The 72,089-nt window shown below is 36.9% G+C and overlaps 5 protein-coding genes across 7 annotated transcripts in view; 3 read left to right on the forward strand and 2 right to left on the reverse strand.

The window, feature by feature from the left end:
- LOC134746867 (trypsin-1-like) overlaps nucleotides 1–4,950 on the forward strand; it is an 8,278-nt gene extending 3,328 nt beyond the window's left edge. Inside the window, exons 4-6 of the mRNA XM_063681441.1 lie at nucleotides 1,654–1,820; nucleotides 3,063–3,214; nucleotides 4,744–4,950. Coding sequence (XP_063537511.1) covers nucleotides 1,654–1,820; nucleotides 3,063–3,214; nucleotides 4,744–4,950 — 526 coding nt within the window. The remainder of the gene's footprint in view (nucleotides 1–1,653; nucleotides 1,821–3,062; nucleotides 3,215–4,743) is intronic.
- A 2,904-nt stretch (nucleotides 4,951–7,854) lies between these two features.
- Nucleotides 7,855–20,105, forward strand: LOC134746960 (uncharacterized). Its single transcript, XM_063681532.1, has 7 exons — nucleotides 7,855–8,379; nucleotides 17,480–17,777; nucleotides 18,454–18,550; nucleotides 18,835–18,942; nucleotides 19,434–19,541; nucleotides 19,913–19,972; nucleotides 20,064–20,105. The coding sequence occupies exons 1-7, from the start codon at nucleotides 7,860–7,862 to the stop codon at nucleotides 20,103–20,105; spliced, it is 1,233 nt and encodes a 410-aa protein (XP_063537602.1). The 5' UTR covers nucleotides 7,855–7,859.
- Nucleotides 20,106–20,668: 563 nt separating this feature from the next.
- On the reverse strand, nucleotides 20,669–38,118 carry LOC134746447 (SET domain-containing protein SmydA-8). Of its 3 annotated transcripts, XM_063680820.1 has the most exons (6): nucleotides 38,023–38,118; nucleotides 30,685–30,724; nucleotides 28,146–28,330; nucleotides 22,593–22,718; nucleotides 22,080–22,202; nucleotides 20,669–21,776 (listed from the first exon to the last, which is right to left on the reverse strand). In XM_063680820.1, exons 2-6 carry the CDS (start codon nucleotides 30,718–30,720, stop codon nucleotides 20,684–20,686), a joined length of 1,563 nt encoding a protein of 520 aa, XP_063536890.1. In that variant the 5' UTR covers nucleotides 30,721–30,724; nucleotides 38,023–38,118; the 3' UTR covers nucleotides 20,669–20,683. The 3 variants fall into 3 exon arrangements, with proteins under 3 accessions (XP_063536890.1, XP_063536888.1, XP_063536889.1); XM_063680818.1 differs by lacking the exon at nucleotides 30,685–30,724 and having other exon boundaries at nucleotides 38,023–38,112; XM_063680819.1 differs by lacking the exons at nucleotides 30,685–30,724; nucleotides 38,023–38,118 and adding an exon at nucleotides 30,317–30,442.
- Nucleotides 38,119–40,614: 2,496 nt separating this feature from the next.
- LOC134746448 (SET domain-containing protein SmydA-8-like) lies at nucleotides 40,615–44,406 on the forward strand. The gene is made up of 3 exons (XM_063680821.1): nucleotides 40,615–42,002; nucleotides 42,518–42,702; nucleotides 44,235–44,406. Exons 1-3 carry the CDS (start codon nucleotides 40,703–40,705, stop codon nucleotides 44,388–44,390), a joined length of 1,641 nt encoding a protein of 546 aa, XP_063536891.1. The 5' UTR covers nucleotides 40,615–40,702; the 3' UTR covers nucleotides 44,391–44,406.
- A 4,254-nt stretch (nucleotides 44,407–48,660) lies between these two features.
- On the reverse strand, nucleotides 48,661–53,288 carry LOC134746961 (red-sensitive opsin). Its single transcript, XM_063681533.1, has 7 exons — nucleotides 53,121–53,288; nucleotides 52,020–52,323; nucleotides 50,880–51,058; nucleotides 50,527–50,649; nucleotides 49,899–50,087; nucleotides 49,326–49,499; nucleotides 48,661–48,921 (listed from the first exon to the last, which is right to left on the reverse strand). The coding sequence occupies exons 1-7, from the start codon at nucleotides 53,220–53,222 to the stop codon at nucleotides 48,709–48,711; spliced, it is 1,284 nt and encodes a 427-aa protein (XP_063537603.1). The 5' UTR covers nucleotides 53,223–53,288; the 3' UTR covers nucleotides 48,661–48,708.
- Nucleotides 53,289–72,089: the final 18,801 nt, after the last annotated feature.

Below are 72,089 nucleotides of genomic sequence, written 5' to 3' on the forward strand. Positions count from 1 at the left end.
CAGACAAAGAAAAGCCCCGCGAAGACATAGAACAATCATTTGGCAAATGTTTTAGTCATTTAATGCGATTTTTGCTTTGCCCTTTGACTTTGTGAAGGTTTAATTTTATATTTAATTTCCTAATGTTTTAGACTCGTATTTAATCAGGAGCCCGATTAACATTTAACTGTTTAATACAGGCTTGATCTTGTTTTGATTGGACCTTGAAGACCGCTCCGCTGATTGGTGTATACGGAATGAAGTAAAGTCGTGCGTGAGATGCGAGCAAATCACCAAGACGATTGTCAAAGTCGTATCAAAACCATATAATTTGTTAAATTAGAATCCATCTCCTGGATTACGTCGGGTGGGTGTCGCGACGGAATTAAACCATTAATGAATAATAAATTATTGATTATATAAAATACTGAAACAAAGCGCTTGAAAAATACTAAAGTACTTAAAATTAAGTCATAAGATTATTCCAAAAATATTAATTTAATTTCATTTATTAATGGCAAACTACATTTCATACAAACGTATTACACAAAAAAACCGGCCAAGTGCGAGTCGGACTCGTGTTCCAAGGGTTCCGTACATTACACAATTTAAACAATGTATTTTTTATGTGAAATGTCTTTAAAAAACCCATAGGGGTCGGATCAAAAACTAAGTAATTAAGTCCGACTCACGCTTGACAGCACATTTCTAATAGGTTTTCCGGTGATCTATAGGTAAAATCTATTTTGTGTATTTTTTTCAAAATTTTTGACCGAGTAGTTTCGGAGATAAAGAGGGGGGGGATGGTCATCTTTGCCTATTTTCTAGAATAACTTCTAAACGATTTATCTTAAAATTATAAAAAAATATATATTTGAGATTCTCATAATGAGCACTATCATTTCATATGTAACACGATATAGTTTGACAAAAATTATTTATTAATTTTCTCATTTACGCCCCAAAAGTGGCCCCCGTGGGTAAAATTAATTTGTTTACGTTACTTATCCATCTTTGGGTCACAAACTTACATATGTGTACCAAATTTCAACTTAATTGGTCCAGTAGTTTCGGAGAAAATAGGCTGTGACAGACGGACAGACAGACAGACGCACGAGTGATCCTATAAGGGTTCCGTTTTTTTTCCTTTTGAGGTACGGAACCCTAAAAAGTATACCTATTTAAAACAAAAAGTATATAGTTTACCACGAAATGGTCCCGCCTCAGGGGTGAAAGGGTCGGCTCCCCAGGTCCATCTATTATATTCTATACTTCTTCCTGTTCTTAGTAACTAGGGCAAGTTATATATCATTTTTTGGGCAAGTTATAAAATTAAAAAGAAAAAAATAATTAAGTTAAAATTTAGGGTCGAGGAATTCATTTTTCAAATAATTATTATACCTACTTTTAAATACAAAAAAAATGATTTGACGGTGATCATGTTATGATTTCTATAGAAAACGAAGTGTCGGACGCTTCAGTCCGGACCCGGACCGTTCTAGTGTAAGTCATCATTAATTGCGATTTCAATAAGAGAACTACCAATGAAATTTATTAACACCATTGAGATTTTCTTCGCGCTAAAATCGTAAACAATCCGTTTTAAGTATCTGTTTTAGATCCGTGCCTGAATCTAACACTATAAATGTATGGCCCACCTTTGTAACTTTTCAGATGCAACGGCAAATCCAACGACGTAGCTCTCCTTAAAACAATCCAGCAGCTTCAATGGTCCAGTGACTTAAGGCCCGCCTGCCTTCCACAGCCGGAGGCCCAGGACTTCAGCGGTGCCATAGCTACCGTTGCTGGTTGGGGATTCACTAATGAAGATAGAGGGAAAGGTAAATATTACGGCAGTTACAGTGGTTCAAAAAAATAAGGCCCACCTGACTTCTACAGCCGGAGGCTGTGGACTTCAGCGGTGCTGTTACTACGGTTGTTGGTTTGGGGTTCACAAACGAAGAAAGACGGAAAGGTAAATATAACAACAGTTACAGTAGTTCAGAAAAATAAGGCCCACCTGCTTTCTACAGCCGGAGGCTGCGGACTTCAGTGGTGTTGTTGCTACGGTTGTTGGGTTGGGGTTCACTAACGAAGATAGACGGAAAGGAAAATATAACAACAGTTACAGTCGTTCAGAACACACCTCTATCTTGATAACTTTTTTTAATTATCAAAAAACTTACAAATCTTGAAATTCTTATGAGATTACACTAAAACACTCGTTTTCAAATAAGATAAAAATTGTTGCAATTGGTTCACATGATAAAGAATTATCCCTGAAAACATAACATACCTACAGGTCGCGCAAATTAGTTAACCAATTTGCCGATAGATGGCGCTGTACACAATTATTCTTAAGGGGCCCACTGACTATCAGTCCGCCGGACGATATCGGCCCGTCAGTTAGAACAAATATTTGACAGTTCCGAACAACTGACAGGCCGATATCGTCCAGCAGACTGATAGTCAGTGGGCCCCTTTAGTATACTTCTGGTAAATAGACTGAGAGAGACTAATTTTAAGTGGCAATCTAAAAATATATTTCTGGAACAAATTGGCGAACGGTATAAAATTAAGTCTAGATATTTTTCTTTAGTAAAGACCCAGGATCAAAGAAAAGTCTTACTAAAGGGGATACGTTCGCCTTTGTACACATTTACTGTATTCTCTCTGTGTTATGTACTTGTTTTGTGCAATAAAGTGTTTACTACTACTACTACTACCTTCTGTTCAAATAATCACTCACAATGACTTTTTGAATAATTACATAAACATTATGTCTTCTTCTTCTTCTTTCCCCTAGACCGGTAGTCCCATTTACTTGGGGTCGGCCCTCCTCGTCCGCATCCTCCACTGAGCACGATTGCGTGCGGCGTTTGTATCAATTTAAGCTTCTTTAAGGTCTCTTTCGACCGTCGTCAGCCAAGTGGCGGGTGGTCTTCCATGGCCGCGTGGCTGGGTTATAGGCAGGTTCAAGGCCAGTTTTACTGGATGGTCTTCTTCGCGTCTTTGGACGTGAACGTGCGTGCGAGACGTGTACATAAACATTATGTAACATAACAAAACGTTGCTCTTTTCAGGCTCACGACCAAACATCCTCCAAAAAACCGACGTCATAGTGGTCACCAACGAGGAATGCAACCAATGGTACCAGAGCCAAGGAAAGAAAGTCAACGTCATCGCCAGTCAGATGTGCGCGGGCTATGAGGACGGAGGCCGGGATTCTTGCTGGGTAAATACATTTATAAGAGTTATAATCCATACTTATCCATCCATACTAATATTATAAATGCGAAAGTCTGTCTGTCTTTCTGTCTGTGTGTTCCTTCTTCACGCTTAAACCGCTGAATCGATTTAGATAAAATTTGGCATAGAGATAGGTTGAGTCCCTGAGAAGGACATAGGATAGTTTTTATCCCGAAAATCATCCCTTAAGAAAGTAAAAAGCGGGGTGGAATTGAGATAATTAACGAAGTGCCTGCTAATTTGTGTGCATAATATGCTCAAATTTAGATTGCTATGAAATTTTTTCCAGGCGCTATTCTTACTCTAGCTGCGGTTACTAAGTCCACGCAGACGAAGTCGCGGGCTAAAGCTAGTACTTAACTAAATGCGAAAGTCTGTCTGTCTGTCTGTGTATGTGACCTCTTCACGCTTAAACCACTTAACCGATTTAGTTGAAATTTGGCATAAATATAGTTTGAGACCCGGAGAAGGATATAGGATAGTTTTTTTATCCCGAAAATCATCCCTAAAGTCCTCTTTAGGGATGATTTTCGAGATAAAAAAACTTGACAAAGCGGGTCAAAAGCGGGGTGCAAATGAGATAATTTGTGTAAGCAATTAAGCAAATCCTCAAATTCAATCATTGCCATTAGACTTTATCCAGGCGCTATTCTTACTCTAGCTGCGGTTACTAAGTCCACGCAGATGAAGTCGCGGGCAAAAGCTAGTATGTCTATAATTAGAATATAACGACTCCAATTCACTTGTGATTCAATCTTTCCCCACTGCTCATTGGGCTAGCTTGGGAACATTATTAAATTTAAAACTTTTTTGCAATCAGAGAAGACATGCCTTATTAAGTTCATTACCAGTAATGATGATCTAAACTCAAGTCAACGGCTTGTATCGATTGCCTTGTTTTTTCCTAGTTCCATTTTTTGTGTCACCACTAACATACTGTTATTCCCAGCCAAAACTTCTTATCTAGCAGTAGAACTTATTTAAAACTAGCTTTTGCCCGCAACTTCGTCTGCGTGAAATTAGTAATTTGGGTACCTTAATTCTTAAACAAATCTCCTTTTTAAACCATCCTTTTTTCACCCCCAAATTGGTCCACACTATACATTTCTACCCCATTTTTTACACCCATGAGGGATAATTTCGGGGATAAAAGTTATTCTATATCCTTTCCCACAGCTCAAACTATCCCCATACCAAGTTTCATCTAAATCGGTTCAGCGGTTATTGATTCCCCATACAAATTTCCATCCCCCTTTTCACCCCCTTGAGGGGTGAGTTCTGGGATAAAAAGTATCCTATGTCCTTCCCCGGGACTCAAACTATCTGTATACCAAATTTCAACTAAATTGGTTCAGCGGTTTAAGCGTGAAGAGGTAACAGACAGACAGACAGACTTTCGTATTTATAATATTAGTATGGATAGTGGTGGTGATGAATGACGTGACTTTTTTCTGTTTAAAATATCTGTTTTTCCGGTTTCTTAAAAATATATTTATTAACGTCATGTTTCTACAGGCGGACAGTGGCGGCCCACTAATGATCAAAGACCAAACCCATGCCATGGTAGTAGGCGTGGTCTCAACCGGCAGTGGCTGCGCGCGCGCCAAGATGCCCGGGATCTACACCAGGGTATCGAGATACACTGACTGGATCGTCAGCAGCATCGATAGTGATAAAGGAAGGAGTGGGTTTAGCTGGTTCAGAAATTTAGGGAAGAAGTAACTAAAATTTAGTTGAATTTGTAAAGGTGAAAAGTTTTGACCATAAATGGTCGACACAGATGAAAGAAAAATATTTTAACTAAAATTAGAAACAAATTCTTTGAAAATATATTTTATGATTACAAAATGTAGATATAAGAAAATATAAACAAAGAAACAACTGTGATATTTAAAGATAAGGTAATAAATGATTATAAAAATATTACTAATAAAAGCAACAACCAATAAACAAAATCAAACGTTGATCTTCGTTTTCTTACAATGCTTATCAAAATCCTTTTTGTTCTCAGTAATAACAGCAAATAGCTTTTTTCCGGCTATTTCTTCCATGTCATCATTCAATGAGTCTAATGCTGCGTTAATATCTGTTTTAGCTTCTGAAATAAGTGGTTTACTGTACAAGCCCTAACTTCACAAATTACACCTTAGTCAGAATAAGTATGCGGCTTTGCAGTTTCGTTAGTACTGAAATACGTATCTGGGGGCACGGTACCCCCGCCAAGTGGAGCAAAACAAAGAGGCACGGCCGTACTCCTTTTCTCGAAGCCACTCAGGCCATTTTCAACGTCCTGTAATTTTGTGTTGGCTAAAGCTAAAACCCTGAATTTTCAGTGACACATAGGGCATAATATGACTTAGATAATATATATTCCCAAGAACATTCAATTTGAAGAATTATTGCACGTCAAAGTTCCTTACTTTTGTCACTGACACACTTTACTCACTTTACTTCTAGCAGACCCACAAGCTTCAAATTTTAAACATAAGTAGTTTTTAGGTTATCAGGCCATAAAAAACCTAAAAATATTGCAATATCAGTCACGTTTTAAAGATTTTAGAACTGCATAAGTTAGTTTGTAATCCCATATAAACATATGCTATTACTAAGTAACTTTTGCACTTCCTACAAATAGTAGGTAAAGGTCTACGATGTACGATGTGAGTATGAAGATGTGTATAGTTATAATATGTGTATAGTATGAGTATGCGGGTATGGTGTGGGATGGGTAAGGGTATGAGTATTGTACGAGTACAAGTAGTTTGGTATGGCCATGAGTATTTTGCATAGGTATGAGTACGAGTACCTATAGTGTGGGATGGGTAATTGGTATATGTATTAGCTTTGAGAAAAGTGGTAGCTGACGTACAAGAAAAGAAAAACTGCCTACAAAAAGAAATGAGATCCTATCAAAAACATTACATGTAAAAAGATGCAAGTGTCGCAACGCAATTCTTCTACTACAAAAAAGTTTTGAGATGTACTGTGAAACCAAGTCGGTATTTTAGTCAGTGCCAGGGGATGTTAAAACATCAAACCTACTCACACTCAAACCATACCAACACCACACTCAAACTTTAAGAGATTGGGGTAAAAGTTCCAAGTTTTAGTTTTTTTTGGTGTTTGTGTACTAATACTAGCTTACATAACAAATTTCAGCTTTCTAGGACTTCAGGAAGTACCCTAGAATTTTGATGATCATCAGTGAGTGAGTGAGTGACGAAATCGGGTTTGTTTAGATATCTATTTTTCTGTATATCTGTTTATCGGGTATAATCCAAACCCAAGTTATGGGGGTTCACTTGATGCGAAACGTCAGATACGTAAGTCCCGGCAGAAACCGTCCTATAATTATACTTACAATAATTCCGGTCAACTTTACTGCCCCACCTGCGATAAAGTTTTTAAAAGTAAGTTCGGCTTTGACAGCCGTATCAGAGCACACGCTCGTAATTAGCTAGGGTCGCCGTTGCCGATTACGGCATGGATATGAGGGTTCAAAAAAACGACGAAGCGCTTCGAGAAAAGGGAGGTAGTGCCCGTGCGCTTCACTTGGCTCGTCTTAGCGGGAGCACTACCATGCCCCCAGATACACAAAAACATTATCTGAAAATTTTAATCATTTGAATCTACCCTCTACTGTCACAAATTTAATATATAATATATCACTGTATGGCTAAAACTTTTTGTCGAATCTTTCTTCCGTTCTTTCTTGCAGTTGTCCAGAAATATTTTCTCCGTCTTGCATTTACACAGCGCACGCTGAGGTCACCATTTTCCAACGAAAATATTTTCGGGAACTGAAACTGGGGATGAGCCTTTATTGTGACTCCGTCTGTTCAAACTTCAAATACTTTTGATCTGATTCGTGTACCCATGTAAATTTTGCTGGCTGTACCTGAACGTGACTACGCACTGCCATACAAATTGATAGTAAAATCTAGCCATAAAAAATACTTATTGTAGCGGAATATGTATACACAACAATGAATATTTACTTATTTTGGGCTAGTCATTTCATAACAACAATTTACCTAACTGATTATCTTTTAATCTGCACGAAATTATTATATGGATTATTTGACTGGTTCTTCAATGTATGGCATAAACCTATACCTGTCTACGTCATATTCTAATCAAAACAAATATGAACCACGAACTCTCAGCTGCCAGTACGTACAGCAAGAATGCGTTAATTAGCGGATTAATGTCACTGATTGGTAGTTGTTGACATTATATGTATTTCATCTATACTTAGCTGTGTACATTAGTGTAATAGAGATGACTATTATATCGTTACCAGCTTTAACAGGCTCTGTAAACGTATCGTCTTATTTAAATGTAGGCATAATACGCTAGATGACATTTTTTTTTACTAATGGTATCAATCGATCAGGTTTGTTTTTAGGATCAAATGTCTACATTGATAAATATCCTTAAATCCATTATTAATTTAATAACCAAATTATTGTGATAAATTGCCCATTTGCTATTAATTTTACTAGATTATGTAATGATAAATTCAACATGTGTTATCATCCCTATTGTATGTGTTAATTGCCCCGATAATTTAAACGGTAGTTCTCGCGCTTCCGTGTTTTGTTTTCGTTCACTGTTTCATAGCCGCTAGGATGCCACGTATAAAAAAGTCATCGCGCAACATGACGTCCATAGAACCTTTCCAGGATAATCGCACGATTGGCCTTTTCCATACCATCTGCAAAATCATATACTTGACTTGCGCTACCAACTTTTGGTTTGAGGACATGGATTATCCAGCAAAATGTATGAAAATCTACAACGCAACATCTCGAGTCGTCGAAGTCATAGTAGCTGTGTTGATTATATCGGATTGCGGTGCTTTTTGGACGCAGCCGAATTTAACTGAAAAGCAGAGCAATGATCGAATATTATTAGCGTTTGCTAATGGCGTTAGCTGTTTGGCTTATGCCAACGTTTTTTATTATAAGCGAGAGATCAGAGAGTTGGTGATGACACTTGCTGTAAGATTGAAGAAGGTGTGTAACGATGGAACCATCGAGATAATGATGCTTAGAACAACGTTTCGGTATCTGTCGGCCCTTTTTTTGGTGTGCAGCTCTGCGGTGTTTTCTTATGGAATGGGGAGTGGGATCCAGGCGCTTACAACAAGTGAGTACTTATGCTTAGGATTTAGGATCCAACGTGAAATAGCCAATGATACCTAAACACGACTGAGGCATAAATAAATAAATATTATTACAGTCGAGGAAATGGCTAACATGACACCAGAAAAGCTAATTTTATTATACTAAATAAATAAATAAATATTATAGGACATTCTTACACAGATTATCAGTTTACTGTTAGTTTGTTTTTTATTCTGCATGTTTTGTGTATTTTTGGTGCAATGAAATGATTTTTTTCTCTCGTGCAATTTTTTGTAATTGTGGCAATAAACATAATATTGTCTTCGGTTACCGCGATAGTTAGTCATGAAATAAAACTATGAAAACGGATTATATCGCGTATATTGAATTTATAATACATCCCGACGTTTCGAACGACGTTTTTATCGCGTATATATATATCTTTACTTGAAAATAATTGTAGTGTATAACTAGCCTTATGAACCGATTTTGCATGTACAACCAGCCTTAAAGTTTGTAGTCTATGATTGTTCATTATTTTAGTATGTGGGTATTTTTGCACTTTGTAATTTTTCCTCAGTCACCCGTTGACCACGAACGCTGTAAAGGGTTCGAAACGTCGGGATGTATTATAAATTCAATATACGCGATATAATCCGTTTTCATAGTTTTATTTCATGTGGCAATAAACATTTTTTTTGTGTAAGAAATACGAGTATTGTACTGTATTGTTTCTATAGCAAACTGAAGTTATAAAAGCTGGCATGCGTCATGTTGACACGAGCGGGAGTCTCGGGAGCCGAGCGGCGCACGCGCCGCCGACCCCCTCTTCTGCACCCCGCGAATCCTCTTGACATCCACCGTTATGATAACACTACATTTCTCAATGAGAACGTAAAATATGAATGAAATGACATTGTAAAAATGGGCAAAATTTACTTTATATCACATTAACCAACTAAAAATTAAATATGAAAAGGAATCTATGTGAACATTAACCATAATCATTAACTCAACTTAGCCAAACTAGATTGTGAATAACGATCAAACTAAATTAATTTATACTCCTTTACACATCATGACATCCTAAAAATTGTGTGTGAATAATAAGAAAACTTAAGTTTTACCGTCATTCACGAACTAGACCCGGTAGCTGAAATAGATCTAAGTCAATTTTGATTTCTTTACACCGAGTGTTCCTTGAAATTTAGTTTATTCACTAAGATTAAACTTTACTTTAACCATCGTTCGTAACACGATTCTTAAGTACCAAATTTTTAAACGAGATAATATGAAAATAAATCGTTTTGAACATAATAGTTAAGATTTTAGCAAACTTTAACCCTTCTACACAATCGATATCTCAGCTATTAGAAGTCGTAGGGCTGTGAGTGTCAACACAAAAGATGTAGTTTTATGAAATAAACCTGTTACTGTGGCAAAATTTGTAATTTGGACAAACTCGACTTAAACCCTTTTACACTGCAGGCACAGAAATTAAACTTGCTCTCGTTAACCTATAAATTGTTATACCATACGGCATCGACCATTGCATAATTGGGATGCCTTATTCTTTGCTACAATACGAATATTGTTTGAATGGGCGTCGACCATGTAATTCTAGCTCTAATAAGCGTAGTTTAATAGTAGAAGCATCAACATTGATGTCATATTTTTTTCAGTACATTTTTAACTGTTGCAGTATGTTTCGTTTTCCATGGGTCTTCTACTGAAATCCTTTTTATTACACGATCAGTTGTAGGAGTAGTTTTATGAAGACAGCCGCTTCTAGGTTTATTTGTCATGCAGTTTTGAGCCTTGAACTGCTTATTCCAGACAGTTATCAGATGCAGTGATACACCATTATCACAGCCGACCGTGACATAGCTGCCGCAGAACGCATAATGCAATCCAACTTCAACACCCTCTGCAAATGGGCGCACGATGTCGGTTTAGTAATTAACGCCCAAAAGACCAAGATAATGCATATTCGTTCAGCTCACAATAAAACTACTCATAATATTACTGTATTTGCACACCAACATAGCTGCCTGCACCAGCATAATATCACAACTTGTAACTGTGAAAAAATTGAAATGGTCACAGAGCACATGTACCTTGGGTTAATAATCGACCACAGATTCAGCTGGGGACCGCACATTAATTATGTGTAAGTAAAATGTCAACATTAAAATATAAGTTACCGTACAAAACCCTACGTATGTTGTACTTAGCCCTTGCCGACTCTGTGATCAGTTACGCTCTGAGTACTTATGGTAAAACCTATAAAACATATATAGAAAAAATATATAACTTACAAATAAGATTATTGAAGACACTTGTACCTAAGCATATCAAAAAGAAGTACGAAACAGACTATTCCCAGTTTTTCAAATACTGTAATATACTCCCAGTTCAAAATATGTGTAAACTAGCCATACTAACAGAAGAATATCACCATGTTACTAAACTAAAAGAACAAAAAAAATGTACAAAACTAAGAAGTCTACAGAACCAAAACAAATATTGTATACCCAAATATAACAACATATATGGCACTAGGCTGTACACATATATATTACCTAAAATATTGAATGATCTGCCAGAAGTTGTTTGTGCTAAATATTTAAATGGTAAACATATAAAAAAGTCATTAAAATGCACTTATTAAAAACAACCGACACAAGCTATGTATACTAAGAATCATACTTATGATAAGATATAGGATATAATATTGTTTTTCTTTATGTTATTCTCGAACTCCCCATCGGCACACAAACCTCCATAAGGTTTTGCCTACGATGGGTCTTGTAATAATCTAACAAACTGTAATTTGTTTCCTTATTCAATAAATAAAAAATAAAAATAAAACAAAAGTCCACGAAACTTCAGCTTGCTACTTACCCTTCTTAAGTATAGCTGCAAGAGCTCGCTTGAAATAGTTCGAATATGCTGTATGTTTTGGCATGTTAAGAGAAGTATTCTGCTGTAATAACTTCCCAAATAATTAAATTCTTCAGCCCCTGTTCTCAATAAAATTGTAATTTTCATTCAGTGAAACTAAACTTTTTACGTGTTTCAAAGAGCTTTTGAGCAATTACCATGAGCAACCTCATCAAAAATTAAGTTGAAATAACTAATATGTTTCATACCAAACTTTTGTCATTGTCAAAATACTTTTGGTCGCTACTGTATTTAAATGTAGGCGTAATTGTATGTGTGTTGTTTAATTGTCCCGATAATTTGAACGATAATGTTCTCAAACGCGGCTTCCGTGTTTTATTACCGTTCACTGTTTCAAGCCGCTAGGATGCCACGTATGAAAAAGTCATCGCGCAACATGACGTCCATAAAACCTTTCCAGGATAATCGCACGTTTGGCCTTTTCTATACCATCTGTAAAATCATATACTTGACTTGCGCTACCAACTTTTGGTTTGAGGACATGGATTATCCAGCAAAATTTATGAAAATCTACAACGCAACATCTCGAGTCGTCGAAGTGTTTATTATATCCGATTGCGTTTCTTTTTGGACGCAGCCAAATTTAACTGAAAAGCAGAGCAATGATCGAATCTTATTAGCGTTTGCTAATGGCGTGGCGTGTTTGGCTTATAACAGCGTTTTTTATTATAAGCAAGAGATCAGACAGTTGGTGATGACACTTGCTGTGAGTTTGAAGGAGATGTGTAACGATGGAACCATCGAAAAAATGATGCTTAAAACAACGTTTCGGTATATGACTGCGCTTTTTTTGGTGTGCAGCTCTGCGGTGTTTTCTTATGGGATTGGGAATGGGATTCAGGCGCTTACAACAAGTGAGTACTTATGCTTAGGATTAAGGATCCAACGTGAAACAGCCAATGATACCTAAACACGACTTTGAGGCATAAATAAATAAATATTATTACAGTCTAGGAAATAGCTAACATGACACCAGTAAAGCTAATTTTATTATACTAAATACATAAATATTATAGGACATTCTTACACAGATTATACTCTAGTTTACTGTTAGTTTGTTTTTAATTCTGCATGTTTTGTGTATTTTGGTGCAATGTAATGATTTTTTTCACGTGCTATTTTTTGTAATTGTGGCAATAAACATTTTTTTGTGTAAGAAATACGAGTATTGTACTGTATTGTTTGTATTGTATTGTAGATAGGGTATAATACAATAGGGTATCATTTGTGTGTAGTGTAGAGTATATTTTCATATACATAATAACATTATCCCATCAATGCGTACGAGAGGCCTGACTCCATGGCGAGAAAAATATCGCACCGTGTCTTTTGTTATTATAATGACGCACATACTTGATACTATCCGACGACATTAAATCTGTGCCTCCAGTGTAAAAGGGTTAAACTCAAAAAGTGTGATTTTTCAGTATGGCCGAAAAACGTTCCTAACCGTGTTTTCTCTGGATTATTTCTTAAAAAAATGGTTTTTGTTTTTAGTTTAGATAGTTTAGGTGATGAATTATAAATTTTCATTTAATTTGACTTGACTTTTGTGAAAGTAACAGATATATTGGCTTTAAAAAAAACTTATATCCCTTTTCACAAAAACAATGAATGTGTGAAAAGGTTAAACTGCAAAACACTGATTTAAACTTTCACGATTTTTACTCATTATTATTTACAACGACGGGACTTAATCGCGTAAAATAATTGGAGGTGGGTTTAATACTTAGTTTACGCGATTAAGTCCCGTCGTTGTAAATAATAATAAGGTTAAACTGCACTTTCTCTAGTCTTGCTAAAATCTTTTTAACTTTTGTATTGTGTAAATTAATCAATGTAATTAAAAACTGAATAGGTTTCTTTAATTTTTCTGCTGAAATTGCTAATGGTTCAGTACAACGGGGCAGTTGTACTTGTTGGTTTTTCTTCCCAATTTTTAGTTCCCTTTTTGTTTTATTTTACAATTATTTTATAATCAGTCTCATTCCAGTTGTCTTTTCTTCTACAAGACTTTCTTTTTGATATTTGAATTCACTTACCTCTACCTATGAACGAGAATTTTCCTTTAACTTTTCTCGCAGTGAATTCAGTTTTCTATAGCAAACTGAAGTTATAAAAGCTGGCATGCGTCATGTTGACACGAGCGGGAGTCTCGGGAGCCGAGCGGCGCACGCGCCGCCGACCCCCTCTTCTGCACCCCGCGAATCCTCTTGACATCCACCGTTATGATAACACTACATTTCTCAATGTGAACGTAAAATATGAATGAAATGACATTGTAAAAATGGGCAAAATTTACTTTATATCACATTAACCAACTAAAAATTAAATATGAAAAGGAATCTATGTGAACATTAACCATAATCATTAACTCAACTTAGCTAAACTAGATTGTGAATAACGATCAAACTAAATTAATTTATACCCCTTTACACATCATGACATCCTAAAAATTGTGTGTGAATAATAAAAAAACTTAAGTTTTACCGTCATTCACGAACTAGACCCGGTAGCTGAAATAGATCTAAGTGAATTTTGATTTCTTTACACCGAGTGTTCCTTGAAATTTAGTTTATTCACTAAGATTAAACTTTACTTTAACCATCGTTCTTAACACGATTCTTAAGTACCAATTTTTTAAACGAGATAATATGAAAATAAATCGTTTTGAACATAGCAAACTTTAACCCTTCTACACAATCGATATCTCAGCTATTAGAAGTCGTAGGGCTGTGAGTGTCAACACAAAAGATGTAGTTTTATGAAATAAACCTGTTACTGTGGCAAAATTTGTAATTTGGACAAACTCGACTTAAACCCTTTTACACTGTAGGCACAGAAATTAAACTTGCTCTCGTTAACCTATAAATTGTTATACCATACGGCATCGACCATTGCATAATTGGGATGCCTTATTCTTTGCTACAATACGAATATTGTTTGAATGGGCGTCGACCATGTAATTCTAGCTCTAATAAGCGTAGTTTAATAGTAGAAGCATCAACATTGATGTCATATTTTTTTCAGTACATTTTTAACTGTTGCAGTATGTTTCGTTTTCCATGGGTCTTCTACTGAAATCCTTTTTATTACACGATCAGTTGTAGGAGTAGTTTTATGAAGACAGCCGCTTCTAGGTTTATTTGTCATGCAGTTTTGAGCCTTGAACTGCTTATTCCAGACAGTTATCAGATGCAGTGATACACCATTATCACAGCCGACCGTGACATAGCTGCCGCAGAACGCATAATGCAATCCAACTTCAACACCCTCTGCAAATGGGCGCACGATGTCGGTTTAGTAATTAACGCCCAAAAGACCAAGATAATGCATATTCGTTCAGCTCACAATAAAACTACTCATAATATTACTGTATTTGCACACCAACATAGCTCACCAGCTGCACCAGCATAATATCACAACTTGTAACTGTGAAAAAATTGAAATGGTCACAGAGCACATGTACCTTGGGTTAATAATCGACCACAGATTCAGCTGGGGACCGCACATTAATTATGTGTAAGTAAAATGTCAACATTAAGATATAAGTTACCGTACAAAACCCTACGTATGTTGTACTTAGCCCTTGCCGACTCTGTGATCGGTTACGCTCTGAGTACTTATGGTAAAACCTATAAAACATATATAAAAAAAATATATAACTTACAAATAAGATTATTGAAGACACTTGTACCTAAGCATATCAAAAAGAAGTACGAAACAGACTATTCCCAGTTTTTCAAATACTGTAATATACTCCCAGTTCAAAATATGTGTAAACTAGCCATACTAACAGAAGAATATCACCATGTTACTAAAATAAAAGAACAAAAAAGATGTACAAAACTAAGAAGTCTACAGAACCAAAACAAATATTGTATACCCAAATATAACAACATATATGGCACTAGGCTTTACACATATATATTACCTAAAATATTGAATGATTTGCCAGAAGTTGTTTGTGCTAAATATTTAAATGGTAAACATATAAAAAAGTCATTAAAATGCACTTATTAAAAACTAACGACACAAGCTATGTATACTAAGAATCATACTTATGATAAGATATAGGATATAATATTGTTTTTCTTTATGTTATTCACGAACTCCCCATCGGCACACAAACCTCCATAAGGTTTTGCCTACGATGGGTCTTGTAATAATCTAACAAACTGTAATTTGTTTCCTTATTCAATGAAAAAAAAAAAAAAAAAACAAAAGTCCACGAAACTTCAGCTTGCTACTTACCCTTCTTAAGTACAGCTGCAAGAGCTCGCTTGAAATAGTTCGAATATGCTGTATGTTTTGGCATGTTAAGAGAAGTATTCTGCTGTAATAACTTCCCAAATAATTAAATTCTTCAGCCCCTGTTCTCAATAAAATTGTAATTTTCATTCAGTGAAACTAAACTTTTTACGTGTTTCAAAGAGCTTTTGAGCAATTACCATGAGCAACCTCATCAAAAATTAAGTTGAAATAACTAATATGTTTCATACCAAAGTTTTTGTCATTGTCAAAATACTTTTGGTCGCTACTGTATTTAAATGTAGGCGTAATTGTATGTGTGTTATTTAATTGTCCCGATAATTTGAACGATAATGTTCTCAAACGCGGCTTCCGTGTTTTATTACCGTTCACTGTTTCAAGCCGCTAGGATGCCACGTATGAAAAAGTCATCGCGCAACATGACGTCCATAAAACCTTTCCAGGATAATCGCACGTTTAGCCTTTTCTATACCATCTGTAAAATCATATACTTGACTTGCACTACCAACTTTTGGTTTGTGGACATGGATTATCCAGCAAAATTTATGAAAATCTACAACGCAACATCTCGAGTCGTCGAAGTGTTTATTATATCCGATTGCGTTTCTTTTTGGACGCAGCCGAATTTAACTGAAAAGCAGAGCAATGATCGAATCTTATTAGCGTTTGCTAATGGCGTGGCGTGTTTGGCTTATAACAGCGTTTTTTATTATAAGCAAGAGATCAGACAGTTGGTGATGACACTTGCTGTGAGTTTGAAGGAGATGTGTAACGATGGAACCATCGAAAAAATGATGCTTAAAACAACGTTTCGGTATATGACTGCGCTTTTTTTGGTGTGCAGCTCTGCGGTGTTTTCTTATGGGATTGGGAATGGGATTCAGGCGCTTACAACAAGTGAGTACTTATGCTTAGGATTTAGGATCCAACGTGAAACAGCCAATGATACCTAAACACGACTTTAAGGCATAAATAAATAAACATATTACAGTCGAGGAAATAGCTAACATGACACCAGTAGAGTAAATTTTATTAGTTACTAGTTTACTGTTAGTGTTTTTTATTCTGGTTTTGTGTATTATTTTGTGCAATGAAGTGATTTTTTTCTCTCGTGCAATTTTTTGTAATTGTGGCATTAAACTTTTTTTTGTAAGAAATACAAGTATTGTACCTACCTAGAGCGTAGAGGCTAGTGCGCTTCCATAGTGTTCACTTTCCGTCTGACTGGACATGTGTGTGTAACTAATAGTTACTTACTTTAACTTTGTTGGTCTAAGAGTAACCTATTTATGAGTGATTCTCAAAAAAGTGGCATTTACAGGTTAAAGTAAACGAATTTTTTTTTTTTTTTTCATTTAAAAATGAAAAACACCTTTTTACTATTTCAAGTAGGCAGGTACCCCTTTCTAATAGGGAACAGAATTTTAACAAAAATAAAGATATTAATGCGAATTGAAGTTTTGAGATACAGGTTAAAGTTACACTACACAGGTTAGGAGGGAAATAATATGATTAAAGTGAGTTTTAACTTTTATAGTGGTAGTTTTAAGATTGTTGTTTCAAATAAATTATTTGCATTTCATTTCATTTCATAATATGAAATAATATATGATCAAACTTATAAAAATGGGATATAAGTTGAAATTAAATAATTATTTAAGGAGAACGGTATGATTCCAGTTTGGGTGTATATAGCAGTCGCTTCCGGAAAAGCAAACTTCTGTCCTTCAAAAATGCATAGTCGCAGGAATCTACCTTAGATCCTGCCAGCAATTTTGACTTGCCGTTTTGTATCTCTTATCCCAGTTTTCTTCAAGGATTAAGAAAATAATAATAAGTTATTTTGTTAGTCGAGTTGTATTTTTACGCTAATAAGGCATTTTCAGATGCGACTTTCACCACCGTAATCCCTTCATGGCCAGACGTTGAAGACCGCAGAGTTATCGCCGGAGCCGCTCGCATAGTCCACTACATCGTCTGGTGGATTTTCATGGTTCGGGTCACCTCTGTCTACTCCCTAATTCTCACCTGCACCATTGGTATCGCGCACCAGTTCAAGAATCTGTGCAAATATTTTGAAGACCTGGAGAATATTTTTAAAGGTAGCGGCAGTCAAGAAGAAAAGGAGAGGAAATATGAAAATGCTTTTAAAGTTGGGATTAAAATGCATTCTATCAATTTATGGTGAGTAAAGTATATCTACTTCCACACATTCAATTCATGTATGTATGGAGATCGAGTGACGAGTCTCCTCGCATCTCCGCCTTAGTGGAAAAGCACCCTTATCTATGATTTGCTAGTAAGACGATAATAACTAGTCCCAACTAATTTAAATTAACCTCTCTAAGGTCTTTGAATTGGCAATATTTGTTTTTTTGTCATCTATGTGACGTGCGATGGTCGGTGTGTGAGGTCTGTGATATGCTAAGTGCTGTAGTGACGTAAACTGGGGTGCCTCTCATTCCAGGGGGCCCCTTGGTTTAGCCTACTTTGCCACCGTACTGTCAAACCACTGAAATGCTGTGATATGTGCTGACTGCTGATGGGCGTTTTGTACTTTTAATCTTGTTAGGAAACGGTTATGGATATGATCTATCCATATCAGATCATCCATAACCGTTTCATAACAGGATTATAACCGAATTCACCAGGGCGTGCTATGAATTACGTTCATAACCGATAACACCAGAAAACCGCGAGCGAAAAGCGTCTACGATCAGATACGTGATGACGTTCGGATGAGAACTGCACCAATGCTGATAACTGGGATGCAGGTAATGCTGGTGCAGTTTGAATCCGATGGTCACCTTAAATGTGTTAAGTCCGGATTGCCCTCCAGATACATGGAAATATCCTGTAGGTGCACGCGGCAGACACAGCTAACGGGCGGCTTGGTGTTCAGCGGGCAGATCATCGTGAACGTCTGCGTACTCGGCCTGCTCATGATTCAGATGATGGTTGGTAACACAGTAAAGTATATTGCGGTCGAACTCTCAGCTTAGGAATCCACGTCAATCTTTCTTAACCACTTGTCCAGCTTTAAGGGATTTAACAGCTTGTGGGTTTATAATGATTATATCATACTTATCCAAATAACAGGAGTACCCTTTCATGTGGATGAGGGTTACTTAAATAAGAAAATTAACCTGTTTAGCCCTTAACTTTCAGGTATGTATACAGGAAAGACGTGAACATAGTTTTGTGTTTGACTCACGTGGTACTGTTTCTTTCTGTTTTCTAGTACACAGAGCGGAATTTGATCGCAATGATGCCGATCATCTTCATGGCGTTGGCAATCCTGGTCGGCACTGGAGTATTCCTATGGGTCGCTGGAGACGTCACCATCGAGGTGAAATACGATAATTCAAATAGACAGAACTATAGTCTTGGCTTAAGAAAATAAATAGTATAGAGGCGGATTGTCAAAGTAATTTTTGTAGCCAAAGAAAAATTTACCATCTTTCGACACATGATTAAAACTTTTAGAACGCCACTTGAATTTGACTTTGATCCTTGTTCTTAAACTTATATGTGCTTTTGTTAAATGTCAAAAAGTATATTTACACGCCTCTAATATACTGACAATAAAGGTCGTTGGCTTATAAAGTTGTTTGTGAACTGGACCGTATCATCAAGCTGGTCTGATTAGAAGCTGGTTTAGGTCGCCATAATAAGAACCCTGTTAAATTTGTACAGTCGAAAAAGAATTCATTCTTTAACAGATTTACCTAGCTCTTATTGTTCACAATGAGATCTGGTAAGTCATAGAGTTATTAGGCGGCTATATGGAGGTAATAAAATTAAATCATTAACAAAAATCTTATTTTAAATTATTAACAGGCGTCTCTTCTGCCAGCAGCCATGTTCCACTCAGGCTGGCACAACTGCACGCGACAATCCTCGTTGCGTGTGCGCAAGCTGGTCACCATCGCCATCGCGCAAGCACAGGTTCTTATAAACATTTATTTATATTTTCATACATATAATATATACAAAGTAGGGCACATTACTTACCACTGTAAAGCAATTATCCTTTAAAAAAATCACAAACATCTCACACAAGTAACAACACATTGAAACGCCTGCTCGGGTCTGCAGATGCTTTACCAATTACATGTTTAAATATATTATGTTCGATTTTGCCATTTGATTATCATAAACTGAAATAGATATAATACACTAAAGAAAAAGTGACCAAGTTCACCGTAAATATTTTATAAAATAATTTGATTTGTTCCGTAGTTGGATTTGATTATCAGTTCTATTTTAAGACAAATAGTCCGTTACATCTGGAAATCTAAAAATGTTTTTTTTTTCAGAAACCAGTACTGATAAAAGGGCTCGGATTCATTGAACTATCATATGAATCTTACGTTACGGTAAATACAAAAAAAATACTTTAGTTTAATTCTGCATCAGTACAGGTCTTATTTTATCATTTACATAATCGTTGTTTTTATTTTGTTTCAGATTGTTAAGTCATCGTACTCTCTGTTTTCAGTAATATACTAATTAATATACTTACTAGAAATTACCTAGTACTTACTTAGAAATACAATCGTTCAACTACAGGGGTTCGTTCAACTTTTGGAGCCAATAATTTGCATAGAAAGTTGTATTTTATGCACATGTGAGGCAAAGTAATCTGTTGCAAATTTTGAGTTGTTTGCTCATGTTGATTAACAGAATTGACTTTTAAATTATAGTTTTGAATGATAAATATTTTATAACGTTCATGTGGATTTGATTTGGTTTGGATGGCTCCTCTACACGATGGCACAGCGCTGGACCAGCGAGATAGTCATGCCATGGTTGGCCACATGCATGTAGATGCAGTAATCTTTCAATATGCTGATATATAAGGAAGCGAGAATGCTGCTTGAATTTTTAAAGTTGAAATGTTTTGACTATAAATGGTCGAATCCGATGAAACTAAAAATAGTTGAACTAAAATTAGGAACAAATTCCTCGAAAATATACTTAATTATTACAAAATAAGAAAATGCAAACAAAGAAACAACAGTGATATTTAAAGATAAGGTAACAAACGATTACAAAATAAAAGCAAAAAACAAGAAAATTACATAAAATCAAACGTTGATCTTCTTTTTCTTACAATACTTATCAAAATCCTTTTTGTTCTCATTAATAACAGCAAATAGCTTTTTTCCGGCTATTTCTTCCATGTCATCTTTCAATGAGTCTAATGCTCCGTTAATAGCAGTTTTAGCTTCTGAAATAAGTGGTTTCAAATCATCCAGAGGTTTTCCTTCACCGTTGGCTTTCTTGACAATCATAACTAAGGCAGAATGTAATTCATGTTGCAAAACAGCCATGTACAAACTCAATCTAGCGTTACCTGGATCTAGTTTCTTGGTAATATCAATGAGATCCTTGCACATTTTGATTTTCCTATTCAAAATTTCATCTGAAGTGTAACCCGCTTGTCGACCATACAGCTGTAACAAGGAGTGCTTTATAGAAAACAAGTGATAGTGATTTGGATGCAGAAACATTGACAATCTGCAAAGCAAATCTTCCCACATCTGTATTGTTCCTCCCATCATTTCAACAGCCTCTATTTCTTCAGCCATTTGTGATATTAACATAAGCACTTGTGATCCATTTACTTTTACCGAACATTTATTACAAGCCCAATCTGTTTCATCATCTAACGGGTCTTCAGGCAAATGTATTCCATCGCAAATACTATCCCCATCTCCTAGACATTTCATCGCACTGATGTAGGTTCCAAGTTCAGTTGGATCAGCACATCTTTCACACCGACAGGCAAAATATTTAGTATCCTTTAAATGCTGTCTCCTCGCTTGTGTTCCCCATAAAGCATGGCTGTACATTGTTGTTATATGATTCCCTTTCAACACTGGAACCACAACTTTGACAGTGATTTTAAAGAAATCATTCCTATCTTTAGTCACGTGACTAAAGGTATGTTTTGTGTTTGGTATGCAACTATGTTCCATGATACAAGTATTAGTGTATAGTGCAAGTAACTCAGTACCTTCCAGAAGGCGAATTTCGAGTGCATTAGTGTCAATAATGCCACAAAATACGTGAAGGTGTTCTGCTGACATCTCAGGAAGATATTTCTTCTTCGTCTCCTCGTCAAGCTTATTGATGAAGTTGTTCATAAGATATTCTACAATGAACTCGTTGGCTTCACTGAAATAAAGAAGATGTTTGTAATTATTTAACGACAGTTAAGGAACCCTACGCATCTACCCCCGACCTGCAGCAACGCACCGATGGCAACCCATTAAGGATTATCTTCAGCGCTGATAGAAGGAATGCTGACGCATACTTAATGGGATAAGCATAAGCAACGCAGTTGCGCTCTCAACCTATACAAGTACAGGCGCATATTTGTCTTTTGTATTTGTACTAGTTAAACAATAATATACCACAGAGCATAACTTTTCACCGTTAAGGTATTTAATATTGCTTTTCATTTCATTAGCGACTCACTCGTAAGCGTCTGTTCCCGGGGAACGGCACTCCATATGCGACTGCATTTCTGACAGCTTCGTCCACAGTTCGGGTGCAGTCGACTGCAGTAGCGCACATCGAAGAGGCAGGAGAGCGTCATGCCTGGAAAATATTTAACAATAACTCAGACTGGTATCTTAGATAAGTCTCAAACATATTGGACCAATGATTTTGAGAAGGTTAAAGAGTCTAATCCAGCGTAGGGACAAGTGCAACTACAAGGGATAAAGTATTGCTGCAATGATTCATCATCATCAACATATCAGCCCACTGCCAGCCATTAGCCTCTCTTCGCGTACGCCACTTGTCCTTATCTCATCCTGATCACCTTGAAACCATTGGGAAGAACTATGTCTAGCAAGGATGCTTTGTTACAGCGAGCTGCAAAAGCGCATATGCTCTTCATTAATGAACTGCCTTCAAAAAGTGGGTACGCACTTTTGCAGCTCTGTGTACGGTGTCCAACACAGTTTTGCAATTAAGCTGTCTTACCTATAATAGTCAGGCATATTGTCCAGTACACATTCGGGACGCGCGCTAAGTATGACGCACTCAGCTCCGTGGTGTCTTGGGTCTGTCAGTCCTGGGCAGTTCCCACTGCACACTGGCCAGCCACATCTGAAAAGGGACAAAAAGTTTATACCTCTGTGCGCCAGGAACGTCTAAAATCGTCACTAGTTTTCGCATAACCGCCTATCATTATCATCTTCCTCGTGTTGTCAGCTTTTTGCCATGGCTCGAGGGAGCTTGGGGTCCCCTAGGCAACTAATCTTTTTACGAAAGCGACTGTTATCTGACCTTCCAACCCAGAGGGGAAAGTAGGCCTTATTGGGATAAATCTAATTACATAAATAGGTATTTGAATTTCTCTAGCAAATCCAACTTGAAAGATTTGATAAATAAAATGTATTACGCGTTTCAATTCTTAAAAACAAAAGATGAACAAGGAAGGAGTACATGGAGTTTTCATAGTAAGCACGGCTTAGGTAAAATAAGTGTAGAGAATGTGAAGTCTTCAAGTATGTAACTAGGTAAGCTTAGCTTAGAACTTAGCTATGGCATTTTGTGGAGCCTTACTTCAATCTAAAATTGGGTTTAATTTCTCAACACTGCGGCCAAAGGTAATGTGCCTGCCTTAATCTTAATGTATATGCCTACTCGTGTTATAATTAAAATGTCGTGGCCAGATCTTAGAATTGATCATTTTATTGAAAAGGTCAACCCTTAAACCCTAACTTAACCTTATCATAAAGTGATCGATTCTAAAATGGCATTTCATGAAATGATCCAAGTTCATGATCCGGCCACGAGATAAATATCATCGTGACAATGTCTCATTGCAGATTTGGCAACCTGACGGCCATCGTGGGGTAGCCATGTTACCGCTTGTCACTTTCTAGTGTCGAATGGGCCCCAATCGAACTTAAGTTTTAAGCTGCAGCCGCCTTTAGTCGCCATTATGTACTTTATATATAGTATAGTATATTATAAAATAATACAAGTAATCGCATATTGACAAACTAGTAGGTGAACTATTAAACAACTTGGTCCTCGAAAGCAGTACTAAAAGCTCAAGAGTTTTAACTTAGAAAAACCTTATAAAAATTCGTCGCTCAAAAAATGTATAGGTACATTAAATAAAATTACGGTCGACCAGCACTTGACCTGGACATTATTGCACTGGCTTAGTAAGAGCCAGCGAGTCGAATGCTCAAACCATCCAATATAGGTAAATTATAAATGCAAAAAATAGTGATATTGCCGAATATCGAATTAAAAAGGTAAGTTTAAATAACTGAGAAACACAGAACACAGGCAATACGCTCGTCTACGATAAGCATTCAGCGATTCAGTGTTTTCTCTTCGGAAATATTTCACCGATGTAAACAGTCGTATCATATGCGCCAGAAAATGCCGAGATTTCTCGCAGTCGATTGGCCTGGTACACCTGTACATTAATTGATTACTCTACTGTGTCTCGCCAAGCAATGGCAACTTGAGTTGCCAGTTGAGTGTTGGGCTGGATGCCCATTAACCTCCACTAGACTGCTTTATGATAAAGTTTGTAGCAACTGTAGCGACGTTTTTTAAGCTTGTGGCTTTTTAAATACGAATGGGCCCCGTTTATTCACATATTTAGGGCACGTTTTTGTTTTATGTTAGGTTAGTCATAAAAAGACACGCAGGTTAGAGAGAGAGGTGTCACCACAGAAATAAATATGAGAAATAAAAATATACCATAGAAGATGCAAATGCATCTACTTCGCGTGTCCGAACCCCGACCAAGCGTCGAGGTTGACCGTCGCTCTTTACAGTCCACGCCGCCGGTTGTTGCAGCTGGACGTCCGTGAAAACTAAAAAATGCTTCATTGCATATTTATTATCACAGATAAGTAATTTTAAAATTATATTATGCGTAAATTTTGTATGAAAAAGTCGGCACGCTTGGTTTCAATACAAGTCGTGGTATTTGCGTCATCTAGCGTATATATTAAATCTGTGGGCTCTCCGAAACATGTCGCGCGAGTGACTAAAAATACGTGAGTGAAACCGCTAAGTTAGTTAATTCTGTGGGTGTCACCGTGTCACTAGTTTCATTTACACGTCGCGAGAAATTGCATGCAATATTCGATACATTAGCATGTACAATTTTTATTTTTATTTTATTTTATTATTCAAATTAGTTACACAGCATTACAGTATTACTAAAAGAAAGAATGGCTTTTGTTTAGTGGTTTAACAGATCAGGGTCTTTGCCGTAAAAATCATTTGAGAAGATTCAAACTATACTTTTAACAAAATGTCTCTCCGTATTCGGTGACAATGGTGTTCCGGACATTTGGGAGGCGTGCGTGACTGCGTGCTAACATGTATGTAGATGCTGTTGAAATGTAAGAGTTAGGTATAGATAAAATTTTCTCTACTGAGCTCGTTCACTTACCTGTACTAACAATGGCATTTTGTTAAACAAAAGCCATTATTTCTTTTGTATGAGCGCGTGGCCTTTGTGCCTGAGGCTCGCACACAATGGCCACGCGCTCAGGCACAATGGCCACGCGCTCACACATCATATCTTTGTCTTACACTAGTACTGGCACCCAAAAGAAAAGGAAGTGAGAGAGGGGAAGATCTCATTTACTGACAGTTTGGTTTGACCAACTATTTACACGTGATACCGTAAAACGTATAACTATGTATAACGATAAAATAACTTAATTTACAGTGGTGAAGGGTAGAATAAGTTTTCTGTCAACAAACTGCTTTGCAGTTTGGCAGATAAGTAGCAACAATTACTGTACCTCTTTTTTTAATAATAAATAAATTGAAAAAAAAAGGCTTTTGTTTAACAGAATGCCATTGTTAGTACAGGTAAGTGAACGAGCTCGGTAGAGAAAATTTTATCTATACACCAAGCGGTGGCTATCACCCGTGTCATGGGGCGCGAGCAGAGACAAGGTTATTAAATAGCGGGTTACGCGAAATTGTAATTTTTACATTCCATTTTTAAACGTCAATGGCAAATGCCATGAAAAAAGTCACACGGAAACTAGACGAAAAACGTGTGTTATAAACGCAATAAATATTCAAAATATTTAGATCAGTACGGTTTCACTCATTCTTCTTCTTCCTCGTGTTATCCCGGCATTTTGCCACGGCTCCTGGGAGCCTGGGGTCCGCTTGACAACTAATCCTAAGAATTGACGTAGGCACTAGTTTTTACGAAAGCGACTGCCATCTGACCTTCCAACCCGGAGGGGGAACTAGGCCTTGTTAGGATCAGTCCGGTTTCCTCACGATGTTTTCCTTCACCGAAAAGCGACTGGTAAATATCAAATGATATTTCGTACATAAGTTCCGAAAAACTCATTGGTACGAGCCGGGGTTTGAACCCGCGACCTCTGGATTGAAAGTCGCACGCTCTTACCGCTAGGCCACCAGCGCTTTACTTTTACTTTACTCATTATTATTTTATAAATAAATAAATTGAATTGAATATAAGTAAGTTTGTTGAAATATGTCTCACGATAGTTTAATTTGGAATAAATATTGTTCGTAAAATTGTAAGCTCGAGCTACTGTTGCAATTTCAGTCATAATTGCTTATGGCAAAGTGTACATAATTACACTTACATGCCGTACCTACTGTTTAGATAGGCATTGTAATATCTACACAATACAATATGTACACAAAACATAAAATTAATAAAATTATGATGGACCTGCAAACCCCTGTCAACCTCGATTTAATCTGAACGTTTATTGTTTTCTAAAATAATATAATTAAGTGAACGAAATCTCATTCATTTCGCTCGTCAGACCTTTGTAAATATTCGTAGTATTCGTATTATTTAATTTGTTTGTTGTTTGACAATGTCTGCATAGTTTGGTATTCAATTTAGTTATCCAGATAACTTCGTTTGCTCCTTGGAATCCCCTCCAGACGGAGGATTAGAGTTAGGTAATTATTTAATAAAATATGTTTGCACAACTTATGAAAAAAAATGTTTATTTAGTAAGCATTACTTATACAGGTAAGTGTAGCCTCTTTTTAAGTAACAAAATACCTGTGTTAAGAGGCACCGCTCTTCCTTAATTGGTAATAAATGGTTATAAAATTAAAATATAAATTTAAAAAAAAAATGAACACATCAGAGAATAACACAAGTAATTACATAGGTATAGTTTAATTTATACTTACTTATAAACCAATGAACTATTTGACATGTTAAAAAAAACCGGCCAAGTGCGAGTCGGATTCGCGCACCGAGGGTTCCGTATTTATTAGTATTTGTTGTTATAGCGGCCACCACGCGGCCACAGACATACATCATCTGTGAAAATTTCAACTGTAGCTGTCACGGTTCATGAGATACAACCTGGTGACAGACAGACAGACGGACAGCGGAGTCTTAGTAATAGGGTCCCGTTTTTACCCTTGGAACCCTAAAAACAGCTGATTGTGCCGCATATAGTTAAATAAAGGTTGCAATCCGGAGTTGTATGGATTTATGTGAACCCGACGACCCTCCATATTTCTCGAATCCGCATAACTCAGGGGCATTGCTGCGGCCAGAACGTCGGATCTAAAAAAACCGGACAAGTGCGAGTTGGACTAGCCCACCGAGGGTTCCGTACATTTTAGTATTCGTTGTTATAGCGGCAACAGAAATACATCATCTGTGAAAATTTCAACTGTCTAGCTATCACGGTTCATGAGATACAGCCTGTTGACAGACAGACGGACAGACGGACAGTGGATTCTTATTAATAGGGTCCTTTTTTTACCCTTTGGGTACGGAACCCTAAAAACAGTCAATACTTTTGCAGGGTTTGTGTGCGTTGTGTCTATTAAGACTAGGTATATATGTAGTTTAAGATTTTAGAAGACCACCAAATTTTAGGAAACAACTTTCGGACCACTTATTTTTTTACTATAGGTTAATAAATATTGGACAATCTTACACAAACCATAGGTACGTACTATTCCTTATTTGTCCAAACATCGTACACTAAGTTACGCTACGCCGTTATATTGGGTATCTTTAATGCTTCAGGGAATACATGAGACTGGGTCATTTTGATCAGGAAATATGTACTTAACAAACTGCCCATTTTATTTTACGTATTAATAGTCTCAGGGACAAGCGTGAGACCACTAGGGGTCGTTCGATGAGGACCAGGTCTCCTTTAACCAGCTCGTTTGATGCACGAATCCAAAATAAACCTATCCAAAGACATCTTTCACATAGATAACTACATTTCTTACATTTTTATATTTATCACCTGCATGTAAGCGACTTTGTACTGTTATGCAATTGTTTTGATAAAAATAAAATAAATAGATTTAGGTTCTAATTAGTTCTTATAGGTCGTAAAACTTAAGAATATCTGTGGAAGAAATGCCCATAGGCTACAGTATAATAGGGATAAATCCCTAAAAGAAGAAACAGCAAAACCCAGATTTAAAGCATAAAAGGCAAAGCAAATTAGCTACTAGAGGTTACAATGCCAAAAATGTCTTAAAGAAAGAAAGCGAGACACTCACTTAGCACATCTCTCTCCAACATCAGTAGGTACGGGCCTGTAGCACCCCACACAGGGCATGGTGGCCTCAGGGACCACTGTGGCCTTGGGGCCGAAGACCAGGGGTCGTTCGGTGAGGACCAGGTCCCCTGGGGCCAGGTCGCGGGCCGCGATGAGGTAGCGCCCGAGTTCTTCTGAGGTGCGTGCCTGGCAAATCAAATGAGTTGAATGAGTGTTGAGGTAACTGATCCAGGGGTGATCGTTATCTCAGAAGGGAGGAGCAGGGTAACGTAGTTGATAGGCGGAGTGATTTAAAGAGTAGGTTTAGCTATGTCGTAATGTGTCTATTTCCAAATGCCTATCATTTTATACATATAGATCGTCGCTGACACAAGCAATATGCGTTTATGTCGCAGCAAACAATAGCGTAGCTGCGAAACACCGAAAGTGGACATTTACCACATTACACAGTTAAAAAAATACATTCTTCGAGTAGATAAGAAATCAAATTCTGGGTTCGAATCCTATATTGATTATTTTTACGATACAGGAGGCAAATGAGCAGACGAATCGCCTAATGTTAAGAAAGTATATACCATCGCCAATGGACACCTGAAACATTAATATGGAGTGCACTCTTTTCTTGAGGGCTTTAAAGTTAAAAGTCGTCTCGGTCCGATCGTATCGGGTTGGTTCATGTTTGGTTCATTCCATAATTTAGCTATGCATAACTGGTTCTCTGACTGGGTCTCTTTCTAATCTAATTCTAGGTTTCATACTTCTCTAAGAGAAGAGCAGTCTAAAGAGAAGTAGCATATAACATATGAACGCGAAAGACTTAGATACTACCCATTGTATCTTAGACAATTTGCATAGTAGGTACGGAAGTAACAGTTTATAAGTACCAGGGCCGAGCGCAAATAATGGCAATATTAATATTTAGGTAACAGCTGTTTCAAAGTCGCTCTGAAATTCTAGATCAATCTGGGAAGAATAGTATTTGATTCGAACACAACCTGAACCTGACCCTACCTGACTTTTCCTGACCTTTCTAACCTGTACAATTGTACATTACTAAACTTATTCTCTGATACTAAACAATCGTTTTTGTCATAAACTTTTAAGTGATATTTGAACTCCGCCGCTAGTTCTGACCCCTGTTGTTTTTCGGTCGAGTGAAAAGTCATGAAGTCAAACAAAGGCATCGCCCGATATAAACAGCCGCTTTAGATCGCTTTAAAGTTATTTTGTAAAACAAACTTATCGGGTTATGTACTAAGCTTACATTTTACAGCAGATTTTTAAAGTTTTTTTATAAACTTACTTTTAGGATGATAAATATGAAAAACCGGCCAAGTGCGAGTCGGACTCGCATTTCAAGGGTTCCCTATATTACACAATTTTTAACTATGTATTTTTTTTAATGTGAAATGTCTTTAAAAACCCGCAGGGGCCGGATCAAAAACGAAGTAATTAAGTCCGACTCACGCTTGACTGCACATTTCTAATAGGTTTTCCCGTCATCTATAGGTAAAGAACTAGTTTGTGTATTTTTTTCATTAGACCCAGAAGTTTCGGAGATAAAGGGGGCGGGGGGAATGGTAATTGTTTGCCTATTTTCTTGAATAACATACTTATTATTTTAAAATTATAAAAAAATATCAATCAATCAATCAATCAAATGTTTTATTCGTGATAAACTTAAAACTAAAATTACATACAAAAGTATAACTAAAGCCAAAAGCTATAGGAATTTATAAAATAGGTAGGAGTTGAAGTTTACCACGAAATGGTCTCGCCTCAGCATAATGCTGACCCGAAGGTCAGCGCTGATCTTCCGGCGGTACGGCTAATATAAGTACAAGTATTTGAGATTCTCACAATGAGCTCTTTCATTTTACAGAAACTATATATATTTAATATTTAAGCCTATACGTTAAATTTTCGTAAATATATTTAGTTATTTACCCACTCTCGGCCCGATTCGAACTTTAAGATAAGTACGTCAAATTTAATAATACAATACGGATTAGATATGTCAGTCATAACAAACCAAAGCGAATAATTATAATTAAAATATTTAGTTTAACGGTTTACATTTAAAAACTACCTTTTACTCTAGCTACCTATATTTATGTAATCTACTCACATTTTTCAAAATAGTAATAATAAATTTAATTCAAAATTACGTACATGTTCGTAGCAAACGTTCTTCTCGTCTATCAAACGTAACATTGCTATTGCACTACTGATTGACACTTGTTATTTAATTGCATCCCGATCGAATTAGTATTTATAGGTTTACAACTTATCATTTTATTTTTCAAATGCTCAGTGCCATCTAGTGGCGATTAGGCGAAAACTTAAAAAGCCCGCCATCTATTGGTCAAACAAGAAACTACAACGACTTGAAGCTATTCTATAAAGTTGGTTTAGGTTTATTTCTTCCTCTACTGACTAACCGTCGTATCGTAAGCTACTGTTAGTGTCGCTATATTTCTATAGATGGCGTGCAAAATAATATCAATTATTTAACATAGTAAGTATTGCAATTTGCTTACCTCAAAGACGTCGCTGGTGCCATTTTCTAGCCCCATGTTACTGGAAAATAAATTAAACACATGAACATCTTCATACCAATTACGAAAGCTTTATGATTTTGGCAGTACATTGGTACTTATGTGTCGGTAATGTTGTATCAAAGAAAATAGAGTATAGAGGGTTTATTGTCATACTAAATTTTGTAGTCACAGTATATTTACTGCCATCTTTGGACACAGAATTAAATTAAATATTTTTTTACGACACGTTTGTAGGACTTCACTAAGATTTATTTTAACAGAGGTTATTTTTACGAAAAATACGTTCATATATTTTGCTTGTATACTTAGCATCCGATTTTCCCTTACTACCAAATTTGGATCCTTTTTAGGGTTCCGTACCCAAAGGGTAAAAACGGGACCCTATTACTAAGACTCCGCTGTCCGTCTGTCCGTCTGTCTGTCTGTCACCAGGCTGTATCTCATGAACCGTGATAGCTAGACAGCTGAAATTTTCACAGATGATGTATTTTTATTTATTTAATCTTTATTGCACAAAAGAAAATACAAATGTACAAAAGGCGGACTTAATGCTACAAGGCATTATTTACCAGTCAACCTTCACCTTCAACCAACCTTCCTTATTTCTGTTGCCGCTATAACAACAAATACTAGGGGCGACATATTCGTTCACTCGAAAAAGCCCTTTAATAAAGATTAAAAAAAAAACAAATACTAAAAAGTATCGAACCCTCGGTGCGCGAGTCCGACTCGCACTTGGCCGGTTTCTTCATATTTTAAAACCTACGCGTTAGTCGTTTTCGTGGTAGTTTATAGAGTATTTAAAGAAACTTTTTACGTGTCAACGTGACCCCAGTGTTGCTCTAAAGCAGGGGTCGGCAACCTTTTAGCAGCCAAGGGCCACATAGTAGTTAACGAAATTGACGCGGGCCGCACTTTGTTAATATTTATGACTTTATCAGGTATTGTCGTTTGTCAAAATTATATACAAAATATAACATTTAAAATTTTCGCGGTTTGAACACATATTAAATCACATTTAGAATCTTTGTTCACCAACGTTCCATTAACAGAATGTCTGGACATTATCAAAAAGAAACTACAGCAATGTAGGATATCGGAAAAGTATATCACTTTACTGGAACACTGCTTGGAGGGAAACTATTTCATATAATTATCAAGGCCAGTATTTCCTCCAGGTGGATGGAGTAGCAATGGGTAATCCGGTTGCTCCAGTAATCGCTAACATCTGGATGGAGCATTTTGAGAAGTTAGCACTGGAGTCGGGACCTAACGTCATTGCAATGTGGAAGAGGTACGTGGACGATATTTTCTGCATTTTTAAGGGGAATAACGATACCGTCAAAAGTTACACCGAGCATCTAAACTCCATCCACTCAAGAGTGAAATTCACACATGAAATAGAATGTGACAGATCCTTACCTTTTCTGGATGTCAAACTGATGGTGAGATCAGACGGCACCTTGGCACACTCTGTGTACAGAAAACCTACGCATACCGACAGATACTTACAGGCATCCTCTCATCATCACCCAAGGCACCTACAATCCGTGATCACGTCCTTGGTGAACAGGGCACATGATTTATGTGACCCTGAGCACCTGAACGGTGAACTAGCGCATGTCCAAGCTGTACTGGAAAAGAATGGATACCGAGGGGGGATGAAACGCAAGCCGAGGAGAACGGAAAGACATCCAGAGGTCAACAGACAACCAGCGTTCTAACCATATGTGAAAGGGATAACGGACAAAGTAGGAGCAGTACTTAAGAAATTCTCCATCAAGGCTGTATACAAGCCGTTATTCAAAGTAGCAGATCTTTTACGCAGTCCAAAAGATGTCATTCCGTACCAAAATCCGGGCGTTTACAAAATAGAATGTAGTTGCGGAAGTGTGCACATTGGTCAAACCAAACGAAGTGTGCAAGAGAGAGTGAAATAACACATAGCGGCAGTAAAAAATCGCCAAGTAAACAAGTCCGCGATCGCCGAACATCTACTTACATGCGGCGCAAATCACTGGATTGAGCTTTATAAACCAAAAGTTGTCTCCACTGAACGCCATTATTATCCTCGAGTTGTGCGAGAAGCGATTGAAATCAAGAAGCACCCCAGAAATTTTAATAGGGAAGATGGTTTTAACTTATCGGCAACTTGGGGACCAGTGATCCAGAAGTTAAAGCCAAGGGATCTATCTTCGGATGTGTGCGCGGATGTTGTGAGTGTTGTGTGTCGGACTATTGACAATAATTAACTTTTATGTGTAGTGGGTGGTTTGAAAATGTGATGTCTACCTCAAACTTTAAATGCACTTTTCGTGGGGTAGTCACACAAATCTCTGTTTTGACATTTTGCTGGGACGTCAGTTAGCCGCGACCACGACCAGTGAAACCTGTGTCGAAACGTCGGTAAATAAAGGTAACAAAATAAATTCGCGATAGACCCGTTTCTAAATGTGATTTAATATATACAAAATAGCCAAGAAGGCTCGCGGGCCGCAAGTGAGAGTGTGTAGGTATTACTTAAGAGAGGGGTTGCCTGTTGCCGACCCCTGCTCTAAAGCCTAACCCCCAATGTTACTAGCTATGCCAACATTGTAAACCGAACGTGAAAAGGTTAGGGCAGCCGTATTACTTTGGCACGTGTCGAATAGGGGCCAAGTTTACTGCTAATAAGCCGCCCATTCAAATGTTGTTCCAATCAGCCAACTAAACGCTGAAGTGATAAATCGCGAGTTGGCATCGTTCCTTCGCAAATATGTCAAGGTTTACTGATGCGCTTCAAAATATCGTACCTTTATAATATACTCATACATTTATACGAGATTTAGTAACTAAAATGCCGAGCTTTTAGTATCCTTACCGAAATGAACATGTGGGTAAGACACGAGAAAGAATATTCATATAAAATTTGGGCAGCATATAATTTTTTCTCTTTCACTCTTATACATTTCGGTATTTCGCCATCGCCTCCTACCTATGATGCCACCCGGTCGGTGATAAGGACAAAGCATGGCACTATTTTCTCTTTCCTCTTATTAGGAATCGCAATAAGACTATCTTTCTCTATCAAAGTGTCAGCCCTTGGAAATGAATCAGTGTAAAATGACATCGATATCAGTAATACCTACACGTAATCAAGAAATCTTACATGAGGTGGTTTGTTGCTTGTACTCGGTAATCTATATAAAAAAGCCAAGGTTTTAATACTTTTAATGAAGTAATTGCTGATATGCCGTATCTCTTTGAAAGCTGTACTGCATATAAGAGCTTTGGTGAATTACTATTGCTAAACTCGATTTAGTGCATTGGTAAAATAGTTTACAGTACATATGGTGCTACTTTTTCGCACTAGTGCGGGAATGAGCACTTTTCGTGCATATGTCGAAAGTTTAAAGGGCCATATGTACTGTAAAACGTTGTACGATACACGTGCGAAAAGGTAATTCGCAACTCGTGTCGATTTAAAACACTCCCTGCGTTCGTGTTTTAATTTATCGCCACTCGTTTCGAATTTCCTCTTTTCCGCACTTGTATCGTAAATAACTATTATAGTCGATGCTCAAATTCATTGTCAGTTTTAAGAGCTGATTTATTACTTTCATTTTGATATCAATAAAAAAATGGCCTTCGTATCTATAGGCAAACTCTGTATAATTAGGTCGTTTTAGAATTCATAGGTTAGGTATATTCTATTGGAAAGTAATTGAATGAAAGCTTAGGTAACAATTGGAAAATAGACTTTATAATACCCACGTAACGTTCATTTCAGAACCCAATCTTTTATGAAATTTGATTTTGGCTGATGCTGAAAATCTAAATCTTATTTCTGTAGTGTTAGAGTTTAGGTTTAGAACAATGCTTAAAATTCTAAAATACTCCTAAATAGCGTAACGGCATTTTGGCATACGCTTGCACAGAATTCAATGCCGGTCATTCAATATAGCGAACTGTCAAAACATTGGCAGTCTTGACAGTCTCGAGTGATACTAAAGGGGCCTACTGACTATCAGTCCGCCGTCAGTTGTTCGGAACTGTCAAATTTTTGTTCTAACTGACAGGCCGATATCGTCCGGCGGACTGCTAGTCGGTGGGCCCCTTAACGTAATGTTGTAACGTAATTAATTTTTAAAGCATTGTGCATTATGTTTTGCCATGAATAAATGAATTCTTATTTTTTTCTTATTTATTGTTATTCTTAACAAGGACATTGGTACTTATAAGTTTAAAAACTTTTTAATATGGGACTTGGGATTAATCCTGCGTTTTAATTTCCTGCGGACATCTAATAATTTGGGAGCTTTCAAGGCTAATCTTCGTACTTAATCCTTAAGGCATGTAAAACCTTCTCCTTCTTAAAAAAAATATGATAAAAGAAAAATGTATCCAAATTGTTAAAGTTTGTAATGTCCATTGAATTTTTTTTACCGTTTTTGACCTTAGGACCTTATTATTGGTCCTTGGTATTGACCCGAAAGACCGAGAAAACTTGAGAAAACTTAATTTCCTGTTAATGAAACTCTGTATATTGATTTCTCATCTGTGTAATCTCTTGTAGAGATAATTTCATAGTTATAACCTAGTCATTATTTTGTTCTTCATAAACAAATTAAAGAAAGTACGTTTCTTTACCTCAAGTACCTGTTGCTAAAAAATTCTAGGCCAACGTAGCGTGGTTACTGACGTGCCGCCGGAAAGTTTCTAAAATTGCGAAATTTCCACTTGGCAAAATGTCGGAATATTCTCATATTTTTATATGAGGAACGAAATTTTCCATTTCCAAAATAAAATTTTCCTCAATATCCTGTAGGTACAAATTTTCAAGAACTTTAGGTACTAAACGTGTCAAGTGTAAAAATATGGGCGTAGACAACCTACTCAAAAATATGTCCCATAGTTCTTAACTCGCTGACATAAGAGCTATGGAACATATTTTTATGTATGATTTGTGCACCCATATTTTTACACTTGACTGTACATAGGTACATATTATGACCTATATATATATATATATATATATATATTATTCCATGTTGTCTTGGGAGCCTGTGCCAAGTAATAAACTTACATACAAACTGAATGACCTAATCTCACAAATTGCAGCTGAAACGCGCAATTCCGAACAACTGGAATCTAGGAGAAGCCCCGTTTCACAAAATACTTACCCCAGAAATAGATGCGCTAAATCATTTTTAAACGGCTCCATCGAGTAGTACGCGCGTACGGGAAATGAGGTGAGTAAAGTTGATATTATTTGACAAGGAGACCGATGCAGATTTAACAACTTGTTACGGGTTTGATTAAGAAATTAAAAACCGGCCAAGTGCGAGTCGGACTCGCGCACCGAGGGTTCCGTACTTTTTAGTATTTGTTGTTATAGCGGCAACAGACATTGACGGACATAGGTAAGTCAGGTAAGTATAGCTTTGTATACCTACCTATGTACATGGCAAAATAAAATTTCGACGTCCGGTCTGGCCTACGGTGTCAGCATGGTTGCATTTTTATCACCTGTCACATGCCTGTCACTTTCGGTTTAAAGAAATTTATTGTCTAAGAAATTACAGAAATTTCACTTATAAGACAACTTATAAATAGCTAACTTAAAGTAATTATTTACAAATAACGCAATAAGCAAGCAATTATGATAATGTTTAACAATAAGCAATTGCATTTTCATGTGAACTAAAATTAAATACAAGAATAAAACTAAGAATCGACCCTAATGGTCTTAACGTAAGGATTTAATTGGTTAGTAATAGGAATATATGAGGGTATATTTTTTGTTCGACTCATGACTGCCAGACTTGTTTACGGGGCAAGTTAAACTTTCGCACTTACATACTTGTTAGAACGTGACAGGCATGGTGACAGGCGATAAAAATGCTACCGTGCTAAGCCCGTAGTGGGTAGTGTTTCTATGTATATAAGTATGTATTTATCTTTATAAGTATTGTATATCGTCGCCTAGCCGAAATAGTACAAGCTTTGCTTAGTTTGGGGCTAGGTTGATCTGTGTAAAATGTCCCCTGATATTTATTTTTATTTATTTTATTTAAATTTGAAATTCATCTTATTTTGATACGACTGAAGATCGATCACACTGGTTGGTGCAAGCGAAATAAAGTGAAAAATCGAGCGTGAGACAGGCAATGGGACCAATTGCCTTGTCGAATGTCAAGGTCATATCAAAACCATAACAAATCGTTACATTGGAATCGACCTCAAGGAGAGTGGTAGGTATAGGTACATGGTGTTTATTTAGTCACCTGCAATAATTTATAGTTCATATTGAGCAACTTTTACTACGGGACCAACCCCGAAATCGGAAGAAATAATTGGCTGTTTCATACATTTTGGCTGTCTGACCTTGACACATTTTCTGTGGGAGAGTAAATTTATTTTCGCGATTTCGGGGTTGGTCCCATAGTAAAAGTTGCTCAGTATGACCTATATTTATTCAGCCCGTGAATTATTGCAGGTGATTAAATAAACAGCCTGTATATCATCAAATAGTTCAGGACGGCTCTCGACTGCTCTGAGCAGCAATTGGCCATTAGGGAAAATGATGCGACCCACAAATAAATTGACAATAAATAAACAACTTTCTGTCAAACCAAAATCATAGGTTTAGAAGTTGTATATACTATGTATATGGTTTAGAATGTAGAATATTGCCTGACAGATAAACAGATGACAGAAACAGACAGAGAGACAGATAAGATAAGATAAGAGTAATCTCTTAAGCTATGAGGCCTCGTGAGAAAACATATCAAATCAAAATACTAATACATAGGTGGCTTTGATGTCAGAGATTGCGTATCATAACGCATCAACATCAGTCATCTCTGACATCATAAATTAAAAACATCCATAGGTAACTCAAAAAATCGGTACAATATTCGTGCTTAGAACCACGAGTTTCTTAGGCAGGGTCAATAAGTACTAACTAGTACCTATACTTATAGCTCAATTCCTAGATTCCTACCGGCTTACCAATGAGAGACGTGAGCACCTTGCCTACAGATAACTAAGAAACAAAAAGCGGCTCTCCTAACAGGTACCTATGTTTGACACCCCGCCACTGATAGGTGACTACATTGAACTTTAATCATTTATGAAGATTTTTTTTCAATTAAAACGAAAAGATTATTTATTTTAGTAACAAACCGACACTTCGCTTCGCGACCGCTTTCCACATTTCCACAAATACCACAACGATTAACTAAATTCCACATTTTATAATCACGACACACAAATAGGTATACTTAAAAATAAACCTATCACGTTTTATTTCATCATATTAACGGATAAACTTACTTTTATGAAACACAAAACTAAATTCAAATTTAGAACGTCCAGTTTTCCACGATCCGCTTTTTTCATGGAATCGAGCGGCGCGCGCGCCGAGCTCTTTCAGACTACAACTCATTTTCCAAGCCCGCCCCGAAAGCATTTTTGTTATGTAATAGAGTGAACGGACTTTTGAATGATGATTTGATTATTGTTTACGGAATTTTTATTTTGTAATAAATTGTCTAGTATTTTTTTTACATTTCAGGTCGCATCGCGTTTTTATGGCTGTACGACATACGACAACGAAATGTACCCTTTGCTTCAGCAACCAATCAAAATCATCATATATATTGGCATCAGCACAATGATATCGTGCGCAAGGTTCTCGCAAACCTGTACTCGATTTCACAACATCTTTACAAGCCCACATTCCAAAAATATATTTACACGCCTCTAAAGAAGCCTGTAGACGGGCTATATTTTTACTGCAATATGTGGCCACAACATTGTCGCCAATATCCATTATGCTGCTGCTGATATACAGATGCTGCATTACAATAAAATATTTTAATTCAGCATGTGGCTGGAAAACATATATCTCGTCAATATATCTATATGCAGCACTATGACTGTACTTTTGTCTTTACACTGTGATTTATGCAACATTAGACTTGAAAAGACACGCGTCACTCCATAAAAATGCATCGGCCACATCAAAAATGTGTGGCCATAATAGCCGGGCCATAAAACATTATCGTATGTTGCATAGTCTGGCTGCAAATGCCGGCAATGTTGTCAGCCACACTGTTACAGCCATACATAATTATCAGTAAAAATATAGTCCGTCTAGCAGCACCTTGAGACAGTGACTTCAAAATTATATATGTGAATAAATAATAAAATGTGCCATTTTCAACCAAAAGGGTAATTATTGTCGCTTGTCAGTAAATCATAGCTTCAATTAGAAATCAACCTTATCAACAAGCGGCAATGTGGTACCTTTTGGTTGAAAACGTCACAAATAAGGGGCAATTCGATCGCGAACACTGTATACACTATACATGTACTGTAGATACTGGAAAAATCTAATAAATATGTAAGTGTCATTTTAATCAATTTTTAGTAGGAAATTTGTCAGCTTGATGGTATTTAAATCTTGTGAAAAGAAAATAATGTCGCATTTGTTTTGTAAGAGCATTCGAACACGGCAACAACGATATTTTTATTTTTTTTATTTGCTCTGAACATTATGTTACACTCATTTGAAATTTACGATAGTACCCAGTTAATAAAATTTAAGCTGTGTTTTAGATTTGGATGCGAATATAATAAATATATGTCGGAGTAAAACTGGATTAATTTGGTTACTTTAGCACAGGGGACGGCAAACTTTTGAGATCTTTTTCTCAAAAAAGCAACCAACAGCAGTAGAAATCACCAGTTTTAGGACGCTCAAAGAGCCACAAATGGTGATTTCAGGGCTCTACGAACTCGAAGTTTTCATTTTTGCGGTCACTTGAAGAGCCGCAATTGTACCTCTAAAGAGCCGCATGCGACTCTCGAGCTGCGGTTTGCAAACCCTAGTTTTAGCATCAAAGATGAATATTTGTGGGCGAATTCTGGATCAATTAAAAACAAATATTGCTTTGTTAATACGTGAATAGTTCGATGCGACGAGTAATATGGATTTCCGTAAATCAACGCTTGATTATGTTAATAATTTGAATTCTAAATCAATTTTTATACAATAAACGATTAGATGCATTTAGTTACGATAATACGTTATTTTTGTAAATTCACAATACGAAGATTTGGGTAATAAAGAGCCTCAGGATAAGGAAGACCCACAACGTGTGATATACCTCACAGCGTATACGCTGCACCGAGTGTCAGTGTTGTTGATCCTTGCTTTTACCAGGCGTGGCTCACTCCGCGATTCTGTCGCGTCACTACTAGTACATGCGGCCCCAAGCGGCCTACACCAATTTTGGTGTCTAGCCATAGTAATTGCCGCGCACCGCTAAGGAACGGACGCTTGCTCGCGCTTGCGCCACCTTGTGGTCATATCTATCGTAAGAGACGCGTTTTGTTAGAGAGTTAAACTTCTGTACCTAATAGTACCTACTATTATTTATTCTGTGCTTTTACCAATCTATACTGTGTGTATACCGTCTAAAGTCCACTACCATTTATGTCCAAGCGACAAAACTGGTCTAGTTGTGAATTAGGACTGCTAAAGTGACCACCTGTTCACATTTTAGCTCCAGTTGGTTATTAATTACCAAGTTATTAATAGAAATTTATTTTAAAACTACGCGTTTGCAATTCGTATTGATCGTAATATGTGGTGTCCCATTTTATGTTTTTACCATTTTCATTGTATGTATTAAATTGTTCATAGGAGTATGATCAAATTACTTATCATAATTACTATTAAATAAATTATCATAATAAGATTCAATTGTACTATGTGTAATCTTACACAATTTAATGTCGTCAATGTGATGTAATCAAAATAAATTCACTTTCCGATTCATTTACCTCATGAAACACCGCATAGCCCTCTATCCCTAGATAACGGCGTTATGTTTCATTTTGTTGGCAGGCGGCCCAAGTTTCAGCCAGTGATAATTATGTGATCTATTTAAAACGAGTATTGTAGTCGAGCTCTAACAAGCCGGCCGTGTCGCTTTAACCAGAACCCATGGAGCACAAGCGCGAAATTCCGCAGTGCGAGGTCTGCCAGAAACCTGCCAATCAGACCTGCGGAGGATGCAAGCTCGTCTACTACTGCTCAAGGGCCCACCAAAAACTGGGATGGAGAGAAGGCCACAAGTTCAAATGCTGCGCTTTCAAGATCCAATACTCCGACACCATCGGACGACACATGGTTGCAACCCGAGATATCGAACCAGGAGAAATGATTTTAAAAGAAAAACCCGCATTAATCGGCCCCAAGATGTCCTCACCAGCACACTGCTTGGCTTGCGGAAAGAAGCTAGAGCCAATGAAAATCGGAGACAAACTTGATTTCTATAAATGTACGTCTTGCTTATGGCCCATGTGCAACCAGAAGTGCGAGAAAGCTGCAGTACATAAGGCAGAATGCAAAATCATGACTGAAAAGAATTATAAGTGCTCTATTAAATATGAACAGCCGGACAAAAATGAAGCAGCATACTGTGTTATTGCACCGATGAGAGTCTTATTGATGAAACAGTCGAATCCTCAGCAATTTGAAAATATTATCAATCTGCAGTCTCATTTAGACGAGAGGATACGTACGCCGTTGTACTCAATTCTCAAAGCTAATCTCAGTACATTCATAATACAAGTTCTCGGACTTGATTTCGACGAGGAAACTATTCTGAAAGTGGCTTCAATCATTGATACAAACTCGTTCGATGTCAGATCTCCTGACGGATCGAAAAGGTTACGGGCTATTTATGTCACAGCCTCAATGTTGAACCATAGCTGCAAACCGAATACTCGTCACATTTATTTGGGCGACGATTATAATATGGCCCTTATTGCAACTGTGCCAATTTCTAAAGGTGAACCTATAACTGCAACGTATACACAGTCACTATGGGGTACCTTGGATAGGCGGAGACATCTAAAAATAAACAAATGTTTTGATTGTGACTGCGACAGGTGTAGGGACCCAACCGAATTTGGAACTAATCTAGGGAACATATACTGTTCAGTTTGCAATTTAGGGGGAGCAGCAAATGGGGCTATGTTGATGTCAACAAATCCTTTGGACGAAACGGCAAATTGGAAATGCGAGAAGTGTGACCATTTTATTCTGAGCAAGCAGATGTTTTGGGGAAACAATGCTCTGAAACAAGACCTAAATAAGCTCGATAGGAATGGCCCCAAGGAGTTTGAAGAATTCATTATGAAATACAGTCAGACACTTCATCCTTCAAATCATTTAGTAGTGCAAGCAAAGTTAGCCTTGATTCAGATTTATGGAAATTACAAAGGATACAGCTTATCAGGTAATATTGCTATTTATCAGTTACGGATTGATACGTAATAATTACGATACGCTCTGTGCGGCATTTCAAAGTGTCCCTGCTTAGGTTAATTTAAAATTAAATCCTGCCACTTAAAAATGTTTACCAATACAACATGAAACCATGATGATGTGAGTGAAACCGCAAAATTAGCTTAAAGTTAGTATTATGTCTCACGATAGTTTAAATTCGACCAATACATCATCTTTCTAGCGTCGTTGTCTCGGCTTTTTGCCACAGTTCGTGGAAATTTGGGGTCCGCTTGAATGTTGAAAAATGTTTACCAATTGAACAACCTAAAATTATTTTATAGACGTACCTATAGGTACGTATTCACAACAATTGAAGTGTACTTTCAAAATAACGTTTTATTTATAAACTACAGAATACAGTACATTCAGAAATAAACCTCTTTTAAAACGTACCCCCAGTTAATAGTGACACAACTCAGTTTTTTGGTATTTTAAAGCTATTTATTCATACCTAATTATTTACAGATTTATCAGACAACCTACTGCAGCGGAAAATAGACCTATGTCATGAACTTTTGGAAATTGCCGATAAAATTGAACCGGGATGGACGCGGTTCAGAGGCACCCTTCTCCTAGATTTACAATCGGCTATGACTATCCAGACAAAGAGAGAATTTGAAACTGAGAAGTTGACTAAAGCTGCTGCCCAGGTAATTAATCCAAAAATAGAAAAAAATATATACATTTAACACAACGTGTTTAACAAATACGATCAAATATTGTAATGGTCATTGGCCTGAAGAATCAATTTCAATAAAATAATTAGACCCACAATTAGACCTTTTCCTTGAAATTCTTTTTAAATATTATATCACATGTCATAAAAAAACCGGCCAAAAAGTCGGACTCGCGCACTAAGGGTTCCGTAACATTACGCAAAAAACGACAAAAAATTCACGATTGCTGTATAGGAGCCCCCCTTAAGTATTTATTTTATTTTGATTTTAGTATTTGTTGTTATAGCGGCAACAGAAATACATCAGCTGTGAAAATTTCAGCTGTCTAGCTATCACGGTTCATGAGATACAGCCTGTTGACAGACGTACAGCGGAGTCTTAGAGTACGGAACCCTAAAAACTACTCATTCTTATTTTCATTAATCCTTACATTTGTGAATGGGTTCAGCACGTGAGTTTCTACAAAACATAAAAACAAATTTTGGAATTCAGCCAAATAGAATGATGCTAACAAAATTATATTGTGTTTGAGTTATATTGCGGTAGTTCACGTGATGGATCATTCAACTGTTAAATCACATTTAGAAACGGGTATATCGCGAATTTATTTTGTTACCTTTATTTACCGACGTTTCGACACAGGTTTCACTGGTCGTGGTCGCGGCTAACTGACGTCCCAGCAAAATGTCAAAACAGAGATTTGTGTGACTCCCCCACGAAAAGTGCATTTAAAGTTCGAGGTAGACATCACATTTTCAAACCACCCACTAAAAGTTAATTATTGTCAATAGTCCGACACACAACACTCACAACATCCGCGCACACATCCGAAGATAGATCCCTTGGCTTTAACTTCTGGATCACTGGTCCCCAAGTTGCCGATAAGTTAAAACCATCTTCCCTATTAAAATTTCTGGGATACTTCTTGATTTCAATCGCTTCTCGCACAACTCGAGGATAATAATGGCGTTCAGTGGAGACAAAATAAATTCGCGATAGACCCGTTTCTAAATGTGATTTAATATGTGTTTAAACCGCGAAAGTTTTAAATGTTACATTCAACTGTTAGTTTTAACATAACGTTAATATTACTTTAAAGATGGCGGTGCATTTATACTCTGGCAAACCACTTTTGTCAGTAGAAAATGGCGTGAAATACAACATTTGTCTGGAGATTGATCTTTTGTGCCTATATTTTTTAAATAAGTGCATTTTTCTTAGATTTATATTTATTATTACTTTATAAAGATATAAGTAGTAAATTTAATTTAAAACAAAATATATTTATCAACTCATATCAAAAAACAAAAAATTAAATACATGTATTTATACAAACAGAAAGTTACTTTTGTTTATATTGACAAGATAAAACGAACAGCGATCAGCGATACATACCTAATCTAAATATTTATACAATGAAACTAGTGGAACTACTTAACATTTACAAATAAAAGAAGGCAATTATAATACAGAATAACGATACAATAAATCATGTTTTCTCACAGGATCGTTTAATGGAATGTATGGTTCTACTGCAAGAAGCTGCAAATATTCTTCGAGTGGAGCCCCACATGAAAGACGCCCTAGAAGCAAAGATACAAGAGCTGGCCAGTCAACTAGAAGTTACTGATACTGAAAATGGATCTGTACGGCTACCATGAGTTCCGTAAATGACAGTCGAAAGTGAGAAAGTTAAGGAAAATGTATGGAGTAATTGTACAGTGCCTCTACCGGTCACGTAAAAAACTAAAAAAATCAACTGGCACCATGAGTCACAAACGTTTTAACGTGAGTTTTCGATACATGCCTAACTTCACACCTATAACGTTCTCTTTCTAACTATATAACAAAAACTGAGCCAGAATTATTCTAGGTAAATACTTTACGCCGTTTACGCGAATAAACGTGACAGCTGTCATCGAAAAATACGTGCGTTTTCGATGTGACATTTTCTGTCAACTTAAAAACAACAATATTTGAACGAAATATTTTTATTCGGATGTTTATTACCGTTTTATCATGTTACAAATGCATTTCCGTCTTTAAATTATCGTTTAAATGCTTAGTTAATCATTGTAGTTTTATCACTACTTACCTAAAACACACGAAAAAACAGAAGTATTTGAACGTACGCTAAGAGTGTCAAACAGTCAAACAAGAGTGCCCGTTTAGAAAATAATATTAAAATAAATAACTACACTGTGTAAAGTTCGGTCGAATTAAACGCCTTATAGTAAAACTTTTGTTCCTCCAAGAAAACAACCCCACAAATATAATGATGGAGTGTTATTGTAAGGCCTAATCCTATCAGACAACCTGCCATGTCTGTCCATCGATGTCTTTATGATGTCCCGATACCTTTTCAAAATGCAAGGTAAATATACCATATGATTAGTGACTAATGTATAAAGTATGAATGTGTATAATGCTTAACGTAGGTAGCATTAAACTTACAACTAAATAACCTATAAACTTATTCTTTTTCAGGAGTATAACAACAATGATAGTAGCTGATGAAACTTGGAAACTTAAGTAACAGCTATGGAACTGTATGATCACAGCCACATCATCTGATGTGGCCGAATGTGCAGTATTCTGGATGTGACTTGGCCAGTAAACATCATTACACATTCAGAAATTATAAAAACAGGAAGATATCTGAAGAATATAGTGTTATACAGTGCTTTTTAAAAACTAAATAAGAACTAAAAATATGTTGGTAGTGGAAGTTAGATGTATAGTTGATAAATCACCTAAACCTGAGTAATCTTTAGGTACTTTAACCGCTTCGAACTACATATCAATGCAATTAGTAAATAAAACAGGCCACAGGCAACTGGAAATTCTAAAAATGTTATATAGTCATAGAGGTAGATTATGCTAGATATTTAACTTTGTGAACACTTGCTAGAAAAATGATGTACCTTCTGGAACGCAACAATATTTCCAAGGTTGTAATAAATAACAATAAAATGAAGTGGTATTTTTTGTTTAATAGGTTTGTAGCATATTTGGTAAGTATGTACAACTAACAGTAATAACTACATCTCATACTAACTTCATATATAAGTATATAAATAAGACTATATGAGATTTGATAATTTAGATTATCATAGTAATACCATTTTTGTTTGCTTTTGCGTGGATCTAATCTGCTTGTCATTAGACCCAGTTCACACATACAGTTTCTGATACAGAAAATCATGTGTAATCAAAACAACACTATGGTTTAGCAAGAGGTGCATAACATTTAAAACTCGCGTTTTAAACACATATTAAATTAGGCCCCATTCGCACGAGAGCTTAAAAAGCGTCGCGTTAAAACCCGACGTTGGAGCTTTTTTACCGTTTCTGATATTTGTGTTCATATGAACGCTTAAAAATCACTTGTAAGTCGTACTCCCTGCAGTCCCTGCCTTGTGGAAGTGTAGTAATAAAAACACGCGTCATTTTTTAAGTAGTTTATTTCCGTATTCCGGTAAAAGTGGTCGGGACTCGATTTCTTGAATTAATAATTCGGGATCGAGCTCCCACATAGTTATTTGTTACGAATGGTACGATATGCGTTATGTATTCAAACGCGTCTCGGCAGAGCCATGACGATTGACACCAAAGATTGACACTCGACAGCCATCTGACAGCAGCGCCGGCGCTTTTATAACGCTTGTGGGAACAGATACACGGAGTTCCGTATGCTCAATTCAATTTACGGCCAACGCTCAACGCCGAAAATCGAACAGTGCTCGATAAAAACCGGCCAAGTGCGAGTCGGACTCGCGCACCGAGGGTTCCGTACATTACACAATTTAAACAATGTATTTTTGTATTTAATTTTGTATTTAAACAGTGTAGTTACAGGGGGGGGGACACATTTACTACTTTGGAAGTGTCTCTCGCGCAAACTATTCAGTTTAGAAAGATATGATATTAGAAACCTCAATATCATTTTTTAAAGACCTATCCATAGATACCCCACACCCCACACGTATGGGTTTGATGAAAAAAAATTTGAGTTTCAGTTCTAAATTTTTTTTTTCTATTTTTGTGTGAAAATCTTAATGCAGTTCACAACATACATGTACTTACCAAGTTTTAACATTATAGTTTTTATAATTTCGGAAAAAAGTGGCTCTGACATACGGACGGACAGACAGACAGACAGACATGACGAATCCATAAGGGTTCCGTTTTTTGCCATTTGGCTACGGAACCCTAAAAAGCGCCGCGCTTAAAAACCGCCTTCGTGTGAATACATACATGGTTATCCATTTGTCATTCAAACGCTTTTTTAACGCGCGTTGAAAAAACTCTCGTGCGTATGGGGCCTTATTTACCGACTATTGTTGGTTAAACCAAATTGGCAGTAAATAAGAACAAAAAAACTATACTCATCCTTTTCTTTTGGGTGCTAGTACCAGTGAAAGACAAAGATAGTATGATTCTCTCTGTCTATGTTTGAAATGAGCATGAATCTAGATTCATGTTTGACAAACTATAGCAATTTTATTTGGTATGAAGTTAGCTGCATAGTTCGTGTTTAATAATTAACTTCAAGTATATTATTATTTAGTCGACGTGGCCTTGTTCAGTTACGCGTTTGTACTTACAATAAAATTTGTCCTCTAATTTGCTTGTAAAACTTATGAAAGTGGCTACATTAACTATGGATGAAGTCGTTTCTTGTGAAGGGAAGGGATGTGTCCACGTATTACTCAACGAAGGCAAGGTAAAATCGTTAAACTTTGTAGAAAAACGGGATATCATTTCCGCGCCAAAATCAACACACGACTTTTGTATTCTCAGATAAGTCAGTCGCATAAGAGAAAATTCTGTACGGCCGTTTACAAAACACAAGGGATTGTTGTTGCCTGCAACTTGCAAACTTCGGTGTTCGCGGTAGGCCCTGATATGTTTGTAAAATTATATCTAGTAGTAGTATGAGTATGCCCTGTGCGCTATGATTAGCTGGCCTCGATACGCTAGGAAATTCATTTGAGTACAAAGAGTGAAGATACAGTTATTACGAAAACATAATCTTTCGGCTTCCCTTACTCCAAAACTCTAGGCACGCCACTGATGATTTAGCCCAGAATTTTGAATTCAGAGAATTATAAACATTATATGATACCTTAAATAATATTATTAATATTAAATTAACAATAAACACATACATATATACAAGAAAGTAAATTACGTTGACCGCGTAGACGTGAGTAAATATGTCAATGTCAAAACTGGTAGTTTGCTAAGGATTTCGATAGGTAATTTACCGTTTACTCATACGTTTGATATTTAGTTCTTTAGGTGACACCTAGAGGCGCTGTACAATACTCCGATATAATTCTTGCTCTGTTTTTTAGTATACTTAGAAAGGGTCAGCATCGTTTGCAGTGGAGTGAAGTTGGGCACATAATACGTAAACCGACGTAAATATGTGACGTACGGCGCGTTTATTCACTTAAAGTAAGTGAAATTTACTCTGGCAACTGATGGTAGAGGTACTGAGTGTCTTTCTGTTGACTAAGTGAAAAAAGAAAGTTACATAATAAGCTTTCATTATTAACTCAATTTATTACACTGAAAACTTAAGACATTACTCGTACAATATTTAAAGTTGGTCAAGCAAATCTTTTCAGTAGAAAAAGGCGGCAAATTTAAAAAATGTAGGCGCGAAGGGATATCGTCCCATAGAAAATTTGAATTATGCGCCTTTTTCTCCTGACAATATTTGCTTGACCAACTATAGTTATGTTAATATTAATACCATGAAATAAATACATTTATAACAATTAACAATGTTTATTATGCTTTATTCACAATTACTTGGTCAAAAAAAGCTCAATAGAGATATGACAATACCGATATTTTAGATTTTAGTCATCTTGATTTTAAAAAATATACACAATTTTCGGAAAAAGGACAAAATAGGTAATATTCAAATTTTTACGTTTTATACATTAACTTGATTAACTTAACAGTTCAGTTATCAGGTCTCAACGGAGTAACTTTAGTAGGTTTCCCGGTGATTTCGTCGGCTTTAGGTATACTAAGCTCTAATGTATCCTTATTGATACGCAGCACGTTCTTGAGTGCTTTCGTCAACTTCCGGTTTGGTTTCGGTGAATTCTCAATTACGAAGATCTTCTCTGAGTTTTTGTATCTCACTGAAGGGGGCGGTTGTTTCTTTTTTAACTGTAACAGCACGGAAAATTTTGATTTCATTATTATTGCTCTTGATACTTTTAAATTCTTTTTCAAGTTTAAGTTTGAGTTATACTCTATGACGGTTGAAGAATTGTCGAGCGGAACCACCTGTGTGTGGGTGTTGTATTTACTAAATAACCGACGGTTAGCGATGATCTACCGTGAGCACGCGATGTCAACCGCAACGCACAAATCGTGTAACTAGACTTTGAAGTAAGGTCCTTTTTTAAATTTACTAAGGACTATTTAGTATCGATTATCTGGCATTGTAAACCCTAATTTCATAGTAATAGTAATAGTAATTTATTTGCTTTAAATGTAGCATATTTATACGAAACATCCATTTTATAGCTCAACTGACTCAGGCAATTCAGGGAACCTATTGTACATACCATGGCACAAACACAGCACCAAGACCCAAATCTACAGCAGGCTATACCAGGAGTCCTATCCATAGCCCTACGGAACCTGAGATTAGTGAACCCGTAGATAAGAGGGTTGATAGCGCTGTTGAAGTACATAAGCAAATTTCCCGCAAACCAGATAATAGCGAAGATACCGTCCACCTAGAAAAAAAAACATTGAACTTTTGTCAAATTGTATTCCAGATAAAATGTAACTTAAGCATACTTATTTAAATTAATCAACTAAATACAAAGCTGATTAAATATTCTATTAAAAAAGACCTCCGCGAGCTGTACCGGGTGCAAAGGTGCCCATCACACTTGCCGCGTTACCACGTTGGATAGCGATGGCCAACCTTTGCACCAGTTACGAACCCGCGCATGCATCAGAGGCTCTCTACCTAATACTATGTTATTATTGTTCCTCCAATAGATCAGCAGCCCTGCAGAAGACAGCCGCGAGTAGAATGTATGCGGTAATTCTAAAAGCTTGGTGTCGAGCTCATACGATGAGTTTGTCCTTTCCTATTCACAACCACAGAAAGCCTTATGTTAACTTACAGAATTTATGGTCATGCTGTTATTGTTCCTCCAATAGATCAGCAGTGTGTATGGGACCCTGCAGAAGACAGCCGCTAGTAAAACGGATGCGGTTATCCTCATAGCTCGACGTCGGGCTCTGGCGGCTGTCTGACCGCTCCCTCGTAGTTTCCTTGCACTGCACTCTAACTTCCACATTATTGTGCCGTACTGAAGGATAAAATATTAAAGAAAAGATAATTATGTAAGTAGGATCCTTTGAATCGTCAATATCTTCTTTGTATATAAAAATTGACGATACCTAAATGAAAAATACAAGAGAAAATGAACGAATCGAAAAATAAAGTCGGCTTTGGTGTCAGGTCAATGACAAAATTGAATGCAAAGAAACCTAAGCATAAACTTGCTGATAAGAATCTTAATTGTAAGCGTAAGGAAAAAGTTCAAAGTATTTAATATTTGTTTAATTTGATCGGACCGAAACTAAACACTTAGGGTCGGTTGCACCAAACTGTTTGTCATCGTTAAAGAGTTCGCTAAATTTTATTGTATGGAAAGTTTCATAGTAAACCGCCGCGGCGCGCCGGGTGACGTTGATCAGTCTGTCAAGTACGGATAGTGCAACTGGCACTAAATAAGAAACACTTACAGTTAAAACCATGACTCCCAGAGGGATCCAAACCAGCATACTGAGCGTAAAGTGCCAGTAGATACCAAGGAACTTGATGTCTTCAACGCAATACGTCTCCAAGTGATCCAGCCATTGACGTTCCTTAAATATGAAATTTAATAATTTTTCATGAAATAGGTAGTGTCCTGCTAACAGGACAACATGATTTTTGTTTCTTAGTTAGTATGCCTTCATTCCTAACTTTTGACAAAAAATTTTTTTTTAAATAAATCGCAAATACGCTATATCCTTCATTAATTTCTGTAACTGCACAGAACCCAATAGTGATTTATAATTATTTAGTTTGGCATTGGCACAAAAAGCTAACTTACCACATATTCTCGCTTAATGATCCAGGGTAGTGACAACAAGATGGCTGCGACCCAGCTGATGATGATCAGTTTTGGAGCTGCTGACTTTGTAACCCTCGCGTCTGCTGTTAGGGCTGCTGCAGCCATTCTATCGTAGCAGACTAGCATCACTGCACCTACTGCTGCCAGCAGCATTGTTGCTTAAACAGAAGTCGATATGCCATCGGGAAAAAATATAAAATTACCTATGGAAAATTTTCAGAAACATATTTGTGTATGGGGATCGAAATATTCAATATCCAGAATGAAAGTTTCCTTTATTTCCTGTGATTTTTTGGTTTTCCGCAAACGTTTTCAAGTTTTTGGAATCCTTTCGCATATCTGTAACTTGGCTAAGTAAAAGTTGTAAGCAGACTTTAGATTAAAGTACATATTGGGTAATAACTTTTTCTCCAATATGCTCGGAAATGTTCGCCTTATTGTATCAAAACTAGTACGGGAAGATGTTCATTATGTCAAAATCAAATAAATAAACAGTTTTATTTAAACCCCTCGAACGAAAATGCCTATATGCTCGAATTATCTTTTTTAATGTTGTACAAATGAACAAGATATCTTAATAAAATTGGCATTTTGAACAAGATTGGAAACTTTAAAAACAGTTATGTTTGGAACGTGATTTTTGACGTTTTTGATGTGAAGGTTCGATTTGAACCATTTAAATAATGATTAGCAATTCATTGATTCGTCTTCTTTGTTGGACTCCGCTTCGCGTCGTCTGTCAAAATCGAAACTAATCCACGAATTGCCCTTTCCCGGCCTCTCCAATATTGTATTAAAATTATGTAAAACTATTCAAAGAAAGGAAAAGGAATGTCTTAGAAAATGTTTTTTTGTTAATTCATGACCCTTACAGGTTGCAGCTAGTAAATATTACTTTCGTTGTTGTTTAGGGATTCATTTAAATAGAACAACATTAAGCAATATTGTTTTGTAGTAGTACTGTATTAAACAGATAATCAAGATTGTCGAACCACATAAATGATCCATCGCCCACAGGATTTATTTGCGTAACAGTAAATTCTATCTGGTTTATTATCATCATGTCCACAATACTGGAGTACCTAATCAGAATAATTTATTCACAAATGTAATAAATACCTTGCATAAATCCCTCGAAACGGCAGCCAAAATTCTTTAACACATAGTTCTGATAAAAGTCCCTAACCAACATGAACCAGGGACAGAACAACAGCGTCAGCAGATCAGTCACTGCCAAATTTCCAATAAGGTAATTACTTGCTGTCCATAGCCACCTGTTCTTGGCTAAGGTGATCAGAATCACGGAGTTCAGGAAGATACCAAAAATGCCGATGATGAGCATTGGGGTTGTTTTTAGTGCTATTTCTTTTGGGGATTTTACGTGCCATAGTGTGTTTGGAAAAGGGAATTGTGATGTATCTATCTGTAATTGAAATAAAAGTGCTTAAAATGTGATAAATCTGGGCAATTGGCCTGAACCTGGCTAGTAAAGTTACTAGAGTTAGACCAACAAAAGTCTGCAATGATTTTGATAGCACACGCAGTGCAAGTGTTATTTTAAACGTCAAAATTCTTATGACGTATGAATAACAATTGCACTGCGTATGCTATCAAAATCGTTGAATACTTTTCTTGGTCTAACTCTAGTATGTGATCGTTTACAACAATTTAGTAATGTCCCTAGATAATTCGGAACTTAAATTTTACTTAATTTTCTAATTACAACAGTATTACGTCATTTGTAAAGCCTACTACGATTTGTAGTAATACCATCAGTACCTACTAGTAGATTTTAATTGAGAACAACGTACTGTATACTTTTAATTTTACTTAATTTTCTAATTACAACAGTATTACGTCATTTGTAAAGCCTACTACGATTTGTAGTAATACCATCAGTACCTACTAGTAGATTTTAATTGAGAACAACGTACCGTATACTTTTCTGACAATATTTCAGAAGAACAAATATGTAGGTAGGTACATTAAAAAAATACGTTTGTACAGTATTTGGACATACATACTTAAGCTTAAAATAAGCTTGAAATTTTCGCTGTCTCAAATAGTCCTACGTCCTTACAGAACCAATATGTTGCAGTGCCCTAACGGGGTATCATGTACCTACTTCAAAATGTTTTGTACCATCCTCTGTATTGAACATGATCGCAATAAAGATATATATGATATTATTATATTCTAATTTTAAACAAATGTACTTACATCTAAAAGATAATCATAGCTCCAATTAGTTTTAACCGCTAATTCATCATAATCCAGCATCTTTTGAGACAAACTTATGTTATTATCAATTCCACAGAACATTATGTACTTTCATTATTCAGTTTCAATTCCTAATTTTATTTTACTAACTAGTAATTCCTTAAAAACACATTTTCTTTGAAACCACAAAAAAGCTGAAAAAAATCAAACGGAAACAGAATATTTAGACACATAAAAGCTCAAAAACGTCCAGTGTCCCTAGTGTATATTTGATTCGATAGCGGGACGTGACGTCGTACGCGTTTGGGTTGTGTCATTTTGTATGGGAGTTGTTTCCAAAACGTCCCGCTTGGCGCGCTGTTAAAAATCCACAAAAAATAGACATAACGTAAATGCGAAACGCTCGTCACGCTATCGAATGAAATTTACACTACGGTTTCTGATATAGATGGTTAAGCTGAAGTCATTAACTACCTACCCATAAAAGAAACACGGTTAACGGAAAATATACATGTTCAATAAATAATATAAATTAAATAATAAAACAAATGAAAACACTAAACCAATGCACTATGACCAAGCTTTCTATGATACTGACTAGATAAAGCGAGCTATCATTTAAAGGCACTTCAGATTAAATACAACCCAACCATTTAGTTTGCGACCTTATATTATTGAAATAAAGTCTAATTTGATTTTAATGGCGGTACTATATTATCACGTGAGTGGTAGCTCCATTAGGATAAAAGCTTTGTTATCTATGAATCAGAAATGCCTTTTATTGATAATGCCGAAGTGTCAAAACACACGGAAAACCTCAAGGGCATGGCTACAGGTATTATGTACTTATTGCCAAATCTATATATGAACAGAAAAAAATAAACTCAAGTCATAACACAGAATAGGGGAGACCGAGGTAGGTTAACACAAAGATAAGTTGACACAGCGTCCATATCTCGCAAACTACAGACGCTAGACGGCTTGCGCAAATTGGCAGTTTTTTTTTATTTCGTTATTTTTGTATTATTCCCTTGAAATTGAAATAAAATTAGAATGCGCTTGAGTAAGCCAAGGTCGTGATTTTTTTGCAACTTTGTGCCCCTGCCACTCGCCTACGGATCGCTAAAATCGTCATATTATTGAAATGGGCACTATTTAACAAGTATAATCCAGATAAATCTGACGCGCTCGAGTATTTCAAGGTCGCGATTTTTTTTACTATTCTGACGGGCTGACCTGGACTCCCGGCTCTGTTTCAAGGACGCATACTTGGTGGAGGTACTCAACAGGATGCAAGGTATCCCCCCTATCTTAATCTGACGCGCTCGAGTAACTCCAAATCACCCTCTTGGGCTCCCCAACCATAATAGAAGGTGTTAAAGTAAACATAAAATACAGTAAAAACTAATAAAACTTACAACCTAAATCAATGAAATAAAACATTTACAAACTTATGCAGTAAAGATAAATAAATAAATATTTTTTATGTAACTTCGTCTAATCTAACTATGCACCGATTTGAATAGGACTTCAAAGTGAGGTCGTGTCAATTTTTAAAGCGTCATTAGTTTCATAGGAATTTGTCATTAATAATGGCATTGCCACACTTTGTCATTGCAAATGCCATAAAATATAGCGTCGATGGCGCTAATATACAAAAACCGGCCAAGTGCGAGTCGGACTCGCGCACCGAGGCGAGGGTTCCGTACATTACACAATTTAAACAATGTATTTTTTATGAGAAACGTGAGTGAAAGTTAAATTGCGGTTTACGATTTATGACGTATTAAAAAAAACTACTTACTAGATCTCGTTCAAACCAATTTTCGGTGGAAGTTTACATGGTAATGTACATCATATATTTTTTTTAGTTTTATCATTCTCTTATTTTAGAAGTTACAGGGGGGGAGACATTTTACCACTTTGGAAGTGTCTGTCGCGCAAACTATTCAGTTTAGAAAATAATGTCATTAAATACCTCAATATCATTTTTGAAGACCCATCCATAGATACCCCACACGTATGGGTTTGATAAATAAAATTTTTTTTGAGTTTCAGTTCTAAGTATGGGGAACCCCCAAAATTTATGTTTTTTTTTCTGTTTTTGTGTGAAAATCTTAATGCGGTTCACAGAATACATAATACTTACCAAGTTTCAACAGTATAGTTCTTATAGTTTCGGATAAAAGTGGCTGTGACATACGGCAGAGTACGGACGGACAAACAGACAGACATGACGAATCCATAAGTGTTCCGTTTTTTGCCATTTGGCTACGGAACCCTAAAAATAGGTAGGTACCGAGTTTCAAAATAGTTAGGATAGGTACAAACAGCAACACTAACTGTCCATCAATGGACCTTATGCCGTTTGTAATAAGGTTTACGAACTGTCAGTTAACAGTGTGGGCGATGGTACCTATTACCAAAGAGGATATAATAAGATAGAGCGGTACTGTCATAGTAAATTTTGTAACCACTGTAAATTCACTGCCATCTATCGTCATACTTTAAAACTAAAAATTAAGATTTATAAAAATACGTTAAAATGTATTTAAATATGAATAAATGATTTTTTTATTTGCATTTATTATTTTTATATGATTTTGACCCATGGTCTTTCACTGATATGCGTTAAAATTATAAATAACAAACGAAACCGTCAACGCCCTCTATACGAGAGTAGGCCAGAACTAGTGGCGCCATCTGATCAAGAATCAAATTTTCGTGATTTTCGAGGCACGTTTTTTCATTAGACTGTATCCATCTATTACGGAGTTATATCTATCTTTGATTTTTTATAACAGACAAGTGGCATTCAAAAATTATTTTTAATGTAATTGGCCAATTAATTGATTATGAAATCGATGAAAGAAAAAGTCCACCAGTGGCTGAGGCGGGAATCGAGCCCGCGTCTTCAATCGCGTGTTGCGGTTTGTTTTTAATTGGTTTTTAAACATCAAAATATTTCATAAAAATTATTTGATTTGTTCCCTAGTCAGGTTTGTAATTATATTTTTATTTGATTACTAGTAAAAAATAATATTTTATTAGCTTTAATTGTGGTCTACAAAATTGTACGTCCCAAGGCTCAAATAAAAAAATTCGACACCCCTAACAATTTTAGCAAACAAGCACTTTTATTAAGACGCCATCTATGAGAGAATAGCAGAACTACCAAATGTACTACTTGGAAGCTTGTAGTGGAAAATGCACGTTCACTAAGCTTCCACCACGCTTTTCTTGTTAGTTCCCGTGTAGCCCGCTAGATGGGTCGTTTAGCAAAATAAGTACTTTGCTCACACCTTATAAAAACAAATGTGTGTTTGTGTGTATGTATGTTCGCGATAAACTCGTTCAGATTGAACCGATTTTCATGCGTTTTTCACCTATCAATAGAGTGATTCTTGAGGAAGGTTTAGGTGTATAATTTGTTAAGGGGTAACCCGTGCGAAGTCGGGGCGGGTCGCTAGTCAGAAATAACATACAGCAACAAGCATGTAAACTTCATAAAAAAAAACAGTCAACCGGGACATATTTAATATGTCGGGACATATTTAATATGTTGACCGTTTATTTTATTTTTTTGGGTAATGTATTTACATTATAGGAAAGAAGTATCAATAAACGAAATAATCCTTTACAGTACATATGGTGCTACTTTCTCGCACTAGTGCGTCAAATAGCACTTTTCGTGCATATGTCGAAAGTTTAAAGGGCCATATGTACTGTAAAACGTTGTACGATACACGTGCGAATAGGTAATTCGCAACTCGTGTCGATTAAAAACACTCCCTGCGGTCGTGTTTTAATTTATCGCCACTCGTTTCGAATTTCCTCTTTTCCGCACTTGTATCGTAAATAACTATTATTAAATTTTTAACAAAAAACGTTTTATATATTTTTGATATAATGCACCATATTCATGTTATAGCTAGATGAACTTCGACAAAAATTTAGCTGTTGAACAAGCTAGTTCTCCCCATGCGATTTCAGTACCTACACATGTTATATAATATATAAATTTGTACTTATTTTATTATCAAACATTACAATTTAAATACAAAATTAAATAACTAACCTATAAAACTTAAAAACTAAAACTAAAAATAAATAAAACTAATCTTAAAATAAATAACGTTCTAAAAACACTTGTCCGGTAGCCAAATGGCAAAAAATGGAACCCTTATAGATTCGTCATGTCTGTCTGTCTGTCTGTCCGTCCGTATGCCACAGCCACTTTTTTCCGAAACTATAAAAACTATACTGTTGAAACTTGGTAAGTAGATGCATTCTGTCACTCTGTGAACCGCATTAAGATTTTCACACAAAAATAGAAAAAAAAACAATAATTTTTGGGGTTCCCCATACATAGAACTGAAACTTTTTTTTTTTCATCTAACCCATAAGTGTGGGGTATCTATCATGGATAGGTCTTTAAAAATGATATTGAGGTTTCTAATATCATTTTTTTTTCTAAACTGAATAGTTTGCGCGAGAGACACTTCCAAAGTGGTAAAATGTGTCGTCCCCCCCCCCCGTAACTTCTAAAATAAGAGAATAATAAAACTAAAAAAAATATATATGATGTACATTACCATGCAAGCTTCCACCGAAAATTGGTTTGAACGAGATCTAGTAAGTGTTTTTTTTTATACGTCATAAATCGTTTCACATAAAAAATACATTGTTTAAATTGTGTAATGTACGGAGCCCTCGGTGCGCGCGCCCGACTCGCACTTGAACGGGTTTTTTTTTTTTACTTCTCATGGATCATTTAATAAACATTATAAGCATAATCATATCTAGACCTATAATCAATCAAAATTGAATTTCAACAAGTTAATACATGAATATGGTGAGTCTTACCAAAAAGTTACATATAACCTTTTTTGTTCTTAGCTTGACACTTTTTTTCCTAACTAATACTTTTCTAAAGTCCCCAACCTAGGGCTAGAGTGGGGACTATAGCCCAATCCCTCTCGTGCATGAGAGGAGGCCTGTGCCCAGCAGTGGGACGTATATAGGCTGAAATATTGTATTGTATTGTATTGTATTGTAATACTTTAAAAAAAAACCGTTAACCGGGACATATTTCACGCTAAAAGGAGGGGTTGCGTCAGGGGGAGGGGAGGGGACGCTAGTGTGCGTAAAGCACCATACCCAAAGGTATCTACATTCATTTCATGCTGGCTATAATTTGTTTATCTTCCTCATACATTAAAACATAACTTGACCGAATCATAAGGCGTAGATCAAAACATGTGTATTGAAATACTTAACAGCAAAGAGAGACCTGGGCAACTAACAAATCTCACATAAGAAAAATAGAAGTTTGTCAAAACGCGATGGAAAGGAGTATGATAGGAAAAAGACTGTCAGACAGAATTAGACTTACAACGATAAAAAGGTACACTAGAACCAAAGACATTACAAGAACCATCAGAAAACTGAAATGGAAATGGGCAGGACATACAATGAGAGGAAGCGGAAAATGGTCCAAAACAGTAATGTTCTGGTTTACAAAACACCTGAAAAGAAAACGTGGTAAACCCAAAAGAAGATGGGTTGACGAAATAAAGAAGGAAGCAGGTGGATGCTGGACAACATTAGCACTAGAAAGAGAGAAATGGAAAGAGTTGGGGGAGGCCTTTGCCAACAAAAGGCATACAGACAACCCTATTATAATAAATAATTAAGAAGTAATATACAAAGGTAACAAGTGAAACCATGTAATTGTCTGAAATAAAGGCTATTTTTATTTTATTTTTTATTTTAACAGCAAAGAATCCTACACGTAATTTGCCCCAAACCCATCACATCGCGTTTACCCAAAGTAATGCATCCGTAAGTATATTTTAATGAAGTTTTATACCGTATTGTTTTATATTTCACATGGGCCCAAATGGCGTTTTGATGTGTGACATTGAGATCAGTGGGTGGATAACGTTTGGGTAAACAGTTAAGGAAATTGTGGAAGATCACTTCAATTTGAGTGCATATTGATGTGTATTTACTTATGAGTACTTTAGTATAAGCCGGGGCCACAGGGCGGACACGCTAAATCAAAAATCCCTTGCGTTTCTATGTGTGAACGGCTTGCTAAGTAAGTTGCTTAAAAATAGTACTGAGCGGCCGGCAAACGGCCGTCAATATGCTGTAGCGGGGCGAGGTAATTCAAGTCGGGGCGGGGCGGTGCGTGGCCGTTCTGTATGACAATACTATTACTTATTCTGTGCCGGGGCGTTGCTCTTTAGGGTTCCGTACCCAAAGGGTAAAAACGGGACCCTATTACTAAGACTCCACTGTCCGTCTGTCTGTCTGTCTGTCACCAGGCTATATTTCATGAACCGTGATAGTTAGACGGTTGAACTTTTCACAGATGATGTACTTTCTCTTGCCGCTATAACAACAAATACTAAAAACAGAAAAAAAAAATTAAGTGGGGCTCCCATACAACAAACGTGATTTTTTGCCGTTTGTTGGTAATGGTACTGAACCCTTCGTGCGCGAGTCCGACTTGCACTTGGCCGGTTTTTAAGTTTGTCCTACTTAAAATTTTCATTTAACAAGGTTCGCTTAAAATTATCATGAGATGATTAGAGGACAGGTATAGCAAGCTGCAAAATTGCATGGACACATTATGAATGGAATTCATTCATAAGGTTATTGCGTTTTTGCAGCAAGGTGTTCATTCAGCCACTAAGCCAAGGACACATACAATGTGTTATCCAATTAGCCTCATGCATGCAGTTTATATTTGAACGAAATATGTTTTATTCGGATGTTTGTTACCGTTATATCATGTTATAAATGCATTTCCGTTTTTAAAATACCATTTAATTACTTAAAATTATAAATAAAAAGTACAAAAATTTGCCCGCGAAAAGCTAGTGAGCGAAACGCTCGAAACGCCACGTGACGTCACGCGTTCGACAGATTAGGGTCATTAGTAGCAAACGTCAGTTGGGCCGCCCAACGTGAGACGTCATCACGCTCTGTCGAATTCGCGCCAAAAATTATGAGCGTTTCAACCGCTCAAAAAATTTCAACATTTTAAATATTTTTTAATATTTAAAATGCTCCCTGCTCCCTGGCTTACTGAGGACATTAGGTTACTAATAGCAAAAAAGAATTTGGCTAAATCTAGATTCAGGGGATACCCTACAGACAAAAATAAGGCTAAGTACCATGCTTTACGGAATCGTTGCAGTACAATGTGCCGAGATGCTCAGAGGCGACACATTCACAATTCCGTAGAAAATGGGAACCCCGCCAAAGTTTGGAAGTTCTTAAAGTCACTTGGAGTTGGGAAGCAACCTCAAAACTCAATCAGTGATAGCGTTGACCTCGACCAGCTTAACCTGCATTTTTCTTCTTCTGCCACTTTTTCTGGGTCAGTTAAGTTGGACACCCTTAACTTTCTTTCAAATATCCCAACTCCTGACTATCCCCCTTTCTCTCTTGCTCAATTTACTGACAGTGACGTTATGAAGAACGTAATAGCCATCTCGTCTAATGCCGTTGGAGTCGATAATCTGAGCCGAAACATGATCCTTCCCCTCATTGACCTCATAGCTCCTATTATCACCTGTATCCTCAATAGCTCCATTTCTTCTAATGTTTTCCCGTCGCTTTGGAAAGATGCCGACGTCATTCCTTTGCCTAAAAAATCCAGTCCCTCCGCCTTCTCAGACTACCGTCCTATTTCCATTCTTCCTTTCCTCTCTAAAGTTCTAGAGCGTCTAGTACATCAGCAACTTACTTCTTTTTTGAACAGACACGCGCTCATGAACCCATACCAATCCGGATTCCGTACAGGCCACAGCACAACTACTGCTCTTGTAAAAATTACTGACGATATCCGGGCCGGTATGGATAATCGTAAGATCACGGTATTATCGCTTCTGGATTTCAGTAATGCTTTCAACACGGTTGACTTCGACATCTTGTTAGGCATATTGCGTTCACTTAATGTATCTCCTGCGGTAGTTGACTGGTTTCACAGTTACTTAGTAGGGCGTCGGCAGCGTATAAAGGCGGATTCCTATCGATCTTCGTGGTGCAACACGCTTGCTGGTGTCCCACAGGGCGGCGTGTTGTCTCCTCTTCTTTTTTCTATCTTCATAAACTCTATCACTTCCAATATTTTGTCCTCCTACCACCTTTACGCTGACGACCTTCAAATCTACTCTCAGGGCTCTGTTACCGATCTATCACAGACTATCTGCGCCATGAACACTGACTTGGAGAGTATTTTAAATTGGAGTAAACGTTACGGTCTCAAGGTTAACCCTACTAAAACTCAGGTTATAGTCATAGGTAGCTCAAAGCTCACTGCCCGGATTGATTTAGGTTCTCTACCTGCCATTGTGTTTGACGGTATTCAGATTCCCTACTCTCTCCAGGTAAAGAATCTCGGTGTCATGATGGACCAGAGTCTCTCTTGGGTACCTCAGGTGAATGAGGTTAGCAGGAAAATGTTTGCTGCAACTGCATCACTCCGCAGACTCCGTAATTTCTTGCCTTACGCCACTAAGATTGCGCTAGCTCAATCCCTCTTATTGCCCATATTAGATTATGCCGACATTTGCTATCTGGACCTTACGGAGGACCAGCTGAATAAGCTCGAGCGCCTCCAGAATCTCGGTATAAGGTTTATATTTGGTCTGCGCAAATTTGACCATGTGTCACAGTTCCGTTCTCAGCTCAAGTGGCTTCCTATTCGTCTTCGCCGTGACTCTCATGTTCTCGCCCTTCTCTATGGCATTATCTTTAACCCCGCTACACCACCTTATCTCAAAGAGCGTTTCAAGTATCTCTCTTCTATCAGATGTTCTCAGACTCATATTCTTGCTTCTCCCTCATCTACTTCTAAATTTTATAATAGCTCTTTTACCTTCCGGGCTGTTCGGCTGTGGAATGCTTTACCAGTAGAATTAAGATTAGCTAAATCTCTCCCCATATTCAAAAATCAGCTAAAACTATACTTTCTATCTCTGCCTTAAGTTGCCATTTTATATATTGTATATATGCTTGTATAAATATATTATATATATATATATATATTGTATTGTATATTTATTTGTGTGTTAGGTTTCGTTTTAATACTTATATGTATAAGTAGTAATTGTAGTATGTGTGTTTGTGTTTAATAGTCTCCATATTTAAGCTCTTTGCACTACCTGTTGACTTTTGTATGAGTTCTACATTTCCTGCTACCCAAAGGTTGTCTGGAAGAGATCGCTTTTTAGCGATAAGACCGCCTGTTGTTACCTGGTTCTATTTTTTCTTTAAATATTTCTTTGTAGTTTTACATGTATGTAAAATGTATAATTTTGGTGCAATAAAGAATATTTACTTACTTACTTACTTAATAAAATAATGTTAAGGTTTACAAAAGTATTTTTATCATTTCCGGTGTTCCAACGATATAAATTATGAATCCAAAAATAAAAATAAATTCATGCATGGAGCTAATTGGGTGTATGTTGTCAATGTACATCACTTTTGATTCCCACTTTGTATAAAAATATCCAATGCAGGCTGTTCCAATTTCATTACTCGTGTGTAATTGGCTTCCCTACCAATATTATAAATGCCAAACTTAACTTTGTCTGTCTGTTATCTCTTCACGCATAAACTGCTGAACCGATTTAGATTTAATTTGGCATGAAGATAGTTTGAAACCCGAGAGAGGACATAGGACTGTCTTTATCAATTTTGTCCTCAAGAATTGAACCTATTTCTATGAAATAGGATCAGCATGAGCGTCTACGATGCCGCCCAGCAGCATCTATTGACAAAATGTATGGCACTCCCATACATTGTCAGCCGGTGCAAAGTGTAAATGCACTCTGTACATGCCCTTACCATATGGTAAAAAAACCGGCCAAGTGCGAGTCGGACTTTTTAGTATTTTTTGTTATAGCGGCAACAGAAATACATCTGTGAAAATTTCAACTGTCTAGCTATCACGGTTCATGAGATACAGCCTGTTGACAGACAGACAGACGGACAGACGGACAGACGGACAGCGGAGTCTTAGTAATAGGGTCCCGTTTTTACCCTTTGGGTACGGAACCCTAAAAATACTTATGTAGTTTACTCATGTAGTCTCGCAGACCCACCACACAGCAAGACAAAGGGATTTGTGTAAAATTCATTAAAGCGAAGATGAGTGTAACCATAATTGTTCACTATTTCAGCAAATTGCAGGAAATGTGAGGAAAGAATACGAACGTCAACCGTGTTCGCAATTACAGACGGCTAACATCGATCGCAGAAAGGGTGGAATAGTGTGGATACGCTTTAAGGTGTAGTGGGTTCAGCCACAGAATAAGTAATAGTATTATCATACAAAACGGCCATGCACCGCCCCGCCCCGATTCGAATTACCTCGCCCCGCGACACCAGATTGACGACCTTTTGCCGACCGCTCAGTACTGTTTTTAAGCAACTTACTCACACTGACACATGCCGCGTGTACAGACGTGCCGTTCACACATATAAACGTATAGCGTGTCCGCCCTGTGGGTTCAGCCTTCAGCATTTTTAGAAGCATAGTACGGTTTCAAATAATAGTTATGATATCTATCTTAAGGATTCTTTAATGAAATTTAGTATTTTCATCAAACTATTTCTTTAAGGTGCAGTAAGTTCGTGTTCTTCTCTCACTCTTACTGAGCGTAAGCATGAGCGAGATGGAAGTGCGTGCCCGGGAGCGCGGATATCACGCTATTTAATTTAAATTTTTTGTACAATTATAAAATCAAAGAGTAATTAAAACGTTCCCTCAAACATGATATTTCCGATGTTTAGAAGCAATTTTCATATTTTTAGCTTTTGTACATAATTTGTCAAAAATGTTTTAAGTGCATTTTACACCCATGTTCCTGATTTTTTTTTAATCAAGTGAAAGTCAAAAACTTAGAATTCAAATCGATATAGACCCTTGAGAAAGGCATCAAGATTGCTAATTAAATTTATGACAGTCGTATTGTGATCAAAAACTTTTTTTAAATCCGTTTTCTTAACCTAGGTGCTGCACATTAATAATAGTCACTTTGCGGCCACTGATATGTTATATAGCAGCGGTGAGCACATGCCAAAAAACGCTTTACATAATAACAAAATTAAACGAACTTACCTGTACCTAAGTGAAGTTCCATTTGTACTATGTAGTACGATATTCCTAGCCCGAGTCATTCCTTATTTTATCTGAATTTTAGTAACACCTTTCTCGTGTCTCGTGATATTCAGAATTCAGTCGGCCGCAAATAAGAACTTAAAACTCCGTGACACCGCAGACATCTTCATTAAATTTTTTCATATGTCATTAGTACTTGATAATAACCCAAAACTTAAAAATATAAAAAAAAAACATTTTTGATCACTGCTTTTATCGCTGACTGTACTTTCTCTCAACTCTCTTTCAACAGTCAATACTTTTCGAAAGAATTTTAACGAACCCAAATACAATTAGTTTGCGTTGTTTTATCACAAGAGTTCCGATAACCACACCTCCTTTGTCCATCATCAGATCAGCTCGATGGTACCATAATATTGCATTGTCATCCAACTTACATATTGTACCTATGTGTGTGTGTGTGTCTGTGTGTGTTAGGCTCAAGGATTTGACCCGAGAAAACATATTACATACAAACATTGCAAGTAAAATAAAAACTTGTAATATTAAAAAGATGCCCGCTCCAACAATTCGCAGCTTCGCGGCCTCGTGCGGTAATTCGCGACAGACAGACAGACGTGCAATCTCACACGACCGCCGTCTCATTTGTTCAACGGTGTTAATATTCTGTGTGCTTATTAATTTTTTCCCTGTGTTACGCTGAAAGGCGAGAGGAGTATTCTGAATCTTCAAAGCATTACCTTTCTTAGGTGGTCCTACCTTTATATTATTTAGAATTGATAGAGGTCTTGACCCCCGCTCCGGGTTTCATCGCAATCCAACGCGGAAACGCAGCTGGCGTGATGGGCACCTTTGCGTCGGGGACAGCCCGGGACGGGTTTCAGTAGGACCCTTTATTGTTCAAAAACTGATGAGAAAGTTGCATTGAACCACAAGAGCGGCAAAGTAATTTGATGCAAAATTTAAGTTGTTTCCTCGTCTTGGCTGGTAAAATTGACTTTTGAATACTTAATATTTTGTTTGATAATTTACAGTTATTTTCTTCGCGTTAGTGTGGTTTGTTTAACCCTCGTGCCTTGAAACCGTCGTAAAGCTCTAGATCCCACTTTTAAAACCACTGGAACCACCACTTTTGGAAGGTTTCGCTTGCTCGTGTATCAATACTAACACAAAGTTAAATAACAACTTTGCCCCTTTGTAGAACAAATATTCTACTATACTTTACTCAGACTTTAAACTTCTAAAAGGTTCCGAGAATAAGTCTCCGCAACCGCAGATGTCTACTGTAATTTTGTACGAATGAGGTTAGCCTACACGTCTTAATAATTTAATTGCACCCGACCCACTCCATTCTGCACTTTATGCCATTACAAATAAGGATCCTTAGGCAGGGACAGCTAAAGTTGTTGGTGTTTAATAGAAAACGTGAGGGCGACATGTCGACGCCGTGTTTTAAAGTTTTGCAAGTTTCGAGATTGGGACATGTTTGGTTAAAACAATTAGAGCCTTTTAGTTTTTAGTGGGTGGTTTGAAAATGTGATGTCTACCTAGAACTTTAAATGCACTTTTCGTGGGGTAGTCACACAAATCTCTGTTTTGACATTTTGCTGGGACGTCAGTTAGCCGCGACCACGACCAGTAAAACCTGTGTCGAAACGTCGGTAAATAAAGGTAACAAAATAAATTCGCGATAGACCCGTTTCTAAATGTGAAACCGCGAAAGTTTTAAATGTTATATAGCCTTTTAGTTGTTTAGATGTTTACAATGAGGATATAATAAGATAGAGCGGTACTGTCATAGTAAATTTTGTAACCACTGTAAATTCACTGCCATCTATCGACATACTTTAAAACTAAAAATGAAGAATTATAAAAATACGTTAAAATGTATTTAAATATGGATAAATTATTTTTTTATTTAATTATTTTGACCCATGTTCTTTCACTGGTATGCGTTAAAATTATAAATAACAAACGAAACAGTCAACGCCCTCTATACGAGAATTGGCCAAAACTAGTGGCGCCATCTGATCGAGAATCAAATTTTCGTAATTTTCGAGGCACGTTTTTTCCTTAGACTGTATCCATCTATTACGGAGTTATATCTATCTTTGGATATTTATGACGGGGTGGGCTGGCTCAGACCAATTAAAACCACTAGTGTAAAATCACCCAACTATAATAATTCATTACTTCATCTGTTGAATGTAGTAATGTTTAGTTTTTTATAGTTGCCCAATTTCACAGTAGATGGCGCTGTTCTATCGGCTGCTTCGCGCTGTTAAGATTTTTCCACAGCCCCGTATATAGTAAATTCGGAATAAATGAGTATTAATATTAAGTTGTCAAGTGAAGTGTTTCATTACAAAAGGTAGGAAGTGCAGTGCAGTGTAGTGAGTGAACAGCATCTATGGTTCTGATGGTTCATAAGTTCAAACACGTACCTAGTTATTAGAGATGGGCGAAATGTGTCGGTAAAAAGAAAAGAGTGATTTATATCTTTCTCTCTTCTATCACTCTTTTATATCTTTATATCCGTATGCGTCACTGCTCCCGCTCGGAACTGTATCGGCACTTGTGCTCCCTTTACGTCATGTTATGAGTGAGAGAGAGGACACTAGAGTAGTTATTATACCGTGGCGAGATTGTTTCTCCAATTATTGATGGTTCCAGGTGATGCTGATGAACCGCGAGTGGAACGAGTGGCGCGAGAGTCGCATAGTGCTGCAGGAGACACCTCAGGCCTCAAACGTATTCCCACACTTTCTGAAGTAAGTTTTTCTGAATAATTACATTTGACAAAATATACATGGATACACATTTATAAAACCATTATTATAGATATGCTACGCTGTAACAAGGCGACGTTATTGCGATCGCGACCGGATTACGCATATTGAGTTGCCCTAATATCCCGCTAGATGTCGCTGTACCGGCGCCACAGTAAGGCTACATCGCGGTGTTAAGATTTTTCCTGAATCAATGGCGTCTCTCGGTTTGGTTTCGTCAATGGGCGCTAATATATAGGCCGCGCCGAACGCGCCGGCCAATATATTACCGCCAACGAATACGAATGAAAAATTAAATAGCGAGAGTCAAGCTCCTTGCCGGTTGGGGAACGCGTCATATTCGTCATCATTCACATCATTGTACTACGCTGAATATAAGGCTAGTTATACAGTGTCGAAAATAATAATGGGCCCTGGAGGGAAAGTAGCTTAAAACCTTAAGCTAGCTCATTTTACTGAAAGGAATGATTCTTTTATTTTTTAAACCGGCCAAGTGCGAGTCGGGCTCGCGCACGAAGGGTTCCGTACCATTACGCAAAAAAACGGTAAAAAAATCACTTGTTGAATGGGAATATTTATATATTTATTTAATAATATTTATTTTATTCTGTTTTTAGTATTTGTTGTTATAGCGGCAACAGAAATTAGGGGCCCGTTTTTACCCTTTGGGTACGGAACCCTAATAAAAAGAAACAAAACTGCAATCAACGATTTTTTTAAGTTCGCTTGTCTCGCCCGGGAATCGAACCGACTAAAATTCCAAGAAATAGACACCATCTATTTTATTATACAAGTCGATACAGTTAATGTTAACATTTCCCCAAGAAACATTAGGTCTTACACTCGTCTGTCCTACAAAATATCCATAAAATCGAATGTTCAGTACTCAAGAATATTTTGACAAGCAAAAAAAAACTGAATGCAGTTTTATTTCTTTTATAAAAAAAAAAATGTTTCCTTTAAGTAAAATGAGCTAACTTAAGATTTTAAGGCACTTTCCCTCCAGGGCCCATAATTTTTTTCCATCCTGTATTGTCATAGGTATTGTATTCTCTTTCTAACATGCAAATTGCTTTGCTTATTTGTTAAAATCTCATTTCCATATTCTCATGCTCCTAGGCTCTCCGAAATATGTCGCGCGAGTGACTAAAATCACGGTTTACCTTTCGGTAAATATACAGGGTGGCAAAAAAATAAGTGCATTCCCGTTGCCAGGGAGACTTTGGGATTATACTGAGCAACTTTTACTATGGGACCAACCACGTAATCGCGAAAAAAATATTTACCCTCCCATACAAAATGTATGAAACAGCCAAATTTTTTCGCGATTTCCGGGTTGGTCCCCTAGTAAAAGTTGCTTAGTATAATCCCAAAACCTCCCTGGCAACGGGAATGCACTTTGTTTTTAGCCACCCTGTATAGGATAGATACGAAAACAATTTTTTAACATGCTGTAGGCCAAGCACATGATTGGCGCGACAGTCTCGCCGCGAGATAGACTACCCGTCTTTTACTAACTGTATGAATTAAAGAGGGACGGGTAGTCTATGTCGCGGCGAGATACTCTCGCGCCAATCATGTGCTAGCCCGGCAGATACGTCTGCGAGCGATACTCTAAATACGTGCGTGCGTAGCTCAATTGGTTAAGAGCAACGCACGGATTGCGGAGGTTGCGGGTTCAAGTCCTGCCGGAAGGGTAACTTTTTCCATTTTTTCCTTTAATATAAAATTTCCTAGTCCTATAACCACTTTGATTGGAAGACTAGACACCTGCTTAAATAAAAATCAATCCTTCAAAACGATTTCCTCCATATCAACGGGCTTCAATAAAAATCTCAGACGATTCTTGTGATATTTTTTAGAACCTCACAATTCTCTTTTACTTCGTTCTAATTCAAACCTTGTTTAAAGGAAATAAAGTGTGTTTTAGATTGCTAATTAGTAACATACGAGGGTTTGAAAGTTAGGGCTTGTTTCCAGACTGGGTAAATCGAATAATGATGAGACACACCGTATGAAGAATTAGGTATTTGATGAGATGGAACATTAAATAGTCGCAGAACCTGTTTTAGGATAACACGAGGGTTGTGAAAAAGTACTACGACTAGCGGCAGATTTCTGATTTCAAAATTTGTTTAAAAAAAACAATCTGCATTTACCCCAGTTACTATTTATTTTCATGTTTTTTAAATTAAATTTCCTAAATGTCGACCTTCGGTCTGTACTGCTCCAACCTTAAGGATGACTCACGGTAGACCGGGCCATGTCCGGGCCGGAGCGTCCGGCACTTTTCTATGACATGACAGGTGATCACGTGATGCTTTCCATAGAAAACGAAGCGCCGGAAGCTCCGGCCCGGACACGGCCCGGTCTAACGTGAGTCATCCTTAATCCGCATATTCTGAAATTAATGTAAAACTTACGCCTTGCGGTTTAAGCGAAAAGCCTTTGGTTAGATACACAGCACCTATCGTTGCTATTAAAACACTAGAAGTGTTTTAATCCACTTTTACTCAAATCTTACAGCATCGAGCTGCTTCTTACTCAAGTTTTATAACACTTTGGCCTGTTTAAAGTGCACGAGTGTCAAATATTTTCGTAACATTTTGTATTTATTCCGCCCAGAATGAGCTCTTCAAACCGGCCAAATGATATCCAATCTAAGGAAAAAAAAACCGGACAAGTGCGAGTCGGACTCGCGCACGAAGGGTTCCGTACCATGTACCATTACGGAAAAAACAGCAAAAAATCACGTTTGTTGTATGGCCCCATTTAAATATTTATATTATATTGTTTTTAGTATTTGTTTTTATAGCGGCAACAGAAATACATCATCTGTGAAAATTTCAGCTGTCTAGCTATCACCGTTCATGAGATACAGCCTGGTGACAGACAGACAGACGGACGGACAGACGGACAGCGGAGTTTTAGTAATAGGGTCCCGTTTTTACCCTTTGGGTACGGAACCTTTAAAAATCGACAAATGTGAGTCAAATCAGTAGCTCCTATTATTTGTTCCGTACTAAAATCTATACTGTGTATATCATTAATATGCATACCTACAGTTAATCCACGTAACCAAATTCTTGTGAAATATATTCAGGAGTGATATCATCCCCCTTCCATTCTTTTCACGATTCTATACAAAAGTTTGAGTAAGAGTAATACACGGCGTCTTGCGAGTAGGGTGACGAGGTTGCTCTGAAAATACGGGATATGCTGTGCAAAATGTAATCTTGTACAGAGCGTAGCTTGCCTTTGCTAACATCTTGCATATATCAGTAACTAGCTTTTGCCCGCGACTTCGTCTGCGTGGACTTATTAACCCCAGCTAGAGTAAGAATAGCGCCTGGAGAAAGTCTTATAGCAATTATTCAATTTGAGCATATCATGCACACAAATTAGCAGACACTTCATTAATTATCTCAATTCCACCCCGCTTTTTACTTTCTTAAGGGATGATTTTCGGGATAAAAACCTTCTCAGGCTCAACTCAACCTATCTCTATGCCAAATTTCATCTAAATCGATTCAGCGGTTTAAGCGTGAAGAGGGAACACACAGACAGACAGACAGACTTTCGCATTTATAATATTAGTATGGATAACATATCAGTAATAACATCTGTTTGATAACATAACATTTTCACCGATCCATAATACTCTGTATTCCTAGTTTAAGTACTTGAGCAAATAATTGAAATGAAATGAAAAATAAATAACCTTAAAACGTATATGACTCTTAATTTTATGAAATCAGGCGGTATATAAATGCTAATATAACTTAGATACGATACGATAGATTCTATCAGTATTTATTATTCATGCCAGATTTTTCCCTGTATTTGTAGTGTAAGACAATATTACTTGCCAAATATCATAGTTCTAGGTCAACGGAAAGTACCCTATCAATTTGGATTCCCTTGAGTGTATACGTTTTCTGCGGCATAAACGGCCGTATTTTTTTAAAGTTAACTTAGAAGATTGATTTTTTCACAGCTTCAAGGAATAGTCCTTGACCTGAGTACATGGTTTAAATTTCAACTCGATACCTCCAGGCGTTTCCAAGATAAAGGGTCTTGACAGACAGACGGACGGACAGATGGACGGACAACAAAGTGATCGTAAGGGTTCCGTTTTTTCCTTTTGAGGTACGGAACCCTAAAACGTAGCATGGTAACCCTATTCGCATAAGAAGGCAATTGTTCCCAAGATTGGTTTAAGCCTCCGCATGTGATCTTAATTAATGAAACGAATGACTAAGCTCATTCCGTTAATTTATTCCGTGAATCTACGTTCTTGTGGGCACCCTACTTTAAATTAGACTTTATCGTCATAACAATAAGGTCTGTTTTATTTGCGATGTTGGATAAAAGCTTCCATACAATGTGTGAATAATTGTGTAATTAAGTGTTTATGGGGGTTTCAGATTGAGTTTGAATTGTTTTCCATTTGGATATATTTTTGCAGTTTATATAAAGTTATAAATAAATTGAACGAGATTCTGCTAAATAAGCAGTAAATACTATAAATGCGAAAGTAACTTTGTCTGTCTGTTTCCTCTTCACGCTTAAACCGCTGAACTTATTTAGATGAAATTTAGTATGGAATAGTCATGATTGTACGCATACGAAGTTGTGGGCAGAGATTTGTTCTGATATCAAATTGTATTTAAAAATCTAAAACTTAATAGCTATTACCTTTTAACGAGCAATTCTTGTATATTTATTATATTTCGGGGATCTCGGAAACGGCTCTAACGATTTCGACGAAATTTGCTATATGGGGGTTTTTGGGGGCGAAAAATCGATCAAACTGTCTCTGGGAAAACGCGCATTTTTCAGTTTTTATATATTTTTCGAGCTCGGGCTCCCAGATATCTCAAAAATGGTATACTTGAATGAATCAAAACAGGTCGACAAATCGGTCACAAGTCTACACTGTTTTAAAATCCACATTTTCCGTGGCATAACTCAATTCCAAACTAAAACGTAGCTAAAATAAAACTCTGGTTAAATAAAACTAAACGTACCGTG

This window comes from Cydia strobilella, chromosome 13, assembly GCF_947568885.1.
Source record: "Cydia strobilella chromosome 13, ilCydStro3.1, whole genome shotgun sequence".
NCBI lineage: Eukaryota > Metazoa > Arthropoda > Insecta > Lepidoptera > Tortricidae > Cydia > Cydia strobilella.

Excerpts from the sequence above, each read along its gene's own strand:
- LOC134746960 (XM_063681532.1), top strand. The coding sequence starts at position 7,860 with ATGCCACGTATAAAAAAGTCATCGCGCAACATGACGTCCATAGAACCT. Across the intron at positions 19,542-19,912 it reads TCGCCATCGCGCAAGCACAG|AAACCAGTACTGATAAAAGG; the intron begins GTTCTTATAAAC and ends TTTTTTTTTCAG. Across the intron at positions 19,973-20,063 it reads CATATGAATCTTACGTTACG|ATTGTTAAGTCATCGTACTC; the intron begins GTAAATACAAAA and ends ATTTTGTTTCAG.
- LOC134746447 (XM_063680818.1), bottom strand. The coding sequence starts at position 38,088 with ATGAAAAAAGCGGATCGTGGAAAACTGGACGTTCTAAATTTGAATTTA. Across the intron at positions 28,331-38,022 it reads TAGTTTTGTGTTTCATAAAA|GCACGCACCTCAGAAGAACT; the intron begins GTAAGTTTATCC and ends TTGATTTGCCAG. Across the intron at positions 22,719-28,145 it reads GTTGGAGAGAGATGTGCTAA|ATGTGGCTGGCCAGTGTGCA; the intron begins GTGAGTGTCTCG and ends GTCCCTTTTCAG.
- LOC134746448 (XM_063680821.1), top strand. The coding sequence starts at position 40,703 with ATGGAGCACAAGCGCGAAATTCCGCAGTGCGAGGTCTGCCAGAAACCT. Across the intron at positions 42,003-42,517 it reads CAAAGGATACAGCTTATCAG|ATTTATCAGACAACCTACTG; the intron begins GTAATATTGCTA and ends AATTATTTACAG. Across the intron at positions 42,703-44,234 it reads TGACTAAAGCTGCTGCCCAG|GATCGTTTAATGGAATGTAT; the intron begins GTAATTAATCCA and ends GTTTTCTCACAG.
- LOC134746961 (XM_063681533.1), bottom strand. The coding sequence starts at position 53,222 with ATGTTCTGTGGAATTGATAATAACATAAGTTTGTCTCAAAAGATGCTG. Across the intron at positions 50,088-50,526 it reads TGGGAGTCATGGTTTTAACT|TACGGCACAATAATGTGGAA; the intron begins GTAAGTGTTTCT and ends TTTATCCTTCAG. Across the intron at positions 48,922-49,325 it reads GGTGCTGTGTTTGTGCCATG|TTAAAAAAGAAACAACCGCC; the intron begins GTATGTACAATA and ends GTGCTGTTACAG.